The following is a 72,089-nucleotide window of genomic DNA, read 5'->3' as shown; positions in this document are numbered from 1 at the left end:
ACAGTGATTCAGTTCATAAATATATATGGTTTATCACAGGATATTGACTATAGTTCCCTGTGATACACAATAGGACCTTATTTATCCATTCTGTATATAATCATTTGCACATGCCAATCCTAAACTCTCAATCCATCCCTCTGCCATCCCCCTTCCTCCGTGGCAGCCATAAATCCATTTTCTATATGAGTCTGGTTTTGTTTTGGAGATATGTTCATTTGCATCATATTTTAGATTCCACATATCAGTGATATCATATGGTATTTAACTTTCTCTTTCTGAAAAACTTCACTCAGTATGAGAATCTCTAGTTGCATCCATGTTGTTGCAAATAGCTTTATTTCACTATTTCTTTGGCTGAGCAATATTCCATGGTATATATGTACCCATCTTCCTCATCCACTCCTCTGTCTATGGATATTTAGGTTATTAACATGTCTTGGCTATGGTAAATAGTGCTGTTATGAACATAGGGTGCATGTATAAGAAGTTTTACTCTTAATCACAACAGGATTTGTATCAAGGAAAAATAAAAGTAATCTAGATGTCTGGGTAGAATGCTTATGTATACAGGCCTATGACTGCTCTGCCAATACTGAAAGAAATGACCAAGAGTGTGGAAAAATAGGAAGTAGACAAAAAAAAATAGTTGGGAAAAATATCACCCTTATTGTGGAATTTTTAAGATTATTTTTTGATAGAAATAATGGCAGTAATAGCATATTGAGAAGAGATGCTCAGAGGCTTATGGCAACTAATTTCCCTACGTGATAAAGGTGGCGTCATGGAAGCCAAGTAGAAGAGCTCGGGGACTCCTCCTCAACACCATCTATTTTAGAGAGCAAAATATTGGAAGTGGAGGTAAGTGAGGGGGCAAAAGAGGTTTCCTTTGTCAGCTGGAGGTTGAGGACATTTGAGGGGAGCTAAGGAGGTATTCACAGGTAGCAGGGCATTTACATGTTCCCTTCAAGACCAGGCTGCTCTTTAGATACTGTCTATTACTCATACAAAAAAAACCCAGAGCATAAACATACACGGCCATCAAGTCAAGATTTAAACTCAACTCTGTTTGGCTAAAAAATGCTAAAATAATAGATTCAAAGAATAGGGAAGTCATATATAACCAACTAAAGGTGTGTATCAAATCCACTTTTAAAAGTTTAAATAATTGTTATAATGTGATTGAAAAGGAAACTTTAATTTTGAAAAAAAAAATGTGTGGTATGGTGAGAATTTTAAAAGCTAGAACTAAAAACTTAAGATTCTATGAAAATAAAACCAGGATGTATGGGGGTGAAAAGGTAACATATGATCATGTTTTCATCCTGCATCACAGGAAGCCAATGAATACCATTTTGTTCTTGATATTGATGAAACACTTGGAAATTAAACACTCTTCCAGATAAACTGTGGGTTATTAAATACATCTAAACTGAATTTATCAAATGCACAGGGAATGATAATGACAACACTGCATATTAAAACCCATGGAACCAGGCCAAAGCTAAAATTAAAAGCAAATTTACATCATGAAATACTATGATTAAAATAAGAAGGAATGAAGATATGCAATTAAAAAATAACAAAATAGCTCACAAGAAAGAAGAAATAGAAGGGATTAATGAAATTATAGATAGAAGTTAGCATAAGCAAAAATGGTTAAGAATCTATAAATAAAAGAAATTCCTTCTGTTGTATCACTCAAAAGAGTCTTACAGATGTTAACAAAATATGGGATTATGTTTGAGACTGCCTGATTTAAAATACTGACTATGGGGTCACCTCAAAATTAATCTTAGAAATTCTGTCCAGCCCTAAAAATCTTAAAAAAAAGAAAGAAAGAAAAGGAAACTGACAAGGTTGCCTATCACAACTACATAGATGCCGGTAGAAGGACACAAAACCCTAGGATCAGAGACAAAAGACTTTCTGAGTTTCATGTCAGTATCAATTCTTTCTTTGCAAGTCCTGGGGGGTTTGTGGAGTAACACAGATATGTGCTCTGCACACAGTGAATTTGTATCGCAGCTGAGGAATCTGAAGAATCCTGGGCAAGAACTCAAATCTTTTACAATGGCCTGCCTACAAACCTGCCTGACCTTTGTGCCAAAGTGGGATATTGTCTTTATTATTCTGGGCAGTAAACACATCTTGCCATCGGCCCCAGAGAGAGACAGCATCTCTACCTTGAAAGACTGTTTGCTCTGCAGCATCCTTAAAAGCTAGTCCAGGAAAAAGGCTACTCATGCCTCTGCTCAAAATATGTACAGAAGTGAGGGAGACCCATGGAAAATTGTCTCCAAACACACATATATGCTCTAAATTGCAGGTTTTGATTTATAATTGTTCTGCATTTTACCTGTACAACTCTATGGAGTAGGCTACATAGGAGCCAGAATTTATTTAACAACATTTAACAATTCCTCCAAGTAATTCAGGACAACAGCCAGTAAATCCAAGTGTTAATTATTTGAAATAATTTTTTAAGGAAAAGATAATAGCTGGATAACCTGTATGAAAAACTTTTAAATATAGAAAATTAGAAATTAGGAAAGATATAAAACACAGATTAAAGAGGTCACAAAAGATAAGCAAATACAATATTTAACTGAATGATAATGTTGAGGATACATGGTTTTCTAAGAAAACACAAACTATCTACTTTTTTTGGCACTTATCTCCTTAATCTTTCTGGATTCAACTTTAATACATAATATGACAGAGGCATTGAACTTTTAAAATATTAGTTTATCAAATAGCTCTAATATCTGCTATCTCAAATATCTATTATATAATTCATCTTCATTCCATTGATTTAACTACGGAAAACCCTAAAATAAAGTAGCATAACACTAGAGATGGTAAAAAAAAAAAAAGTCAGTAAATTTGGTTTATAATTTTATTATCATCCTTCTGCCACAGCGGGTAGGGTAGGGCAGCCCATAAGAGTTCACAGCCAGGAGCCTGAGTCCTGGGCAAGAAATGTTGTCACTAAATTTGAATAATTTGGGGAATATTACCCCTGAAAATTTCTGTAGCTCAGTTACATCCACTATAAAATGAAAATAATTTGTACATACTTCCTATTAGGATTAAATGAGCTAATAATTATAAAAGGTTAAACCAGTGCCTTGCACAAAGCAGGCACTCAAAAGTGTTAACTATTACTAATTTTTTTTACTACTTTTTAATTTAGGACACCAAAACATGACAAATAAATATAGATGATAAAAAAGGTAACATATCTGAGAGGCAGAGTATATGGCTTTAATGTAAAAGAAGCTAATTCAAATTCATTTCTAATTCAAAAGCCAGGCTAGACATGTGTACATAAACATCATACTAGGAAAACCGTACGCTAATTCTCGTCCTAGTAATTACTTTCCATTTAATTGCTTGCTATTTTTTAAAATATTTTGAACAGCATTATGATGGCCTGCCTTATATGTAATTCTTTCTGTGTATTTTACATTATTTATGTTGGTTTGGTTTTTAGAATTGGGATTTTTGGTCAAAGAATCTGAACATTTTTAAGACCCCTGAGAAAAGTTGATGACTGCTTTCCAGAAAGACTTTCCATCTTTACACACTTCGAGTGGGCCAGGTAATTCCCTGAGACCTCCAGGCAACGTATCACCTCTTCTACTGATGCTCAAATGCATGACCAACTTGAATTATTTCCCCTACTCACCAACTACTGCAACTTCTATGAAGGCAAAGATGGCTGTATACATTGTTTTCCCTTCTGAGCTTTGCATGTGTAACCCAAGTTAGAAGCTTACTAGGCATTCATTGATTGATAATTTCTCATGTATTTTTACTACCACAATTTTATAGACTTCTTAAACCTATGAGTTGGTTTTTGTTTGTTTGTTTGTTTTTGTTTGTTTTTAAATCTTTTGGTAGCAGCAATTATATAAATGGAGGCTAGCCAGATGTCAAGGGAAGTCAAAGGATCCAGCTGGCTTTTCTGTAGCTCCTGCAGTTCAGTACCAGTCACGGTGTGGAGGGTACTGAGGAATGGCGAGTTAATATAAAAACTCTTGGAGTTTTTTTGTTTTTGTTTTTTTCTTTTTCCATTTTTTTTAAGTTTTACTGAAGTATAGTTGACTTACAAGGTTGAGATAATTTCTGCTATACAACAAAGTGATTCAGTCATACATATACACACATCCATTCTTTTTCAGATTCTTTTTTCATATAGGTTATCACAGAATATTGGGGTAGAGTTCCCTGTGCAACATAGGAGGTCCCCATTGGCCAATCATTCCATGTACCTCAAAGTCTTTGGGGAAAACTTCTCATCCCTCTGCAGACTGCTGTTCCTGATTGCCAAGATCATGGGATGACAGACAAAGTTTACTGCACAGGAGGTATTGAGAATTTACTAAATTAAAATGAGAGGAACAGGATGAGAGAACCCCACTTGAAGAAGAAGAGAAAGGAAATATTCTGACTCTTGTCTCTCTATGAAATATTTTCATAAGAGTGGCTTCAGGCCGCATCTAAAGTGACCAGGGGACATTCTCTTACTTTTCTAATTGTCTTGCCTGTATTACTGGGAATTCCCACCTCATGGGTCACATCAGTGATTCAAATCTGGCAGTGAGGGCAGGGAAGAACACAGAATCCATGGTGTCATAGCCAAGGATATCTTAGTCACAAGGACAGGGCTCTGAACTCACCTGAAGTAACTTTGGGCTTTCCAGGGGTGATGACTTGGCAGCAGATGACAATGAATTCTACAGGAATCTGCATGGAGGGGCAAAGTGACACCAAAAGAGATGGCATCACATTGTCATCTCAAATTTCTAGAGAGTTTACTAAGAGCTTGACATTTGTTTTGTTTCTCTGTTCCTTCCTCAACCTCTTTTTCTGTCTCACTCATATATTTGTGTGTCTATAAGGGAATTCTCAATTAATCCAAGGAAACTGCATGTGCTTTTAAAACAACAGGAGGTCACCAACCTTATTCAATAAGGAACACTAATAAGGGCATATTTGCAGTGGGACTCAGGTTTTATTGGTGGTGGTTGTGAAATTAAAAAACAAAATCCCAGTGTCTCTTTGAGCAATTGACCCAGAGAAAGTGACTTATCCTCTTCCTATCAGGTAACATGAAATTATATTTATGCTTACCAGTTTTGAAATTTAAGCCACCAGCTATGAGCATTTTAGGCCTCCTTCAGCAGTTATGATATTGAAAATAATGATACACGCTAAACAGAAAGACTCACTAACGTGGAGAAGAGATTAGTGGTTGCCAAGGGGGAGGGGGAGGGAAGGGATAAAGTGTGAGTTTGGGGTTAGCAGATGCAAACTAGTATATATAGGATGGATAAACAACAAAGTCCTACCGTATAGCACAGAGAACTAGATTCAGTGTCCTATGAGAAACCATAATGGAAGAGAATGTGACAAGAATATACAAGTATAATGAACAGCAGAAATTAACACATTGTAAATCAATGATACTTCAATAATTTTTAAAGGGAAATAATGATACAGGCTTTAAAAATCTAAAAACAGCTCTAATAACAGAAGGAAAAGGAAACAATCTTAAGTGATGTCTCTCTTTTTGGGTTCCTGAACATCAAATGGGTCAGGCTTTCTTGGCACCTGCTGGCCCCAGCTATGGTGACTAGAGTCTGGCTATGTGATAATAGATGCATCAGACTCATACACACCAGCTGTTCCATGCTTCTACGTCTTGTCCTCAGGGTCCCATTCTGATTCCAGTTGACCCGAATGGTTGTAGTGCAAGTGCCCTGAGCATGCGCTATGAATGGAATACCTTGTCCAGGCATCATCTGGACTCTGCAGGCCACCTCTATGCGTCAAAAGTAAGCAGGTTTCTACTTGTAGAAAATAACTGAACCCATCTATGCAAAGGATGGCATTCCCTGTGTTTATTTCATTCAGCAGATCTGGGCCTCCCGTTTCCCTCATTCTGTCAGATGCAGCTTTCCTTTCCAGCCAGTGAGGACGTTTTGTAGTTAAGAATCTTCTGATAAACATAACATTGCAATGAGAGAAAAAGAGTCAGAAGTCTTGACGCTGAGTTCTACTTGAGGATGTGAGCACATTTCTGCAATCTGGACCTGCATATTCATCTAATGAATTCAGTTTGGAAATTTGGCTCCCATTGCTACTTCCTAAAAGAGATGGAGTGCCAACAGGGTGGCAGCTGAGAGGGAAAGGACAGAAGGCTGGAGAGTGGGCGAGACTAATTGGTCTTGTCACATAACACAGATTAGATGGTGTCTGCTGAAAACTAGGAGGGGGTAGGGGCATTGCATCACTGTTTATCCCCAAAAGATTAAAGCCAAGTATCCTCAGAGCATCACGTACAGGGATAGAAGCACAAGTCTCTCAACAAAAAAATAGGAAAAAAACTAAGGGTAAAACAAGTGAAAGGAGAAAAAGGCAATGTTTTGTTCTTTAGCTACATAAGGGAATTGAGACCAGAAGAGTGAAGCCCAATCTGATAAGAATTCTGATAAATTTTGATAATTCAATAAGGCCAGAACAGAACTTTACCCAGCTAATTAAGTCAGTAGGTTTTTTGGTTTGTTTGTTTTGTTTTGTTTTGTTTTGTTTTAAGAGGACAAAAGATTGCTGGGGTTGTAGGGAGTATTTTAACCACAAAGAAGGGTCAACTTTTCAAAAAAAGGAGTGAATTTTCAAATATAAATAACATAATTAACAGCATGATTCTTATCTAAATGTAAAGCAACTTAGAATCTCTAACATAAATATCATTATAATTCAGTATATTCTACAATGTACCACTGCATTTTTAAGACAACATCCTGAAAACAATCTTAGGAAAACTAGGCTGAGCTGTCCCTTACTTTTTCTTAGTTGTTTGTTTTTGACCTCGGATGCAGAAGTTCCCAGGCCAGGGACTGAACCCCCGCCACAGCAGCAACCTGTGCCACAGCAATAACAATGCCAGATCCTTAACCCACCAGGCCACCAGGAACATCTGTTCTGAATATTTAAGTGACCACTGCATGCTGGCTTAGTGACCAAAATTCCTAAAAGAAGAAAACCAATGTATTCTTTGTCTACCCTCTCGTCTTACCTATTTGTCCTCCTGCCCCATTCCTGCCCTTGCATCTTTCTGTCTCTACTTTTCCTGAGATACTTGGACCCCTTCTAGCCAATACCAACTCTTTTAATAAGAAAACATGAGGAAGAAATAGAAAGTGTTGATTTGTGACCAACAGGTTAATTTTTTTTTTTTTTTTTTTTTTTTTAGGGCCATACCCACAGCATATGGAAGTTCCCAGGGTAGGTGTTGAATCAGAGCTGTAGCCGCTGGCCTACACCACAGCCTCAGCAAAGCCAGATCTGAGTGGTGTCCATACCTACACCACAGCTCATGGCAATGCCAGATCCTTAACCCACTGAGCAAGACCAAGGATCGAACCTGCATCCTCATGGATGCTAGTCAGCTTTGTTTCTGCTGAGCCATGATGGGAACTTCAATTCCTTTAGATTAATGCAGGTTCTATGCCATAACCTTTTCCCTAGACCCTGGAACTCAAATGAAATAGATACTTCCCGCAACTCTTTCTCTCCTGCCTCTGACCGTGGACAGCAGTTAAATTAGCCTCTTTGGGTTGGTCTTACATACTACACGGGACATGTCCCAAACACCCTCACTATTAAACCCAGCTGTGAGCTAACAAATGGTACCAAAATTGATTTTTATCTCCATTTTACCATTAAGAAAACATATACAAAAGTCATAACTTCCTGTAAATACCTGAGCCTGTTCTGCAGCATTAGTAAACAATCTGAACATCTGTAATGGGAACGTTTTATATAATGGGTGGACGTGGTTTGTCATATTGCATAGTGTCAAATAACGTAACAATTTTCCTCTTTTAGAAGGCTTCTGAGGGTTTTCTCTACTGAGTAAATCCTTCCAGTATTTTCTTTTTTTTTTTTTCTCCCCACTCTTGGTAGCTAGATATTCATTTTCTGTGAAAGTGTAAGTAGTGACATTCCTAGAAAGAATAATATTGGCTTTGGTTTGTACTTCTCACACTTAAGTCCTCCACAGATGTTTCTAGAAAGATGAAAGCTAAGGTTACACATTACACCTTATTACTGCTATTATAAAATAATACCAACTATTGAATGTTCAGAAATGGCTCACCTATGAGCTTAAACGAGAACCTTTCTTTCTTAAAGGATATTGGCCAAGAATCTCTAGCAAGAAAAATTGTTAAGTTTGCTTTCAGAAAAAAAAAAAAAAAAAACTAGCTCCTAACCTTACATTTGCAGATTCAGAGACATCAATAGGAGGGAACAGGAGAGAATATGCAGGGAAAGGAAGGGACCTAGAGGGTAATGGGGAAGGGTTTGGGGTGGCCATACCATCACAATGAAGGGAGACAATTACAAGAACCAGATAATTTTGAAATGAAAATGTGATTCTGGACTTCCAGTTAGTTACAGAAAAATCCTGGGGCATATTACAATAAAAAATAGTCCTCTTGAATTTTTTTTGCAAATTATTGAAATTATTATTATTATTATTTGCAGACACTCTGATTTTAAAGGCACTGGTGATTTCTCAGAAATCTGAGTTCAGGAGAAAGTCATCTTCCCTGCCTAGTGGCCCTGTTGTCTATCTACTACATTGGCGGCGGGGGGGAGGGACAGCATTCTAATAATTGTTGTAATCATCCCAACTGAGTGCCACATGGACAGTACTGTCAGCCTCTGATGTGACAGGCCCTTGTTCTATAGAACTCATCTGTGGTCATCCTGGCCATTAATCATGTGGAGTTGTTTATTTTCCTTTCTGTTTTGTACCCCAAAATGATACCTTTAGATTCCAGTGAGACAAATGAAAAATGAGCTATGTCTTTTGTATTTACAATGACGATTGCTTCATTAGCAGCAATATCATGGACCACTTATAATTGCAGCAGTGAGACGTCTATCTCTCTGTCCATCTATCTATTACCTCATTTAATTCTCATGACAATTTTGTGAAGGTAGGTAATATTTTTATCTCCATATGACAATGAGAAACTTTACCTTCAAGGGTTGAAACATCCCCAGGGTCTGAAGACAGGTGAGAGACAGAACCAAGATTTGAACCTCATCATTTGGATGATAAAGTCATTTAAGTATCTTGCTATCCTACTTTTTAAATTAATTTCATGTCATTATGTTGTCATTTTTATGTCTAATAGGCAAATGAGACAGAAGTTATAAAAAATGTTGGAATGAAATGAGTTATTCTTTGTTTTACTATCACTCACTTGCCATTTCCCCATATCTGATCATTCATTGATGAATAGATTCTTACCCAGGTAAGGAAATCAGATAAGGGACCAATAGGCTCATATGATTTTGCTTTGGTACTTTTCTGTTTGTGCTACCACGTGTGTTATTCTCAGAGAAAATTGTGTAAGTGCTCTAAGGTCATCTTTCACAGCTGTATTTTATACTACTCAGTTTCTGTTGTTATTCATCTGAAGAGAGAACGTGAGTCGATAAAAATTATAGCTAGGCATATTTCTCAAAGTTACAACCTAAATGATTGAGCTCATAACCTCCAAATCATGATCTTGTGATAACATTGCATTGCATGGTTTCATTTGTTTGTTTAGTTTTGGTTTCATGGGTTTTTTTTTTTCTTTTTTTTTTTTTTCTTTTTAGGGCCACACCTGTAGTATATGGAATTTCCTGGGCCAGTAGTCGAACTGGAGCTACAGCTGGGGCCTATACCACAATGACCCCAATACTGGATTCAAGCTCCATCTGCAACCTATGCCACAGCTTACTGCAATGCCAGGTCCTCAACCCACTGAGCCACAGTGGGAGCTCTGCATTGTATGTTTTCTTCAATATTGAATCTAAGTCTCATTCTCTACAACATGATTTAAACCAATTTATGGAAAAGTGGGTATAATATTATGATGTAAAAAGAATCAGCAAAATAAGATATAAGAAAAAAGAGAAGAATGCAGGTAGCCAAATGGCAGGATTAACTCAATGGTACAATTAAACTTTAAATTATTATTAGAGTAATAACTCTAATAATTGTAGAACTTCATGGACACCAGAACTAAAAGGAAGCATGATGATTTAATTGCATTGTTATTATCTCTAATAATACAATTGAGTGCATGCCAGCCTTATTATTAACTCTTCTTTATCTTCATATCTGTATTGTATCCATTCCTATTAATTTTTCTAATATTTGGTGGGGGGGGTAAGAAAGTGTTATATGGCTTGTACTTTTATAGTCCCATATATTGCTAGAATTTACATTAACAGGAGAGTTGTTATAAATTTTTGTTGTAAAACTAAAAATAAAGAAAGTATGAGGCTACATATTTCTAATTAATTCGCTTGGACTATCAAAGTAAAACCCACTAAATAAATGATTAAAGGTCATGAAGAGAAGTATAGTTACTTGTATAACAGTGTAAATGAGAAGATAAGTAAAATTTGACAATCTAAAAAGTAAAAGCAATTTATATCATTCTCAGGTCTTAAAATTGGGTGATGTTTGGCTCTATCTCTGGATATACAGGTACAAACAGAACATGTAATTGTGTTGATAATTCTTGAAGATGTTTCAGGATGAAAATATTGAAGAAATTTCATACCAAGTATGTTTTTTCTTTAAAATATCAACCAAATTTTTGTTTCCACTTGGAGCAATAGACTACAAAATCAATTGGGACAACACTTATCAAAAAAAAAAAAAAAAAAAAAAGAGCATTTAAGTTTTGAGAATGTCTCTAGAACCAGAGACCTCAGCTGGCCACTGAAGACAATACAACATGTATTTACAGAGAATGACTTTCAGCTGTTTCCAAAAAGCTTTCATTTTTTAAATTAGAATTTTACTCAACACTGAGTTTTTATCAGTCTGTTCCAGTTGGCATTTTTTTAACCTTTGAACCATTAAATAAATCATAGTCTCACTAAAACTAGATTCCAACACTCCAACAAAATGATTTCTAGACTTCCCATGCATGATCTTTTACATTTAACAAAAAAACAAAATCCTTAACAATTTTCTATTTATATCACTTTGGAACATTCCTAAAATTAAAATGTGCATTAACCTGTTTCTAATATGTATTATGGATGCTTTCTACCATCACATTTCATTAATACCAGCTCTGAAGATCTTTGGGCATTTCAGCACTTTATGTGATGGTAGCAAATGCTGAGCAGAATGAACCCAAAGAAATTCATATCCAGATATATCATAATTAATCTCTTCAAATCTAAAGGCAAAGAAAAAAATCTTGAAAGAAAGCAGAAAAAAATATTGCATTATTTATAAGGCAGCAATGATTTGAATGACTATGTTTCTGATAAGAAAAATAAAGGAGGCTGGTAGGAAGAAGAACACTTTTAAAGTGCTGAGAGGAAGAAAAAAAAAACACCCAGAATTCTATATCAAGCAAAAATATCATCCACAAATGAAAGTGAAATAACGAAATGAACAGATGAAGGAAGACGAAGACTGAAAGGGTGCATTGCCAATAGACCAGAACTAGAGGGATTGCTAAAGGAACTTCTTCAGAGACAAGGAAATGATATGAGAAGGCAACTTGGTAAGGAGTAAAGAAGTCATATTAGAATGTAAATAATTAGGTAGATATAACGTATTGTTCTTTTCTTGAGTTTATTTTTAAATATGTTTGGCAGTAGAAAGCAAAATTATAGCACTGCCTGATATGATTTTCAATGTACATAGGTGTAATACATAAGACTCGTATCATAAGGGGAAGGTGGACAAAGGGTCCTAAATGGTGGTAAAGTTTCTACATTCGACCCCAAGTGGTAAACTACTGATTTTAAACTGACTGAGAAAAGTTAAATATGCATATTATAATGTCTAGAGTAACCACTAAAGTCCTGTACAAAGAAATATATTAAAAAATATGACAGATAAAGTAAAAGAGAATACTAAAACTATTGGTCAAATAACTCAAAAGAAGGCAGAAATGGAGAAACAGAAGAACAAATAATAGAAAACTAAAAAAAAAAAAAAAAAATTTTAGATATTCCAGAGAGGTATTATCAATTAGTAAGAATTATAGTGATAATGAATCTCTCGTGTTTATTCATTACTACATAACTGGATTTTATCCAGTATATTAACAGTCTCATTCACAGAAAACTTATTTCTGTATTCAATAAAAATTACCTTTGTGAATATAAAAGAATAAACTATGTTTATGAATCTACCTCTTCAAGAAGGGTAGATGATTATGTAATAAGTAGGACCAACGTGTTTTTATACTTCTGTTTATTGGCTGATAGTGTAACACAATCCCCAACAGATGTTAGAAAAAAATTTTATCCTATTGGATGAATGCAGTATTATACTATAATGTCTTAAATCAGGCTATACATATTTTACATGCTGTATTAGTATATATATCTCAAAATTGTTTTAGAAATTTTAATTGTTAACCATTCATTATACATTTTATGAAAATAAAAAAAGAATGAATAATATAAGAAACAAATACAAATCAAATAATAAAATGGTATACCCAGGAGTTCCCGTCGTGGCGCAGTGGTTAACGAATCCGACTAGGAACCATGAGGTTGCGGGTTCGGTCCCTGCCCTTGCTCAGTGGGTTAACGATCCGGCGTTGCTGTGAGCTGTGGTGTAGGTTGCAGACGCGGCTTGGATCCCGCGTTGCTGTGGCTCTGGCATAGGCCGGTGGCTACAGCTCCGATTGGACCCCTAGCCTGGGAACCTCCATATGCCGCGGGAGTGGCCCAAGAAATAGCAACAACAACAACAACAAAACACACACACACACAAATAATAATAATAAAAAATAAATAAAATAAAATAAAATGGTATACCCAAATGCAAACATATCAAGAATTAACATCCAACAAGAATGGCATTTAAAAGCTAACTAAAAGAGATTAGAATGTATTTTTTAAAAAAGAAAAGAAAAACATGACCTAACAATGCTATTTATAAAAAACTTACTTTAAATATAATTATACAGGTTAATTAAAAATAAAAGGAAAGGAGAAGATATACCATACAAGCAATATTGTAAAGGAAGTAGGAATAGCTATACTAATATCAGACAAAATAGACTTCAGAGCAAATAAAATTATCAGGAACAAGAGGGAACATTACATAATGATAAAATAAACTTACCAAGAACACATAACTATCCTAAACATATACATGCACCAAAACAAATCTTCGAAATTCAGGAAACAAAAGTGACAAAACTGAAGGAATGATTAGACAAGTTAGAAATTGTAGGAGTTCCCACTGTGGCGTAGCAGAAATGAATCTGACTGAGATCCATGAGGATGAGGGTTCAATCCCTGGCCCCCTTCAATGGGTCAGGGATTCGGCTTTGCCATGAGCTGTGGTGTAGGTTGCAGACACAGCTCAGATCTGGCATTGTTGTGGCTGTGGTGTAGACCAGCAGCTGCAGCTCCAATCAATTTGACCTCTACCCTGGGAACGTCCACATGTCGTGGGTGTGGCCCTAAAAATAAACAGAAATGTAGTTTGTGATTTCAACATTCCTGTCTCAGTAATTGTTAGAACCAGTAGACAGAAAATTAGCAAGGATACAGAAAAATAGAAAAGCCCCAGGAACCAACTGAACTATTTGACTTTATAAAACCCACAGATAACAACAGCAGAATACACATTTTTATCAAGTGCACCTTGAATATTGACAAAGACAAAACACATATCCTGGTGATAAAACAAATGTTAACAAATATAAAATAATTACAACCATATTGATATGTTCTCTGAACAAAATGGAATTAGATTGGAAAATTGATAAAAGAAAGCTAACAGAAAAATCTCAAAAGATTTGAATATTCAACAAGATATTCCTAAATCCATGCTTGAAAGAGGAATTCTCAAGACAAAAAAATAGAAAATATTTGAACATGTCAAACTTTGTGAAAGGCAGCTAAAACAGCGCTTAGCTGTACATTTATAGCATTCGATGCTTACCCTGAAAAAGAAAGGCTTAAAGCTAATAATAAACTTCTACCTTAAGAAAAGAGCAAAATAAACTCATATCAAGCAGAAACAATAAAATAAAAAAGAGAAAAAAATCAATAAAAGGTAGAGGAGAAAAAAAAATCAACGAAACTACAAGTTGATATACCTTTAGTAAGACTAACAAAAAAGCACAAAGACCCAAAATACTAATAAAGGAATTAAAGATGTTATATCACCACAGACTGTAAAGACATTAAGAGTAAACCATAATAAGCCTATGCATATAACTTTGAGAACTTAGATGAAATGATACAAATCTTTGAAATCTACTAACTCCTAAAACTTACCCATGTGGAAATACATAAAGCTGAATCACCCTATAACTACTGGAGAAATTAAATTCATATTTTAAAACTTTCCAGAGAGGAAATCTCTGGGCCCAGATGGTTTCCCTGGAGAATTCTACCAAACATTTAAAGAAAAAGTAGGACCAATTCTGCATACTCTCTAAAAAAAAAAAATGGAAAAGCATAGAACTCTTCACAATTCACTGTAGGAAGCCAGCACCTCCCTGATGAACTTAGATGAAGGGCAGCAAGAAAAGAAAATTACAAAGTCATATCCCTCATTAGAATGGATATAAAAATCCTTAAGAAAATATAAGCAAATCCAATTCAGCAGTATATAAAAAGAATAAACACCGCACCCAGTGGAATTTACCCTAGGAATCAGGACCACTTCTATATTCAAAAAGTGATGGGTGTAATCTACCATATTATGGTCTAAAGAGAAAACCAACATGATTATGACTGAAGAAAAAGCATCTGACAAAATTCCAAATTTATTCATGATAAAAAATTCTCAGTGAACTAGGAGTAAACAGGAACTGTTTTTCAACTTGATAAAAAGCATCTACAAAAAGCCTACAGCTAATTTCATACTTAATGGTGAAAGACTGACTGCCTTCTCAGTAAGACTGATAAGAAGAAAAGAATTTACCCCCACCAGTCAAATGCAGTATTAAACTGCAAGTCCTAGTTAGTGCAATAAGGCAAGAAAAAATTTAAAGCCATACAGATCAAAAAGAAAGAAATGATAATGTATCACTGGGTCACTTTGCTATACAGCAGAAATTGGCACAAACCTGTATATCAACTACAGTTTAATAAAAAAAATTAAAATTCTTTTTACTTTTAACATTTTTTAGCAGAAATAATAAAATAACAGCAGAACAGAATCACAGCAGAAATAAATAAAATTGCCTCTATATTCAGATGATATGATTGTATACTCAGAAAATCCCAAGGAACATATTTTTTAAACCTCCTAAAAATAATGGGGTTAGAAAAGTCGTGAGTTAGAAAGTACCACAAAGATCAATTATATTTCTATATTTATGTAACAAACAATTAAAAAGCACAATTAAAAACATAATATCATGGACTCCAGTTCCAACAAATGAAACTCTTAAATGTAAATCTAACAAAACTGTATTGTATCTATCTACATGCTAAAAACTACAAACACTAATGAAAGAAAGTAAAGACCTCAGGGAATTATATCATTTGTGATGTAACAATGCGTGATAATGTGAGAAAAAGAATGTGTATATAAATACACACACACACATAATATATAATATGGCTGGCTCATTTTGCTGTACAGCAGAAATTGAGAGAACACTGTAAACCAACTATAATAAAAAAAAATTGAAATCTAAAAAAAAACAGACAGTAAAGACCTAACTAGACAGGATACACTGTGGTCATGTGGTCACTGATTAGAAGGATCAACGTGGTAAAGATCTCAATTCTCCATGGTAACAAAGAGAACAGGACATTGCTCACCACCCGAACTCCAAGGATTAAGTCATCAGCCCTTCTAGTCACTGACCTAGGGAGCACTCTGAGGAGAGCTTAGGATGAAAAGCAGTATGAGGCACTCTGCTTTGGAAAAACAGGCCTCTTAGATAGATAGTTATATATCCCAGGAAGATTATTTTATTTTATGGTCATACCCACAGCATATGGAAGTTCCCAAGCCAGGGACTGAATCCAAGCCATCGCTGCAACCTAAGCCACAGCAGCAGCAACACCAGATCATTTAACCAACTGTGCTGGGCCTGGGATGAAACCCACACCTCTGCAACAACCAGAACCACTGCAGTCAGACTCTTAACTCACTGTGCCACAGTGGGAACTCCCTCAGGAATAATTTTAATGAATCCAGATTTGAACCTTCCTATATACAGAAAAGCACTAAAATCATTAACTTGAGATGTGTTCCTTGTGACTAGAGTAATCTTTTACTGGGCTGTATGCTTGATTGGACGTGTTTCCTAGCCAAAAATCATAACATAAGCTGGTTTCTCCCCAACCTGTTCAAAGAAGTTTCCTCAGAGCTACTGAAAAGCTGACTCTAGGGCTATAGTCCTCATAAAGACCCTTAAACTCACAACTTTATGAGATCGCAGATGTGGCTTGGATCCCACATTGCTGTGGCTCTGGCTAGGCTGGCGGCTACAGCTAGAATTGGACCCCTAGCCTGGGAACCTACATATGCCACAGGTGTGGCCCTAAAAAGACAAAAAAACAAATATATATATATATATATATATAAAATAAATATATAAATATACAAATATATATGTATATATAAAATAAATTAATCAAATTGGTTAAAAAAAAAGTGTATTTGTAAAGGCAAAGGAATTAGAATAACCAAAGTAATTCTCAACAAAGCTGTGGTAAAACATATTATAGGTCAATGGGACAGAGTATAGAGTATAGAAATAGACTAACACAAGCATATTCAATTACAAAGTCCATTCAATAAGGACAGAAGAGTATTTAAACAAATGGTGGAGTTTCCATCGTGGTTCAGTGGGTTAAGGACCCAATGATGTCTTGAGGATATGGGTTCAATTCCTGGCCTCACTCAGTGGGTGAAGTATCTGGCATTGCCACAAGCTGTGACACAAAGGTCATAGATGTGGCTCAAATCCGGTGTTGCTGTGGCTGTGGTATAGGCCCCAGCTGCAGCACCAATTTGACCCCCAGCCTGGGAACAGATGTGGCAGTAAAAATAAATAAATAAATAAAATTTTAAAAATGATGTTACAAGAATTGTATATCAAATAAAAATAAATTTCAACCTAAACCTCATACCTTATACAAAAATCAACACCAAATAGATGAAACATAAAACTCTAAGTTTAGGGGGGATCAAACATAGAAGAAAATCATGTGAGGCAAAACCACACTAGGCAGAGTTCTTGGACATGACACCAAAAGCATTATTGATCCAAGAAAAAATTGATAAATAGGACTTTATCAAAATTTAAAACTCTTATGGGATGAGAGACTATTGTGAGAATTAAAGATTAAGGTTCAGACTGGTAGAAAATACTTGTAAATCTTGTATCTGGAATAAGATTTGTGTCCAGAACATGTAAAAAACACTCAAAGGTCAATAAGGAAAAAAAAGATGGGCAAAAGATCAACATGACATTTCCCCAAAGAAAATCTACAGAGGGACTATAAGCACATTAAAAATTTAACATCCTACACACCCTCAGTTAACCTATACTGATATCCCACTACACACCTGTTAGAATGGCTAAAATATAAAATACCAATAACCCTAAGTGCCAAGGAGAATACAGAGAAACTGGAACTTTATAAATAACTGGTGAGGATACAAAATGTTATAGCCCCTCCTGGAAAATAATTTAACAGCCTCTCACGAAGTTAAAATACATGAGCCAGTAACCTCACTCCTGGGCATTTATGCTAGAGAACTAGAAACATGTTTATAGAGAAATCTACACATAGATGTTTACAGCATTTTATTCATAATATACCCAAACTGGAAACAACAAAAATGTCCTTCAGCAGGTGAATGGATAAATAAGGGGTGTAACATTGGGAATTTCCTAACCCCTATAAAGAGAAATCAGCTCTCCATACACACAACTTAGATGTACTGCCAAGGCATTGCTGAGGAAAAGCAGTCAGTCTCAAAATTTATACATAGTGGGATTCCATGTATATGACATCCTCAAAAAGAAAAACTATAGTCCCAGGAGAGGTTTGACTACACAGGGATAGCAAGATGGGATGTTTTGCAGGGGTGGAAACGTTTTCTATCCTAACGGTGGTATAGGGGAGGGAAAAAACCTATTTTCCTCTACCCACCTCAGGTTGTCAGATGGGGCTCTATAAATTAGACTGGCCAAAGACAGATGGACAAGAGAAAAACAAACAGAAGTTTATTCATATGTACAAAGCACATGTACACATGGGAATGATGAGTAACCTAAAGGGGTGGATGGAACTTGGGCTAATACACTATCATAGAGGAAATAATGGAAAAGGGGTTTCCAGTTTGGATTGGGGCAAAGAAGCAGGTAGGAAAAGGTGATAGGGTGGGGGGACCATGGTCAACAGGAATTGTTCAGTAAGCTTTGTTATGCAAATTAAAACCAGTGCCTTCCCCCAAGAGCTATTGAGCCCTCCTCTTCCTGCTGTGGGAGAAGGGGACTCCTTTTCAAGGGGAAATTTCCTTTAAAAAAGGAAAACTTGTGCCTTTACAGATTCTCTTGCATCTGCTGGTTCTCAATGGCCTTTAGCACAAAATAATTCATATGCCAAAGAGGCATATTTTGGGATGCCATATTTTGGTAGCTTTCAAGGATGGTGGTTTATATGAGTGTATACTTATGTTAAAACTGAGAGAATTGTACACTTTTAAAAGTATATTTTATTGTCTTTTAACTTGAGCAATAAAGCATAAATATGAAAAGAGTAGGGGAAAGTAATCTTATAATGCGAAAGAACTTTTGAGTTAGAAGGTCTTCATTCTAGATCATCATTTAATACATCACTTTAAAGTGATTAATTTTTCTCAATCTATTAAATGGATATGAAAATACCTAACTTGACTTTCTGTATGGTAGTGGTTCTCTGTGGTATTTAATCTCCATTTCCATTTAAGTTCTTAAAGATTACTAAGAATGTCAGAGAATTTTTAGCTATGTGGGTTATACTTAGCCATATTTATATTAGAAATTAAAACAGAACAAATATAAATATTTACTAACTCATTTAAAAATAACAGTAACAAACCAATTCCATATTAACACAATTAACATTTTTAATAAAAACTATTTTCCATATTTAATAAAATGGTGAGAAGTCAAAATGTTTACAATATCTTCAAATGTCTTAATGCTCAGTTTAATGGAAGACAGCTGTATTTTTTATAGCTGTTTCTGGTCTCTGGGACCCGTGAGGTCTCAGACTAGGCTTTAAGAACTACTCCTTTGTAGGAGAAAGAAAATTAGGATAGGAGAAAGGACTATTCAGTGTGAAATTTTCTCTATCAATGAATCTTTACATATCATTATTATGTTTGCAAATGGTGTGTGTTATAGATTTGAAAACAGAATTGAAAATTTTATTTCTGTATGTATGAGAATATAGGAAAATTACTGCCTTAGCCAAAACTAAAATCTACCTCTCTTGATCCCCAATCCTGCATTCTCTCAGTATATCATTTTCCTCCCAAAATGCCTTGCTAAGGACATGACAAATCCTGCTGTCCCTGTCCTCCCACTTCCAAATATATTGGAAGGTATAGTAAACACTTCTGGAATCATTAGATATTTTTAAAGTCTAAAAATGCTGTTCTGATTTAGCTTGCTTATTTTCTCATTTTTCCCTTTAATCCCCCCCCCCCGAATTATGGCTTCCCAAATATTGTCTGAATTTTTCTGAATAATAACAGCTGTTCATTCCCAGGTTGGCTATGACCCCAAAGCAGCAATGGCACTGAGCCAATGTCCTCTCACTGACAGCTTCAAGAAAATTAACATTTTCTGGCTTCTGCTCACTGAGAGATCCCCTTCCTATCTGAACTCACAGGAGATGTTAGGGAGAATGAAGTTGAATGAAAATAGTGCAAATTCTCGACTTTTTGCCTTGGCGTGCCTAAGAATATTGGGATTTTCCAAATGTCATTAATAAACAATATATCTGAATGCTAAAACATTATAAAATAAAGAATTTGATACCTCCTGAGGAGACTTTATTTCCCATCCTTTACTCAGTAACACACTGATGTAAGAATTGCATGAAACTGCTAAATAAATATTTCTCATAGCAGCCCATTTTAATCGTGTTTGCTGCATAAGAAACCGCTTCAAAATATATTTATTCAGGAGTTCCCATTGTGGCTCAGAGGGTTAAGAACCTGACATAGACTCTGTGAGGATGTGGGTTCAATCCCTGACCTTGCTCAGTGAGTGCAGGATCCAGCATTGCCACAAGCACTGATGTAGTTCTCAGATGTGGCTCAGATCTGGGGTTGAATGGCTGCGATGTAGGCCTGCAGCTGCAGCTCTGATTCCACCCATAGCCTGAGAGCTTCCATATGCCATGGGGGTGGCCATAAAAAGGAAAAAAATACATATTTACTTAGCTTAGGATTCTGTGGGCCAGCGGATTTAGGCTAGGCTCCACTGGCTAGTTCTGCTGGGCTCAGCTGCCTTTGCATCTACAGGCAGCTGGGATGATTTATTTCTTAGCCTCTAACAAGCCAGCCCACACACTGACTGGTCAGAATTTTGCACCAAAGCAGATTATCCTTTTCCCTTGAGGCCTGGACCCGGAGTTTGCACACTGTCACTTCTGCCACATTCACTTGGCGAAAGCAAGTCACAGGGCCAGCCCAGATGGAAGGGGTAGGAGGGTAGAAGCCATCTCTTGATGGGAAGAACTGCAAAGTAATGTGTAAGGGTGTGTTATAGAAAGGAAGATGATGCAGCTAGTTCTTCAAACAATCTACTATACCCATTTTACAAGACCCAGAAAGCTACTCCATGTCATTTTTCAGTTCAAAAAAGAGATTATAAAGGTATGAGAGAAGAAAGCAGAAAACATGTTGGAACAAAACCTAAATATGCCAGGAAGGACACTTTTGTTGGTGGTGACAGGGAGAAATGGAAAAAGCTGAGTGCTAAAAATTATAAAGAGCACTTCGATTTGCAATGTGTAGTCATATAGGGTATAACTAGGAGTAATGGAGAGTGAAATTGAGAAAAAGAAAACTTGGGCAGAACTCCATGAAGGTTCTAAGAGTAAAGATTATTATTCTATAGAATAATCTTGCAGACAAAGCAGGTTATTGCGCATTGCATAAGCATTTGAAAAACGTTTGTAGAAACACACTTTTTAATTCTACAAGAAAGAAAAGTGCCTTAGACGTTACAAGACAGGGCAGTTTGTTTAACTTTCTTCCTTTCTGTACTTATCTGCTGATGTCACCAATTTTCCAAGTATGTCATCACTCCTCTGTCCATTTTCATAATATTTGGACTGGCCCTATCTGGATCATGCCTGGTGAGCTCCAACAACATCTCCATCGGCCACCCTGTTGCTTCCATTTCTCCTTCCTATACAATAGTGTCTCGAATTCCAAAAGCATCATCTTGGAATTACGCTCTCCTTAAAAATCTAGTATTTTGTTTAAACTATCATTTTCAGCCAAAGGACAATTTAATTGGTTCCTAGCATATGCTGGATGTTAGGAAAAAACTATCTTGATATATAAAATATTACCTTCCAAGTGGATACTTTCTTTTTAATCATTTCAAAGAACTTTCTCATCTATTCTTTCATCCTTGTTTTCTTTTTTGCTTCTTAGGGCCGCACCCACAACATATGGAGGTTCCCAGGCTAGGAGGTGAATTGGAGCTACAGCTTCTGGCCTATACCACAGCAACACCAGATCCAGGCTGCATCTGTGACCTACACAACAGCTCATGGCAACACCAGATCCTTAACCCAGTGAGCAAGGCCAGGGATGGAACCCACATCCTCATGGATCCTAGTTGGGTTTGTAACCACTGAACCATGAAGGGAACTCTCATCTATTTTTTGACTTCATCTCTGTGAATCAGCTAAGCAGATGTTTTCTCGCTTCTGTACATGTGGAAACCAGGGCACTGTGAACAACAGGGGAGTGACTAGTTATCTAATTATCCAGTTCCCCAAGGAAATGAAAGCAAACAAAAGTAAAAAACAAAGAAAAAAATGAAGACCGCAAGGCCTGAGAAGATACAGTAAATGGATCTTTCACCATTTGTTCTGTCTGAGCTGTCCAATACAAAGAACTAGACCTTCTAATAGCCTCTTACCCAAAAGCTACTTGCTTTCTGTACATGGCCCATCCTCCCATGAAAAACGTGCTTTTCCTTCTGCCAGCTTTCTCATCTCTTCAGAATGCTCCAAACTCACCTCCACCAAGGAGCTGTCTCTACCAAGTGACTCCCCAGTTATAAAAAGGCTGTACATTTATAGATTTCATTAAAAAAAATACATCCTCCCAGGAGTTCTCTTGTGGCTCAGCAGATTAAGGATCTGGCATCACTACAGGGGCTTGGGTCACTGTGACGCAGGTTCGATCCCTGGATTCCCTGGTCCAGGAACTTCTATAGGTGGTAGGTGGGAGGAAAACAAAAGCCTATAGATTTTATTTGATCCTCATATGACAGTTCAGTGGCCATTTTTATCCTACTTTCAGAAAAGGGTCAGGTATGAGTCCAAGAGGTTAAGGGATCTCAGGATCATGGCAGGAGAAACAATATTATGTTGGAAAAACCCAGGGAATATCCTGCTATCGGTCACTGGCTCTAATGAGTCATTACTGTTTCTCCTTCCAGTGTGTGAACATCACTGTTCTCACTGTGCACTCCTATTTATGCAGCTACTTTTCTTTTTTCTTTCGTTTTTTGCTTTTTAGGACCTCACCCATGGCATGTGGAAGTTCCCAGGCTAGGGGTCTAATCAGAGCTACAGCTGCCAGCCTGCGCCTCAATCACAGCAACCCCACATCTGAGCTGCATCTGCGACCTATGCCACAGCACATGGCAACGCCAGATCCTTATCCCACTGAGCAAGGCCAGGGATCGAACCTGCAACCTCATGGTTCCTAGTCGGACTGGTTTCCACTGCGCCATGAAGGGGAGTTCCTACGCAGGTACCTTTTCAGGGAACAGGTTCTCTCCCCCTTTTAGAGGCTGAATTGCACCCCCTCTCCATTCATATGCTCAAGTCCTAACTCTCAGTACCTCAATGTAACCATACTTGGAGATAAGGTCTTTAAAGAGGTGATTAAGTTAAAATGAGGCCCTTGGGGTACAGCTCTAGTTCAGTATGACTGGTGTCCTTCTAAGAAGGGAGAGGGGACACCAAGGAAGAGCATGTGAAGACACAGCACGAAGGCAGCCGTCTTCAAGCCAAGGAGTGAGGCTGTAAGAGAAATCAAACCTGCCAACACCTTGATCTTGGACTTCTAGCCTCTAGAATTGTGAGGAAATAAAGTTCTGTGTTTTTAAATTGAAATATAGTTGATTTACAAAGTTGTATCAAATTTCTTTTCTTGTTGTTGCTGGTTTTTTTAGGGCCGCACCCACAGCGTGTAGAAGTTCCCAGGCTAGGGGTCGAATCAGAGCTGCAGCTGCCAGCCTACACCACAGCCACAGCAATGCCAGATCCAAGCTGCATCTGTGACCTACACCACAGCTCATGGCAATGCCAGATCCTTGACCCACTGAGCAAGACCAAGGATCGAACCTGTGTCTTCATGGATGCTAGTCTAATTCACTTCTGCTGTGCCACAATTTGAGGGAACACCTCAAATTTCTGTTTTTTAAGCCACCTAGTTTTGTAACAACAGCCTAAGGAGGTGAACGTATTCATTCACTCCTTTAAACCTATGCCATAGTCATGCTTCCTACCCCTTCAATATTATCATGCTACCCTCATAATAGGACTGCTGTTACTTCCTGTTGTCTCAATATAAAAGTTTCACAGTGGGTTTTCCAGATCTTCAGAAATCAGAAAGAAAACATACAATCCTTTGCCACGTTATTCCTTCTTCAACATAAATCCATCAAATGATCTCTGCACTGAAACAACTGTTAAAGGTTTCAGGTAAGAAAATTAAAAAACAAAAAAAAAAAAAAGGAAATTTGATCTTGAAAGTGTTTCATATTACATTTCTGAAGCTTATGGCTCTCAGGTCACCAACGATAAAAATCTTAGGTACCCCTGCAATATTCAGCTGCTTTATCAGGAGCTAGAAAAGTGTAGCTGTAGAGCACAGCATCTGCTATGTGACCACAATAACAAAGCGTGTTGCTAAAATAGAATTTGTTCCTTCCTGCCTATGTGTCTTTTCTCTTTCATCCTGAAGGCGAACAATTCCACCAGCAGGTTAGTTGCCAAAACTAAAAACAGGCAGAGTATGAATGGAAAAATGCTAAGCCAGGCTTGGTAAGGTCTCTTTGGTTCTGTTTTCTGCCAGTGTCCTTACTGTTTCCTGATCATGCTCAAAGTGCAGCACTGACTTCTTTTTCTAGCCTTGGTCACTCCAGAAGAATGAGTTTTTGAAATACACCGAACAGAGGAGACATGGTGTAATGGTCCTAGCCGAGCTCTGGCTAAGGATTAGAGGGAAATAACTCAATCCAATGCCATTCACACCTGCCAGATTTGGGCTCAACTAATATGCCAAAGAGTTGACAGGATGGTAATGAATGAACCATGAAAATCTTTAGAAAATATTAAAAACTGCTTTATTCTGAGATCCACCCAGCACACGAACAAAACCTAACTTGATAGATGAGAGCCACCGTCTAAAAAATAGAAAATCTGAGAGCTACTGGACCTCAGGCAGATGTCAGTAGCACAACAGATGCAAGTACAGATACATTGTGAGATGCTGGGCCTGGCCTAGGCTGCGCTTCTGGTCTGGCATGCTGCTCAATACAATAGTCAGGAGAATGGCAAGGAAGCAAGAATCACATCGGGGGACTGGATCCATGGGAGTGCTTTCTGGAGCTAACCCCATGGGAACTGGCCAACGAAAATCCTGTATCCCTTCCTTGCAACAACAGATTTCTTTCATTACACTAGCAAAGAAATGGGCTTATAGATAGGAACCAGGACCAAAGACAGTCCTCTTAAATACTTTGGATCAAATCCCAGATTTCCCCAAGGACCAAACCAGTCTGAAAGGCTGTTGGGTGGAGGTGGGTTGGAGATGAAGCATCTCCTTGAACCTAAGCCAAAGCAGAAAGAAACCTTTAATCAAGAATCCATCATCCTACCAATATCTGTTAAGTGTGCTTTTTTATGCTGCACCGCTATTAAGTCCCAGGATGGCTAAACATCTGTCAGCTGAATTCATTTCTGCTGCCTTCATGATTATCATGTGGAAGGTGGCAGATAAGAGGGCAGGGCACACCCCCCACCTGAAATGGAACATTCTTTACACTCTCTGCACCTCATCAATATGGAGAAGACTGTGGTGGCAGAGGGAGGATAATGATCTGAGGGGGAGGAAAATATGGAGCTGCCCTCTCTGCCTTAAAGCTTTAAAGTGCATATAAATAATTCAAAACTTAGATTATTAACTTTTTCATAAAGTTAACTTTTGCTCGAAATCTAGCATGCTAATCTAAATAACAGAACTTTTTCTCAAAGAGAATCAGAAAACATGGAAAACACAGAAGGCTATTTTGAGATTTATTTTCAGCCAAGAACTTTTAAATCTTAGTAGATATTTTATATTATAAAAGTAATGCATGCTCCATAGGTAAAGGAAATTTGAGACAATACAGAAGGAGATAAAATAGGATATATGAGATTGTTCTCTCTCTGCTCTGCTCTCTTCCTCTGAATCTAATTCTCTAGGGATAAGAACTGATAACAATCTGATGTACCTGGGAATTTACAAATATACATCCCATATCCAACTGAATTACAGCAGTTAGATTATACAGTAGAGTACATCCCATTACCTTTTCATTTAGCAATTGACCATGGACCTTTTCCAAAACAGAATCTATAGATCTACCTCAATATTTTTAATCACTGCATAATATTCCATTTCTTTCTTTCTTCCTTCCTTCCTCTCTCTCTTCTTTCTTTCCTTTCTTTCCTTCCTTTCTTTCTTTCTTTCTTTCTTTCTTTCCTTCCTTCCTTCCTTCCTTCCTCCCTCCCTCCCTCCCTCCCTCCCTCCCTCCCTTTTTTCTTTCCTTTTCTTTCTTTCTCTCTCTTTCTCTCTTTCCCAGGACAGGGACTAAATCCAACCTGCAGTTTCAACCTCTGCCACAGCTGCAGCAATAATGGATCCTCAAGCTACTGCACCAGGCTGGAAAGCAAACCCTCACCTCAGTAGTGACCCAAGCTGCTACAGAGACAACACTAGAACCTTTGCCACATCAGAAACTCCTACCACTGCATTATATTCTGATATATGCATTGTAACAAAACTTATTTTATCAATCCCGAAAGGTGAAAATTTAGGTTGCTCCATATCTCTGATAATTTATCTTAAAAGAACACAAATACTGTACTTCTACATCCAAACATGCATTATTGTGTTTTCTTACAGGCTTATTCCTAAAATTGTAAATTATAGTTAAAAAGAGCATGGGGAATTAAAATATAGACATATGTTGACAAATTGCTCCCAAAAGGCTATACTGGACTCATTTACAATTCAAGCAGTATTCTGAATGCCAATTCCTTCACTCTTGCCCAGATTGGTGAGTATTAGCCATTCTTTTATGGATTGGTTAGGTTAAATGTTACATCTCGCTGTTTTAACATGTACTTATTCAGGGAAATTGAACAAATTTCAGTGATATTGTTCAGTGATATTTTATTTGCTGTTGGGTAATTGCACCTTTTGTTCCACAAGTTGCCTGTGCAGATAGCCTTTGCCCATTTAAAAAAATATGTTCTAGCATACCCTAAGAATGCCTTTTATTTAAAGGGTGTTAATCTCATTTTATGTACTCTATGTTGTGACTATATGTTATTAATATTTTGGGAGTTTCTTGATTCATGTGGAAATTTTAAATTGGGATGTAGCAAAAAAATGAATCACTTCTCTTCTTTATGATTGCTAGATTATATGTCAGGCTTGGAAAATACTTTTCTAATCCAAGATTGTCAGAATATTCAGTTGCATCTCATCTCAATCAATCCTTTACTGATCTTTAAAGAATATTTAAACTTTCAGCTCATCTGGAATTCATTCTGTTGTTAACTTTGAGGTAGGAACTCAGTTGCATTAATTTTTTTGAATTTTTTTCAACTTTTCAAAAATTAAAATATAGTTGATTTACAATATTGTGCCAATTTCTATTCTTTTTTAAAATGGCTATGTCACATCAGTGAGTGAATACGCATCATTTCCCAGTGATTTGCAATACCATCTTTATCACCCAGTGAATTCCAATAAAGATTTTAATCTATTTGCTGATTATTCTGTACCACTGGATGATCTATTCTCTTACTGTTGTCATACTATTTCAATTATTGTCACTTTATAAAAACAATTTAAAATCTGACATGAATAGTTCCTCCAGATTATTTCTTTCCAGCATTTCCCATCCAAGTCTCACATATTTATACTTCTAGATGAAATTCATGAAGTAAAAAAAAAAAAAAAGCTATGTTGCAGTTCACATTTGGTTTTTATTTACACTATAGATTAAGAAGAATTTTTATTGTTACAGTACTGAATCTTCCTCTACAAGAATAGGAGTTGTCTCCTCTTTTAAAAGGCATTATCTCTCACACTTGCAGCTTATCATTTTCTTAAAAGAGATGCTTTGCATTTTTTTCTCTATATCCCTAGATTTCTTTGTTGTTTCTTCACTGGAACAAATGACTGGGATATTTTCATTTAACCATTTTTGCTAACTGCTTATTGATATTTGTATGGTAATTGTCAACTAGTATCCATCTAAATTTTAGGAATGCAGTTGATACTGTTTTTATCCCCCCAAGGCATGCATGGTAATATACTCTGCAAATAACCTACCCTACTTGAACATAAGCTTCAAGAGTGTGACCAATCCATTTTACATGGCAGTACCCACAGTACTCAGTAGCCACAGATGACTGAGCCCAGTACCCACAGTACTCAGTAGCCACAGATGACTGAGCCCAGGGCTCCCACAGCTACCAAAATCCACAGATTCTCAAGTCTGCATATAAAATGGATAGTAATTGCATACAGCTGCTGCACAAACTCCCCTATAATGGTATAGCTTAAACCATCTCTAGAATACTTATAATACCTAATGCAATGTAAAAACTATGTAAATGGTTGTAAATACAATGTAAATGCTATACAAATAGTTGCTGACTTGTGGCACATTCAAATTTTGCTTTGGGGAACTTTCCAAAATTTTTTTCCCAAAGAGTTATGATTGGAAGTTGGCTGAACCTGCAGAGGCCAAACTCATGGACACAGAGGGCCCACTGTATAGCCTAAAAACTTTATTATACAGCTGACACTTAATATACTGTCAATTGATACTTGTAGAATAAATGGATGAAATAACATTTTCTCCTTTGTGCCAACATTTCACATGTTTCTTCAGTAGTTATAAACACTACCAATAAGAGTGGGCATCACCTCTATGTTTCTGACTTTAATTGTAATATCTCATATGTTTCACTCTTCACCATCACACTTTTAGTTGGCATGTTTTTTTTTTTTTTTTTTTCATGGGAAGGACATTTCCTCTATTCCTATTTTTCTAAGACTTTTTCTTTTTGAATCAGGAGTGGGTAATGGAATTTTTCAAATGTCATGTCAGCATATGTTGGATCCATCCTTTGCTTTTTTTTTTTCTCTTTTAACTCATTAATATGCTGAATATTATTAATGCATTTTAAAACATTGAATCAGTTTGAATTTCTGGGTTGAATCCCAATCAGTCATGGGGAATTATTCTTTTAATGTACTGCTGGATTCTATTTGCTAGTATTTCATTTAGAACTTGCATCAGTATTCTTAGGTAAGATTGGTCTTTAGTTTTCTTTCTGGTACAGTTTTTGGACATCAGCATTATGGGCTTCAGAGAGAGAAGTGGGAAGCTTACTTTTCTCTCTTTGTGTTACAGAATATTCCAAATAGCAGCCAATCATTTCTGACTTGGAGCACTCCTTGTCCCAACTCTGCTGGTCTGAAGCAAAGTTAATCTTGACCCTTTTAGGGGAAATCCTTACTTTCCCACAGTTGAGTTCTTGTCCAGGTATCTGGTTCTTTCAGGTTTGGCAGAACTTTGTGGCTTCTGCCCCTCCAGACAAGAAAGCTTTTAAAATTACTACGTGTGACACACACTGCTAGATGTAGTATAGATAACTAACAAAGACCTACTGTAGAGCACAGGGAACTCTGCTCAACATTCTGTCATAACCTAGACAGGAAAAGAATCTGAAAAAGAGTGAATATGTGTATTTGTATGGCTGATTCACTTTGCTGTACACCTGAAACTAACACAGTGTTATAAATCAATTATTATTCCAATACAATTAAAAATAAATAAAATATCTTTTAAACTGTCCAAAAAATAAAAAAATAAAATTACTGTGTGTCTGGATACACTTGAATACTTGAGAAACTTTTCTTTCCTTGTTCATATTAAACTTGAGTTTCATTCTCCTTTCTATGTGGTATGTTTATTTTTAAAGCTCTGCTTGTTATAAACATGTGTTGCATTTTATTGAAGATCCCAAATAAACACTATTCTTTTGCTATTATTAAACATTTAAAGAGGTATATCTACTGAAGAAGATTGTTTATTATTCAACTTAAGTACATTTATTGCATTAATTCCAAAATACTACTGTATATCATTTGAGAGGTGCAGGATAAAGTCAGAGTAGGGTAACTGAAAAGGCACTGGTACTACGATGCCTCAAATCCTGACACTGACAACATCTACAGACACTGTTAAACAGACCAGAGTATTTAAATCTATGTTTCGGGACAAACTCTTCACTACTCTCCCCTGCCAACAGGTGAAGAGATAGCGGCTTCTGATAATCCATGACGCCAGAATATTGAGGTGTTATTAAATATCAAAATAACAGTATCATGTTGTAATATTGTAATTCTGGTATTTTAAAAAATACGAAATCTGGCTCATTTCTGTCTTAATATGTCTCCAGAGCATTATACGCCAATTGGAACAAAAGTAGTTTCCTTCAAAAGCATCCCTTGTTGTTTAAAACCCTTCTAGTGGATCTTACTGCTTTTTATTCCAAGTACTTACATTACCAATGCAGTGGAGCAAATTATATTTATTTTCTTTCTTTCTTTCTTTCTTTTTGTAGAGCCAATTTTGATTTCTACTACATTTGGAGCATCCTAAAGAGATTTAAGGAGAATAGGAGAAGCCCATTTAAGGACTGGGAAGGGATAGTGTAGACAGGGGCTGTTAAGAGGTCCCAAGGCACCAATTCAAGCCTTTGCCATGTTGCTTGACCATCCCATCCCCACAACACTGGACAACTCTTGTTTTTTTTTTCCCCCCACAGGACCAGGTCTAATCTCTAAGTCTTTCCCTTGATTTGATCATTGAATTTAACCAGGGACTTCTTTCCAGTCATCCAACTGAGTGAGACTCAGACGTGAAGGACAAAAGCAATTCAACCCTGGATCCTGAGTTTTTATTAGAGGGGATAACTTATGAGAACAAAGTACAGAAGACTGTGGAAATGGTATTGAAAGCAGAGCCCTGTAGGGCTCCTGGGCACAAAAACCTTTCCGTGTCCCCCATTTTTCTTTTCTGTAGGGAATAGGCTCATTCAGCCTCCAGGACCTTCCCTGAGTTCCAAGGGCAGATTCTAACAGTTGCTAATCCGGGAAGAGAGGGGATGCAGAGACCAGGGAGGAGCAGTCAAGTAAGGAGATGGTGTAGCCTGGAGGCAGGGTCCTGGTTCTTCCTCGAGGAGGAATATACATAACAATATCTTTGAGCCTTTCTGCAGAACTAAAACCCCCAACAACTGGAGGCACTCCTTGATGAAGCATTCTCCATTCAGGGAAGAAGGAGGACCACCAGAACCAGTCCTGAGGGCCACTAAACACCACCTTTGAAAGACAATGCAAGCTTGCCTCTACCCTGATCCTCATTTGTGGCCCAATTTTACACTCCCCAAACTATAAAACCACCTCCTAAACCCTTCCAAAGGGGTGGGGTATGGGGTACAGTCTTTAAGGCTTTAGCCTGCTATAGCCCCCTTTGCCTGGTGAAGCTATAAACCTATCTTTTTCTCCTTCACCCAAATCTCTGTTTCCACATTTCTATCCGCCAACTTCAGACAGAGGCCTAGTTTCAGCAACAATTACGATGAGTCTGAGAGCATTTTAAGAGGGTCTAAGATATTTCAGGCGAATATAAGCAAAGAATAAAAAATTTTAAAAAAAGGCCAAAGTATTAATATCGACAAATATATTCAACAAAAGAAACACAGAACTCTCCTGCAACTTTATGCATAAATGATGTGATCTAAATGGAAGATGTAACTGTTACGTGACTTCAATAAATTCTCAAATGTAAATAAACTACATGAGACGAACAGGACACTTAAGACATAAGGAAGAGTGTTTTCAGACCCAGGGACCATGGTAGCAAAAGAGAGACGTGAAGAAGGAGACTGAGGGAGTTCCCCTGGTGGCGTAGCAGAAACAAATCCGACTAGGAACCATGAGGTTGCAGGTTCAATCCCTGCCCTCGCTCAGTGGGTTAAGTATCCAGCATTGCTGTGAGCTGTGGTGTAGGTCGAAGACGAGGCTTGGATCTGGTGTGGCTGTGGCTCTGGCGTAGGCCAGTTGCAACAGCTCCAATTAGACCCCTAGCCTGGGAACCTCCATATGCCACGGGTGTGGCCCTAAAAAGCAAAAAGTCAAAAAAAAAAAAAAGGAGAGACAGAGATGATTGAATGAAGAGGCCAAAGAGTCAGAGGACTGGAAATGCCATGAGTTTGACAACGAGGCTTGGTGGTGTATTGCAACCTCATCAAATTCCAGCTGAATTTTATTGGGAGAAGAATGCAACGGGATGCCCACATGTGCAATGGAAAGGGATGGGTGGACCAGAGAATGAAGGCAAAACTAGAAAGGAAAGCATCCTATATAAATGTTAATAGAGTGGAAGAGGACTGGTTGGAAATGGCAAAGGAGAGCAATAACCCCACTGCTTGTGGCTGAAGTAGGTGAGCAGTGAGGGGATAAAGTGTTACCTCCCCCTGGAGATAAATAACACTGCAGAAGCGAGGTCCTCAGGGCAGAGGCAGCTTTTACCACCTAAGGTAGTAAAAGAAGAAAGGTTTTTCCTTCTGGAGAAGGAAGTGAGTGGAGAAATGTTTGAGTTAGAAGCAAGGCTGCTAACAATGGAAGGATAGTTCTCAAGACCCTTGAGAGTAGGGAAAAGTTGAAGACTTGAGCTTAAAGCATCTTTAGAAACAGAGGGCAGTGGCTAATATCATAGGTGTCAACTGAAAAATCACACCAAGGAAATGTGGTTCATTTAGTCTCATGGGAGGAGGGGGGTTTGGAACCTGTGCCTGATGCCCAGAGGCCTTGGCATTTAAGATACTCAGGTCTCTTTCATATACACACTCAATGTTCAATATTTGTGGCCTAAAACCAACAATCATATAGAAAACTAAACATAATTTCAACTGAAACCCTTTTCCTTATGATTATAGGTATTATCATATCATAGAAATATAAGTGGTCTTTGAACCTAGTACCTTTGTTCCCAGCATTTAAAACCCTTGGGATTCCCTGAGTGCTAAAGGTGATAGAATTTTCTGATGTTCTAATAAGGCTACTGTGAACTAAAATTTGGCACATGCCATCAGCCTCTACATGCAGTAAAACATGAGCCTCTGTACAGCTGCCGACCCACAGCACACCCCAGTGGAGCCAGGGTAGAGCCCAGAAGTGAGGCACTCTGTACTCTGGGAAAACTAGAACAGGTCTTCACGCAGTTATATATTTTTAGGAGAAGATTTTAGGAGCCCAATTCCTGCATCTCCTCGTATCTAGAAAAACACTAAAATCCTTCAGTGATGACTGATGTCTGTGACCTTCATGAGTAGTAACCTTCATGAGACCAGCAGCAACCACTTGTAAAATGAGCAAATTTCTGTAAAATGTGTGCCTGGCTGCAGGCACCTCCCCCTTCTCCTTTACGGCTTATATCTTGCCTCTTTGGGGCAGTATTTCAGAGCTATCTGGACAAAACAAAAGATGTCATGGTCATCTGTGACAACAAGTACTCCCAAGGGTGGGCCAGTGAGCCCTGAGGGAACTCAGGAAAGAAACAAAGAATACTGGTCCTGAGGTGCATATCAAAGGAGTGATTCCAGTAAACCCAGACCCTTACATCTTCCCTTAGAAACCGGTTTTCTGTAAATCTGGTTTTCTGTAACTCTTGTTCCTACTACCTTCCCTTTGTAGCAAAAACTCATGTATCCCAGCTTCCACCCTCACCTCCTTGGAGCAGTTTCTCAGGACTACTTGAGATGCTGTCTTCTGGGCTGAAGTCCTAATTTTGCCCCAAATAAAACTTAACACTCAACTTCCAGGTTGTGCATTTTTTTTAGGTCGACACTGCCCTTGGTGAGTCCCTAGATATCTTTAGGATGAGAGCTAGTTATCAGAAAGATCAGTCATAGATTAGAGACTTTTGGATCTGGCAATCGCACTCCCCATCCTCTGGAAAGCAGAGAGCGGCTGGCTAATGACAGACTCCATCATTCCTACCTAATGAAACCTCCATAGAAACCTCTCCATGACAGGGTTTAGAGGGATCCTGGACCAGTGAGCATATCCATGTACTGGGAGGTGGCACACCCCAGTTCTATAGGATCCTGTGCTGGAGACACTTCCAGATGTCACCCTATGTACCTCTTCACCTGGCTCATTCATACTCTTAGACTAAACTGGTAAATGTAAGTAAAGTGTCTTCATGAGTTCTATAGCCATTTTGGCAGATTGTTGAACCTGAGGAGGGGATCATGGGAACCCCTGATTTACAGTGTGTTGGTCAGAAGTACAACTGGTGGAGCTCCATCCATGGTGCAGCAGCTTAAAGGATTCAGTGTTGCTACAGCTGCATGTACACATAGGTCACAGCTGTGGCTCAGATTCAATCTCTGGCCTGGAAACTTCCATAGGCTGTGGGTGTGGCCATAAAATAAAAGTTCAAGTGACTTAAGGGAGGGACTTTCCCACTGACTTCTGAAGTGGAAGCAGTTTTGTGGAACTGAGGCAGCCTTAAGCTATGGGGTTTGCACTAATTCCAGGTAGTTGGTGGCCAAATTGAACTGAATTTTTGGATACCTAGTTGGTGTGAGAAAGTTAGACATGTCATAGTGTCTAACACCACATATTTGATGTCAAGAAGAAAAAGACCTCCCTCAGGTACTATTTTATGACTAGCCTGAAAAATGCAGGATGAAGTACAATTGAATAGATTGCCAGTTAGACTGAGATGAACTGTCTGGTTCCCCCCTGCCCAACTGAAATTCAGCAATGGACTCTAATTCCAAAGTCCAACAGCAGTCATTGCGAGCACAACTGAAACTAGATTTTATGTGTGCCTAGTATTTTCTTCTTCTGCATCATCCATACAGTTTTGGTCCTCTTCACAAGATTAGAGTATAATTTTTTTCTTTTTTAGCTTATAAATTTCAGGATCATTTTGAGGCCAAGCTTGTTAGATGCCTCTACTGCAATGGATAACATTCCTAGACTGTTTTGTCATACTTCCCGATATTATGTGAAGGGTGAGACTCAAGATGAATGCCAACCATATAAGCCCCACATGAAATAAATGCGTCATTGATTTTTATTGCAATTATGGTGTGAGTCTCAACTGATCCACAAGGATAGCTATCTGAGACCTTGAACATCTTTCTGAGATGAAATTTAAAGAAACAAATCACTCCCTGGGAGTCAAAAGGTAAGAAAATACAGGAATTGAAGTACTTCCTCTTCGTAGGTTATACTGTTAGGTTTTCACTGATATGCTATAGAAGTAAATAAGCATCTCATCTCTGTTCTTTCTCAATTCAAATAAACATTCTGAAGCAAATCTTACTCTCAGATACCGTAAAGAGTTCCCGAAATATGGTCTTTTAAAAGCATGACAGTTTCAGTCTACAACGTTGATATGTGATAATGTTTTCCTCAATAATTTTCCTATGCAGTAAATTTGGAATAAAGAGGAAAATTTTAAACTCATTTTTCACTTGACAATAAATTATTAAACATAACACACAAATGTCAACATGACATGTTCTTTAGATGATTTTAGGGACATTTTAAAAAGTTAAAATTAAATCCACTGCAATTCTCTCCAATCAACACACTGATAAAAATTTTCCATATGGCAAGTAAATTATATATTTGAAGACAGAAATTTTCAACATGTATACCTTTAAGTTATCAAGAATATTTCTACTCATGTTATCAGTCAATAACTCATGTTATTAGACAACATACTAAATTGTCTAAGCATTGCTCAGAATTAGTGAATATATCTTAGAAGAAAAAAATTATGCTCATTAGCCGTGGTTTTATGTTGAAGAAAGCCGAGAAGCAAACATAACTTTCTTGATAAATTATGATACCATTCCAATTTCTGTCACCTATTTCTCCTCCCTTATTCTGCAATGAATTTCAATCTATAGCATATGCACTTTAAGTGGGATGCCAGAGATATGTGAATATGTGAGCAGGTGTTACTGTTAAAATTAGAACAAGAAAATGAAAAAAAAAAAGAGTTTATCACATCTCAACCAACATTAGTATAAAAACAATGAAATTTATTTTTTTTGAGGTGGAAGGGTCATATGGAAATTTGGCTTATGACTACATTGCTCACGCTTATACAAATGAGTAGAATTTAAAACTTTTGTGTAAATCAGTGGGCATACATCAGCCTCACTATGAGAAAAGAATAGGTACTGATATTTTGAAAGGCACATACTAAATACACACACACACACACACACAAAACACAAAATCAACAACAGGAACAAAAAAGAACAAAAAAGCTAATACCAAAACACTGCTTAAAACAGTAATTATCTCTCATTAGCAGTTTGTACTGTATTATACTAAGAAGTGAATTAGGCTCCCTGAAGCTCTCTAAACATATTAACTCATCAAATACAAGGTAATCCACAAGTCACTGGATATATGCCCAGCTGCTTTTGGAAGGCTGCAGAACTCTGAATATAAGAAATAACAATGTAATCATCATGGTGGTGTAAAATTCTGCAGGTTAAAAGAATTTAAAATCAAATACAAATTCAAAATCAAACTAAAACTTTAAAATAGTTAGTATAAAAATTGTTTCTATTGCCTGCATACTGACACTTTTTTTCATATAAAACAATTGTTATCTCTCTGCAGTATGTATGCTACTCTAAGCAGCTTCCGATAAGGAGAATCTCATTTGAAAATGTCTTATGTGGATCCTAAAGAAATTCAACACTCTCATTAGTTTTCAGGAAGAAAATTAATATAATAGTTTCAATATATAAAAGAATACTATTTTGTTTTTTCTCAGAGAATCTGATATAATTGAATAACACCACCACCACCACCACCAAAGTATATGCCTAATACCATTGCAATGGAAGATGGTTGGTTGTGTTTTCTTTTAATGCACAGTACTTCCACTGATACCTCATCGGGCAGCTTGTCAGAGATGAATGAAACCCAACAAGTGTGGAGTTTTCATTCACAGGTGTTCTTGGAAATCTTTGTCAAGCTTGGACCCCTTCTAGAATTCGGTATAATGTTAATGAAAGAATATACTGTATCTGACAGCAGACACTCTTGTTCAGTCAACTTTGCCAAATTTCTGCCTTATGCAAAATGGTGGAAACACACCTTTCCAATGTGTGCCCCCCCCCATTAATCCCTTATTATATGACTAGTTCAACAGCGGTGACTCCTCTTACCCATTCCCATCACCCAATAGCTAATCTTGGGGATTTATCAATCATGTTGAAGTGTTTTTCTTCAGCACTATTTTAGAACTTTTTGAAAGAGACATTTGTTTCCTGTCTTTGGAGGAGAGAGAGAGATGGGGGTGGTTACAGCATGTTGAAGAATAGAAAACCATATCTGTGCTACCGTATTCTCTTTCTCTTATCAAGTTTTATGACTATCTCCATGACAAGACAGTGAATAATAGATATTTTCAAAAAGTGGCATTTCCCACCAGATAACCCCAATTTAGAACAGGATATCCTGGTCTCTCAATTGCCTGACAAAAACTCCTTTTGGATGAAATAGACCATATGTTTTCCAGGATGGAAAACAAAGACATAAAGGATTTGGTGGGGAGTTATTAGACATTCCTTCCAAGGATGTAGGAAAGCAGCAGGAGCATCTTGGAGCTGCACTCTGAAGGCGGGTGTCATAACAGATTTAGGAAATGATCATGTAAGCCACAGAGAAATATTTAGCTAGTGGAAGGGAGAAGACATTTTCTAACCATCAAACTATTTAACATTTAGTTCCACGGAGCGAAAAGCTTAGAGGGGAAATTCTGCTTTCCTGCTAGCCTAATTCCCTGAGGATGCCTCTGCAACTCTTATCTTAAGACACACCACTGGATCTTGGAATGGCAATGATTTTCATCACTTTTATGGGGATTTGTCAATTTTTTTTTTCAAGTTTGAGTATGTGAATTATTTATTTCCTCAAAATAACCAGGGAAATATTCACATATACTATTTAACAAGTATTCTTTCATTCTGAATTCACTTAGAAATAATATTTGCTTGGTACCATTGCATATGTAACTATAAAGGGGAACGACATTAATAAATGAAAATGACTTCCATTCCCTGAGAATAAGCATGAGTGTACCAGCAAACTCCCATTAAGAATCTTCATCTAGTATTGGTTATGTGCATGATGCTTGTTATCATTACTAATTGATATCATAAGATCTTTATTTCCTAAGTTAAATAACATTTATCACGTGCCTTATACACACTCTACACTACACTAGACACTGAAGAAAAAAGTGATCAAGAAAAATATCTATAAGAGGCAGCATACTGTAACCATGAACTTTGTTAAAGAACTTTGTAAAGAAGGTATGAAATAAACTTTTGATTAACAAACATTTATTAAGTACCTAATATGTTCCAGAAACTATGGCTGATTGCTGAAAATTTTTAAAGGGAATAAGAAAGAGATGTTTGCTGCCCCCAGAGACCACACAGTATAGCAAACAAGATCAGTTAAAAATAGTTGCAATGAAATATGATAAATACTGACAAGGAAGTAAAGATTCCTGATAGGAATACATAACTACCCACCAAACACTCAAGGTAATCAAGGGGTGAAGATGTCTGGGAGCAAATGTCTGTTAGGACCTGAAGAATGATTAGCAGTTAGAAGGTCAAGGCCGAGTGGGGAGTGGAAAGGGAGCATGAGAGCCAGAAAAAACATGAGTGAAGATGCTGAAGTCCAGTCTTTAAGAGGGAAAGTGAGGAGAATTGAGGGTCAGGAGAAGCAGAGGGTTGATCATAAAGGACCTTGATCACTACCTTAATGGGACTGGTGTTCATTTTAAGATCAAAGAGCAATCATTTCAGGTTTTAAGAATAGGAACAATTTATCACCCTGACCCTTGGGAAGATTACAGTGGCTGCGCTGGGGAAAATGGATTGAGCAGAAAGAAGGGAAATCCATTAGGCTTTTGTAATGGTCATTCAGGTAAAAATAACCATGGTCTGCACTAGGGCAGTAGATGTGGAGAAAAAATTTTAAAAAAGATGAATTTAAAAGATATTTGGAAACCACAATGGTGGTTCCAAGGGACTGGTAAATGAGGAAAGGAAGTGAAAGAGACAAGGCTAGGATAACCCTGGTTTTCTGGCTCCAGCAACTAGTCTGAAGGTGCCAATCATACACTCAGGGAATCCAGAAGGAGGGATTATTTTAGAAGGTCGGAGGGTGGGAGTTGAGTTTTGTATATGCTGAATTTCAGAGGCATGTGAGCTCTATAATATCTACATTATAGTTATTAATAATTATAGCTGTTAATAATATCTAACAGGAAAATGAGTTAAGGTGTATGAAAGAAGACTGAATTAGAAGAATAAACATGGGTGTCAGTATTCTCAAGCCAGTAGAGGGTCCTATCAGAGAAGCAAGGGATGAGAGTGCTTCAATAACAGCAGTTATCAGAGACTTGCATCTCTCTATCTGTGTGCTCCCCCCACTCCCCGTCTCGGTGAGTGTGTACTGGGCCTATATGCAGAACAGTTCTAAAGTATCGAAGAAGAAATGTTCACACACACATACACACAGAAACATTATCCAACGATATATAGGAAACTAGTGAATAAATACCCCAGCTCGCTTGCACTGTTTTTGCACTCTGAGGTGTGTTCTATACAGCATCTCAGATTTCCGCAGGGGAATTAAGACCCGTTGTCCACGGTGATGGTATACTTGCTGACTCTTCCTTTCTTGCTTCCTTCTCTGCCTCACTTCATCACTCCTCCACTTGTGTCTTCTGACAATCACCTATTAACTAATTCACTAATTAACTAAATTCACTCCAATTAACTAATTCACACTAAATTAACTAATTCACTCCAATCCTTGTCTCAGGATCTGCTTCTGAAAAAACTATAACTGAAATAACTGGTGCAAGAATTTGTCTTAGGAAGTAGTCTCTCATCATGGTATTCTGGAACTCAATCATTCTATCAATCAGATGGCAGTTAAGGACACCACTGCTGGTTGCGAGATGGTTATGACTCAGGATACTGCTGTAGCATAGTAATCACTAAGGTTGTCCTAGGTGCTGAATTGGGATGGATCCAGAGGAAGGAAATGCCCCACCTTAGGCAAAACCTCTAACTTTAAAGGATATGGCATCTAGGCTAATCACAAGAATTTTAAAGTAGGTTGACTGCTGCTAACTGCAATAGATCAAAACCCCAGCTCTGGAAGTTTCCCATGCCAAAGTCAAGAGTTAGAACTCCTGATTTAAGTTCTTAAAATCAGAACATTGGGGTGACTCTGTCTGAGAAGCATGAGCCTAGAATTCCCCTGAAATCATTAAGCTGGCAGAAAAGAACTCCATCTCCTTGCTAAAGAACTACAGTCTCCTTTTATTAGAGACTGTGTCAGTATCTCACCTGATAGAGATGCCTCCTAACACAAAGACTGTCCCTCTGAAAATCCAGCTCCCTCCTCTCAGCACTTCCGGACCAATAACTAGAGTTAAGGCTCAGCATGGCCAGATGGGGAAAAACTGTTCTTACTATTAGAGGAAAGGGATTATCACCAAAATAGCTTTGGGATCTGGCCAGAATGTACTGGAAAGAACCAGGAGAACATGCCTGGGATATTGTGAGTGCCAGCTCAATGGGTGCAGGATAAAAGGTTGAATAAAAGAGAGCTCTCTGATGCACTGATGTGAGACATCCTTGTGACCTAAGATTTAATGTCATATATGGACATTTCTAATAGACAGATATTGATTGTTTCAGGCACAAAACAGATGATGGCAATTGAGGTGAAGTTATCAGAAATTCCCTGCTAGGTTACTGAGCAAGGGGTCAAAAGGCTCAGAGGAGAGGTTATGCTAGCGTGGATTTATCCTCTAAGATAGAGATGACCATTGTTTGCAGGTAGGTCCAAGGGGTACTCCTTTTATTTTTTTATTTTTATTCATTTTGTTGTCTTTTTAGGGCTGCACTTGTAGCATATGGAGGTTCCCAGGCTAGGAGTCGAATCTGAGGTGTAGCCGCTGGCCTACGCCAGAGCCACAGCAGCATGGGATCCGAGCCACATCTGTGACCTACACCACAGCTCACAGCAATGCCAGATCCTTAACCCACTGAGCGAGGCCAGGGATCGAACCTGCATCCTCATGGATACTAGTCAGATTCGTTTCCACTGAGCTACGACAGGAATTCCATGGGGTACCCCTTTTATGTAGATGATAAGGAATGGGCTAGCTGGGGACACTGATGTCATGGAGAAATTCAATGGTGGCTGTCCTTGTGGGCAGTGTAGGTGACAGTTAGATGACTGGTCCCTGTGGCATCAATGAGAATCACTGGATTCTGGGATCATGGAGGCCAAGTAACATCATTTAACCCACTGGAGGCAGAATGGACTTAATTCCCATGATGAACAAGAGATATCTGTAGTTATGGCCAACAAACCCTGAGGTTCTGAGCTGAGATAGGCCTCTAACAAGGGTGCTGGTTACTTAGCCTGGAAAGAACAAGAGAAGGTGAGAAAAGCCTAATATCCACCAACAGAATAGAAACCTATGATTGTTGTCCAGTTACCAGATAGGAATCAGATCCAACAAACAATGACTGAAGGGGAGGCAGGGTGTTGTTGAGGAATGGCCCTGCAATGCCAGAATAAATATATATGGTATCTACTCTCCAAATCTGCCCAAAAGAGACATATAATCATTTGCCAGAAAAATTGTGCCCATATATTTCAAGGGTTCTTGGATAAAGGGTATGGGCTGACACTGAAACTAGAGGAGGACAAGCCCCTCAAGATTCTATGTTAGAGCTGAGACTGGGGAAGCCAGCTGGTAAATGGAGTCCATGAATGTTGACTAGTTTTTCAGCCTCATCTCCGAGGGCATGATCAGGATGGATATAATCAACAGCTTGCAAGACCCTCACATTGGTTCCCTAACCTGTCAGAGTGGGAGGTGGAAAAAGCCAAGGGAAAGCACCTGAAACAGCCCCAGACCCAGCCAAAATCATAAATCAGAATGAAAAATCCATCCTCAGTGGAATGTCAGAAATCGGTGCCTCCTGAAAAGATGTTAAATAATGCACAAGTTGTGGTCCCATCATCTCTCCACTGAATTCACCAGTCTGGTGCCTTGCAAAACTAGACGGTCGCAGTAGCCAGCTAACTGCTGCAAACTTAACTCCCAGTCCAGTGGACAGGAAACGGTAGCATCTGAGGCCTGGTCCCTGGAGCCTTAACCAGGAACTCTGACCCATCAAAGCTCAAGGTTTGGGTTACCCCATGAAGCAAATCATCTAACTTAGCAGAAAAGCTGGCCCAGGATAAGAGACAACAGAATAGATGATAAAGAAGAAAAATGGTAAGTACCAATTACCGTCTCAGGACCAACTGCAGTAGGAAACCATGTTGCTTGTTCCACTCATCTTCCTGCTAGATGTCCTTTCAGGAGAAACTGGTACCAGACATCACCTACAAGAATCAGTGACAAAACTGAGTGGCCTTCATTTGGGACACAAATAAATCTGAGAGCTTTGAAGAGTGGACGGTCGCCGACACAGTCAGTACTCATCTGAGAGAACATATTTGCACTTACTAAAGGTGCTTATGCCAAGTCCTGACCCTTTCCAAGGGCTTTTTGGGGGAAAGGGCCCAGAGCAGCAGCCTTCTACTAAGGCTGGATAGGCTGTAGGAAACTCATTGGCCAGGTTACCCAGATTTCCCCAGTGGCTTTGAGGACCATTTCTCCATGTCACCAAACTGCTCGAATATACACCCTTTGTTGATTTCCTTCTCTTCTTTGCCTCAATTCCTTCTTCTAACAGTGCTTCTTAATCACTTCCAAAATAAAGGACCTGCACTTGAATCCTTATCTTAGGGTTTGCTTATGCTCAGTGGTGTGTGAGAAACAAGGAAATATGGCCTGGCTGGTTCTTGTAGATATAATTCTTGTTCAAAAGATTGTTCATAACAGAATTCCCTGGTGGCCTAGTGGGTTAAGGTCCTGGTATTGTCACTTCTGGGCTTGGGTTACTAATGTGGCACAGGTTCGATCCCTGGCCTAGGAACATCTGCATGCCAGGGACACAGCCAAAAAAAAAAAAAAAAAAAAAAAAAAAAAAAAAAAAAAAAATTGAAAACTAGAAGACTATGGAGAGTAGGGTTAGGTGTGAGCGTCACAGGCATGAACTGGAAGGGCGTGAACTGGAATGAATGGACAAGGCACAATCAGTGGGACTGATGATAATGTCTTGCATGATATGATTGAAGACTAAATTGCTAGGGCTTTATTCATGTGCATGGTTATGCATAGAGGTCATTTTTCTGATTAAAAGTCACAGGACAAGAAAACACATGTATGGATTATAAATTCGACTTTCCCTGAAGGGGATGGAAATTCCCAGTGTCAATCACCCAGGGAAGAAAGCAACCTGAGGCCAACAATGGAGAACTCAATAGGCGAGCCTGACATTAGAGAGGGGACTTTTTTTTTTTTTCCTTTTCTAAATCTTAAGTATTCCAAGGCGGTAAGGAATGGTAATGTCTAGAGGTCTCTTGGTGGCCCCTGCCACACCAAGACTGGCAGCTGGCCTGAGGCATTCAGTAAAGTAAATCAGGGACACTCTGGGCCTCCGGGCCCTGAGCATAGCTCTACCCAGCAGAGATGTGTAATTTTAAAACTATACTCATTCTTTTTACTCGAAACCTGAGTCAGTGGTTTACGTATCAGGGTCTCATTTAATTTTACAATAGGAATTAAGGAAAGGCCATTCATTAACCACCCCTGCGATGGGAGGATGGAGGCAAGTATTCATCACAGTTCAATCAGGCCAGAGTATTGGTTGCAGAAGCCACTGACCGGCCTTGCAGAGGTGACTGCAAGGGATGGGGGAGAGGACCTGCGGTCATATTTGGGCAGCAGAGAAAGGGGTGGAGGTTTGTGTAGGGGACCAGAGAAATGGGAAATGGGGGACTGTTTCTGAGCACATGTGACACAGCATGGGAAATTCTGTGAAAAAAAGGACGGGCAACTTGAGGAGGCAAAATTCTGCCATAGATAAGGGGAGGCTGAAGATAATCTTATTTCTGACATTTGTAGAAACTGAACTATTCTGTAGACACAGGCTATTGGGGCAGGGCCATTTGAGTTTTTAAATTAAAAGTATATAGAATGTGGGCATTACAATGAAGAGGAAAAAATATTCAATTTGCATCAGAACATGTTAATTTTAGATATTTTGAGAAATCACTGACTATAACTCAGATTTCTCAAAGATTTAGAGTATCTATCACCGATGTGTGTGTGTGTGTGTGTGTGTGTGTGTGTGTGTTTGTATTTACTTATCGCTGCACTGATGGCAAATGGGAGTTCCTGGGCCAGGGGTCAGATCGGAGCTTCAGTTACCAGCCTGTGCCATAGCCACAGCAACACTGGATCTGAACCACATCTGTAACCTACATCACAGCTTGTTGCAACCCTGGACCCTTAACCTACCAAGTGAGACCAGGGACTGAATCCACATCCTCATGGACAGACACTATGTTGGGTTCTTAACCTGCTGAGCTACTCTCCCTACAATATTTTTGAGGCGCTACATAAGGAGGGTCATATCTATAGTCAAGAAAAAGGGCTAGTTCGTCATTTCATTTGTCTTAAACAGCTTTCTTATTTAAATATGTGAGCACAGATCTCAATATATTATTCACACATATAAACTCTGCTCATAAATATGTAAAAATTTTTAAATGATTTGTTTTATATAATATACATGTATAAGAAATAGGTCCATTTCGCATTGATGAAAAGTCATACTAGATTTTCAATGCAAACAAAATAAGAACCTGTCATGATACAAATCACACACTTTTAAAAGTTTCATATGCCAGCTGAAAAACTAACTTGGCAAATAGATACAAATCAGCTTTCACAGATAGACATTAAGATAACAAGAGGTATTTTTATATTTTAGTGTAGAGACATATACAAGAAATTTAAAACTTATCTATTACTGTTAATACTGTATTTGAAAAACTGAAAACACGTTGAAATAAAATATCAGAAAACTGTTTCAATTATAAGTTTAAAAACTTGAAATACCAGAAACATTTTCCTAAGCAACATGATATATAAGTACACATATATAGCGCTAGATACATATGCATATGCACACATATATACATACACATTAAGGTGCATATACAATATTTATAATGCGCTATTTAAGGTAATAACTAATTATTTTCCTTGGATAAAGGGATTCAAAACTCTTTTTGAAGTGATGCTAAAGAATGTAGCTATAATATTCTCTATTAAATTACTGGTTAGGCTAATTTTTTTTTTCTTTTTTAGCATGTGTCCAGTTACAGGAGTTCTAGAATTCAAGAGTCTATATATTCCTCTTTTTCTTTTTAGAGCCACATATGGAAGAGTGGCATATGGAAGTACCCAGGCTAGGGGTTGGGGTTGAATCAGAGCTGTAGCGGCCAGTCGACACCACAGCCACAGCAACACAGGATCTGAGCCATTTTTGCAACCTACACCACAGCTCATGGCAATGCACAATCCTTAACCCATTTAGTGAGGCCAGGGATTGAGCTCGTGTCCTCATGCATACTAGTCGGGTTTGTTACCTCTGAGCCACAACAGGAACTCCAAGAGTCTACAAATTCTAATTTCACATATTAGAAAATGTCTAATGCACAAATAAGAAAATAAACCAATATTATCAATTATCAATCAAAAGATATTAATACTAATATTAATTAAAAACATTTTTGCACATATGAATGACGTATTTATGGTTTTTTTAAGAACTAAATCTGAAGAGTATCAGGAAAACACAAAAATTAGAGATTTTCTACAAGTAGTTTTTTATGTAAAATAAAAACAATTGAACAATTGATGAAGTGTATGGAAAATCTAATTTTGGAAATAGAATAAAGAAATTCTTAACATCTCAAGAAGCTGTAAGAATATAAATTTCTTGAGTTCATATGTTAAAGAGTCCTAAGAGGTCTGTTTATGAGAAGAACAAACAAGTGGCAATAAATATTATTACATATGTTGATATCTTAACAGAAATAAGCCAGAAAAGTTGGACATGGCCACATGTTAAAAAGTAAACATCCTCCATTATTACCATTAAATACTTTACCTGACACATGTTTTTTTTTGGAAAAATAAAAGTACATGGTTTTAAAATAATGCAGAATACTTTACTATATATCATGTGTTAAATCTAAAGGTAATGAATATACATTTTTCAAAGGTAAGTTGTGAAAACAACTTTAAATTTAAACATTTCCATGCAATTTCAGTGGATTAGTGGGCATATTTATATGAAAGAATCAAGTTAATATATTCTGAGATCAACATATAATCTAATGTTAATAAAAATTTCATGATTTTAGAGTGTATGCAAAATTAAATGTGAAATCTGTACATGATTCTGGAACCATACCACAGTTAATTATATTGACATCATACAATGGAAAAATACCAAAAAGCTATACAACTCTCAGATGTTATTTTTATACAACCATATAATTAGAATAATCTGAAGAGTTGCTGAAAATCACTTAGATCACTTCTGCATGAAAATGTCCTTTTTAAGTGCTTTTGTTCTTGAAATTTCTATTACATTAGATTTTTAATAAAAATCAGAAGTTCTGTGTCCTACTCATAGACTGTGATCAATAGACATCTATTAAGTTCTTCTGCCTATTTCCTAATTGGATTATTTGGGGATTTTTTTGTTCTTGTTGTTATTGAGTTGCCTGCATTTTTTACATATTTTGGATATTAAGCCCTTACCTAACAATAAGCCATAGAGATCTAATGTGCTGTAGAATGAATATAGACAATGATATTGTACTGTGATTATGTAAGGCAATGAATATCACTACACTGGCAATCATATCAAACTATATAAATGTATCAGAGTAGCAAGCTATACTTAAACTTACACAATATTACATTTCAAATTTATTCAATAAATATTGTATGAATTAATTTAGACCATATATTATAAAACACTTAAAAGAGTAGGCATCTTAGAAATCAACAGAGCCAAAACCAATATTTTAAATGAAGAGAAAATGCCCAGAAAGGTTAAGTAACTTGCCCCAAATCACTCCTTTAGTTAACAACAGAGCTGGGACTGGAACTCCCCAACATTACATATTTGTTCATTCACCTCCCGCTCTATCCCATACACACATACCCCCAAAACTAGTTTCAAGTTTTATCATTTGTTATATGGTATTTTAAAAAAGTCTTTCATGTGCGTATCTCTTGTTTTCACAAAATCTTAACCTCCTGCAATACTGTTCCTCCTAGGACAACACAGTGTTCATTAATAAATTTGTTAGCAGACTGGGAAAGGAAATGAGGGGGAAGAGAACGTATATATATACATTTGTGTGTGTGCTAAGAATGTAAAAGACTGACTGCCATAGTCCGGGTTCAGGGTGCCAACATCCAGTGAAGGGCCATCTACTGATGGATGCTGTTTCTGTTTTGTCGATAGGTTCATTTGTGCCACATTTTAAATTCCACATATAAGTGATATCATATGGTATTTGTCTTTCTCTTTCTGATTTACTTCACTTAGTATGAAAATCTCTAATTCCTCCTAGGACAACACAGTGTTTAGTAATAAGTCTGTTAGCATATGATGACTTTGACTACTCTATGTGACTCCCCGAACCTCTTCTCTGAGTGCTGCCTCTGCCCTTGTATTCTTGTGGTCCATGCTCTCCTTTGCACCCAGAGTAATCCTCTCAAACTGGGAGTCAGGCCATGTCACTCTTCTCTCAATATCCTTCAATGACTCCCATTTCACTAGGGGTGAAGGGACAAATTCTCAGGTTGGTGCCCCCACCACCCTGTGATTCTGCTTCCACGCCCCCTGCACCCAACACACTCACCTCCAACCTCCCCACCTACGGTCTGTTCCACGCCAGCCCTGCAGACCCCCTTACTCTCCCTACCTATGCCAGCAGGCTTCTGCCTCCCAGCCTTGGAATGACCTTCTCCCTCTGCCCAGAGTGCTCTCACCCAAATATCAGCAGAAATATCTTACCATATTAAAATACGCTCAATGTCACTTTCTAAATGAGGTGTATCTGATCACACAAGTAACTACTGTCCTTCCACCAAAATTCACCCTATAAGCTGCACTTCTAGTATACTTGTTACTTGACTGTCTCCTCCTATTGTAACCTAAGCTTCACTCTATCAGGAGCAGTGTCTTTTGTTCACTTGCATAGTCCCAGTGCCTAGAAGAGGGGATGCTCCATAGTAGGTGCTTAATGAACATTTGTTAAGTTGAATTGATCACACTTTCCAATAAAAGATTATTCCAATCATTTACAGCAATATATGTTTTTACAATGTGTCAAATTATTGTATTTATATTAATTAATATGGTAAATCTGTAGTAATAATTTCAGATTGGACTAAATAGCTATAGAAAAATAAGAAATCAGGTAGGTGCTATCGGTTTTATATCTTATATAATTTTGAATTTTACGTTTTCAGTGTAAAAGCCTTTCTTGAATATAAGTTAATCATCCTTAAAAACTACATTAATACTTTCAGATGACTAAAGTGCTGTTTCAAACACAACAGTAAAATGATAGTTTATAAAATAGTCAACGCAAATCTGCCTTAATCTATCATCATGCCTGTACCTTAAAAATCATATAAGCCCTATTTTGTTTTAATAATCAGTGGTTCTTATTGTGTCCTTATCTAAAAACCCCATTCATTGGATCTGACCTCTTTTTGTCAATTAAATTCAGATGGAAACAGATTTGACCAAATACAGACGGAAACATATATATGGCATTGATGACAATGTCATTTCATCCTAGTTGAATTTTCTCAGTCCAATTATAAACACATTTTTTTTTCTTTTATATCTTTACCGATGCCTCCTGGTAATTAAGTTCTTCCCATGGGAAAATCAGTACATTAGAAAATATTTATTGAGTAAAAGGCATTGCTTAGAGAAGTCTACCAGTTGCTTTATATCCTCCCAGCAAGAGTTAATTGTGAGATGAAAATTTTCAAACATTTTCTTTTTTACCAAAATAAAATTTGCTAATTGAAGCAGAGAATCTGTTGAGCTTTTGTTATCCCCAGTGGAGAAGCTGAAAATGCACGAGTTAATATCCTGTGACTATGGAGCTTAGATACTATTAACAAGGGGAAAAATGGATATGATTCTAGGCCACCATCCATTTTTAGTAACTATATTTCTAGCTATTAGTTTCCCTATTGAAAAGGTACATTAGGATCTGATGTACTTGGCATGGTGTACAGAATACTAATACTTGCTAATTATAGACTGTTTTCTAAAAATCAGGTAAATGCTACAAATAATGTCCAACTCATCTGCACCTGCAGAGAAGCATGTGAATTCAAAATTGCTGAGACGGCAAGTGGCCAGTATAAGACACCACGCAATGTGACAATTTTATCTTAGCTTTCATTCCCTTTTCAATACATTTCTCTGGCTGAACCTGCTCAACGATTTTTCTCTCAAATTTCCTTAAATTCAGGTTTAAAGACCATTTGAAAATGTAAAGTGTTAGAATCATAGGCTATGTCTTTTTGAATATAAAAATCTCAATGGATATTCACAGAAAGCAAGAGTAAGGAAGTAAAATCAGATTAGATGAAGCTGTGATTGGCAAAGCATTATGGTAGGGAGGCAATGCACGTAGAGGAAAAAGCAGAGGCTTTGGGGGGCCAGCTCAACTTCAATTCCAATCCTACTTCGGGTATTTTAAGCTACAATTGCCTCATTTCTTGTAATGCGATAATAATGGCCTAACCCAGAGGATTTTTCGTGAGGAATAATGAGATATCATAAAGCTTCCAGTGCAATCTTTGCACTTGGTAAATGCTCAATGAATAGGAGCAATTATGCGAGTTATTTTGTTGGGTTTACTTATGTTTTTCTTCTAGATGACTAAATTATGCTAAAATAAATAATCCAGTAGGACCAGAACATTGCCATTACTTAAAATAAACTTGCTATGGTACTGATAAAGGTTTCTCTTAGTTAAACAAAACAAAACAATGAGGTTTCTGTTGAAATGTTTGCTACAGAAAGTTTCCAGTGAGACTTTGCAAGACGTTGCAAGGGCCTTATGGCTACAATAGAGAAATAACATTTCAGCCTCAAGGTAAAGCCGGGCTGGCCCTGCTAACAGAAAAGGGAGGCAGAGTGTGTCACAAGAGGCTTCATGGGGTCATTCATTACCACTGATTCTTCATGGTGCAAGGAATGGCCATCGAATTTTCAAGCTTACATATACACGAGTTATGGCAAAAATGTATGAGAGTTACAATTACTGAGATGTAATTATGGTAAGTAGTAGGTTTTTTCTTTTTTTTTCTTTTTTCTTGAAAAGTTGTTTTTACAATATGGATATCAAGGAAAATGGCTCTTTTATATAAAGTATGTTGCTGATTCACTATCCTTTGCAAGTTCAATGCAGTTCTGAATGAACTCTGCAAAATTAGACATACCCCATCCTTGACCCCAAATTGTGCTTGGCAGAACAAGTTCATTCAGCTCTCAAGGACAGAATCATATTAACTAGCTTATGTATGAAACTGAAATGCCAGTTAGTTCATTTACAGCGAATAGTCTCTGTAATGAAACCAAAGTATTCACATCCTGGCATGTAGAGAGATCTACGTGCAAGCCAAGTATAAATTAGAAATTTTCTTGGAAGGCAGAAATCACACTGAAAGTAGTTTAGTGGAAAAAGCTGAGGGTTCTGATTCAGTCTTTAACATAGGCTTCCTTGACTACATAGCTTCCTCCTCTTATTACCCCACAGCTCTGCTCTCTGTCCCTAACAAACTCTTTGGAAGTGTTTTTTGCAGTTGCTCTCTCTGCTCTCTCCCCTTCCTTCCATTCTTTTTTGAACAAACTCTGATTATGCTTCCATGTTGCCAAATCCAAAGGTCATTTCTCTGTCCATGTGAACTTGATCTTTCAGCGGTGTAAAGCTATATAACACGTCACTGATGACTTTCCCTTGAAACATTTCTTCACCTGTTTTCTAGCCATCGCATGCCTGGTACCGTATTTCCTTGGTTGCCCGATACCGTACTGGTTCTTAAGAATTTTTTTAAAGCTTTTATTTTGAAATAAATTTATATTTAGAGAAAAGTTGCAGGAATCATACACAGAACTTCCATATACCCTTCACCCAGATTCACCAAATAACTGCTAACATTTTGCCACAATTTATCACTTTCTGGCTCAGTCATTTATTTTCTCCCCTGAACATTGTGAGAATAGATTTGAGCCCTCAGGCCCCTTGACTCCTTTACGTCTCTGTGTTATTTCTTCAGAAGTAGGACATCATTTAAAAAAACTGTAGAATTGGAGTTCCCGTTGTGGCGCAGTGGTTAACGAACCCGACTAGGAACCATGAGGTTGCAGGTTCGATCCCTGCCCTTGCTCAGTGGGTTAACGATCTGGCGTTGCCGTGAGCTGTGAGTGAGGTTGCAGACGCGGCTCGGATCCAGCATTGCTGTCGCTCTGGCGAAGGCCTGAGGCTACAGCTCTGATTTGACCCCTAGCCTGGGAACCTCCATATGCCGCAAGAACGGGCCAAGAAAATGGCAAAAGACGAAAAAAAAAACAAAAAAAAACCAAAAAAACCTGTAGAATCAAATTCAGAAAATGTAACATTGATGCAATACTATCATGTATTCTACATGATTAGAATTAATCAAATTTTACCAATAATATCCTCTATAAAATTTTCTTTTTTTATAGTCTGGGATTCAATCCAGGAGCATGACTACATTTACCAATTATGTCACCTTTAATCTGGAGTTCCTCAGACTATATTTATCTTCCACGACATTGACTTCTGGAAGAATACCGGACAATTATTTTATAGAATGAGTCTTCCTTGTGATTAGATTTAGGTTTGCGTGTTTGGTAGGAATGCCACACAAATGACACTGTGTCCGCTTCAGTACATCTCATCAGGAGGCACAGTTTTGGCTTGACCCATTAGTGATATTATCTCTGATCATTTGATTAGAGTGATGCGCTCTGGTTCCTCCTTGTAAAGTTACTACTTCTCCATATACAAATAATATGTGATTAATTACTTTGAGGAGATACTTTGAGGCTCTGTATATATTCTGCTCCTCATTAACTTATAACCTCTAGTCTAAGCATCTGCTGATGATTCCTGCATTAATCAATTATTACAATCCTGGTTGCAAAACAGTGACTTTCTAGCCTCAGCTGCACCTGTTGGTATTCTACCCATTGTAAGGCAAAGCTTCCTTTTCCCCATTTATCGGGGAAATATTTTGTTATATCAGTATGGATTCATGGATTCATATTAAGTAGGTGGATTCAGTAGGTATATTCAATCCATTGCTTTCATAATTTGTGTGGATGCTCCAATTGTTCCATTTTTTTGAGTCCTTTTCAGCTAGAATTTTTATTTCTTATTTCTTGCCCTGTGAATACTGGGATAACTGAGGGTTTGTCCACAATTCTGGTTCCTTTCCTAGGTACTAATTCTGGGTAGTTTCATCTAATCCAATAGTTTAATAATCATCTTTATATTGAAGACCCAAAATTTACATCGTTAGTCCTAGATTTGTATTTCCAACAGTCTCCTTTACCCACTGTAGTTTACAAGGCAGGTCAAATTTAACCCACTCTCTGTACATTCACCTCCCCTTCAGAATATCCCATCTCAATGAAGTACAATTCCCTTGAACCAGCGACCAAGCAAAAATTCTTGGAGTTATCTCTTTAAAAAAAAAAAAAAAAGAATTACCGTCGATTTACAATGTTATGCCAATTTCTGCTGTACAGCACAGTGACTCAGACACACACACACACATATATACACACACACACACACACACACATTCTTTTTCTCATACTATCTTCTATCATGTTCTATCCATCCCAAGAGATTGGATAGAGTTCCTCATGCTATACAGTGGGACCCCATTGCAAAAGTTCTCTTTTGCTCACATCCCTCATCTAATCTGTCAGCAAATCCTATAACCTCCAACTTTGTAATTATCCAGTTTCTGGCTGTTTTGCGTCACTTTCACTGCTACCATACAAGTCCAAGTGATCATTATTCATCACTTAGATTATTGCAATAGGCTCCTCCTGACTGTTCTCCATGCTGCAATTTGCATCTGCTTTCCATGATCTATTCTCCCATCACCATCCAGAATGATTCTCTAAAAGCATATGTCATGACATTCTTCTGCTCAAAAGCTTCTAACCATTTAAATTAACATTCAAAAACCTAATCATGGCCCCTAAGATGCTGCCTAATCTTGCTGGTCGGACTTCATCTCTACGTCTGTCTGACTTCATCTCTACTCCTTAGTACATTTCATCCAATCACATTTTCTTGCTCTTCCTCTACCTTCTAAGCCTGCTCCTCCTTCAGGACTTTTGCATGTGTTGGTCCATCAATCTAGTTTTCTCTTCTTAGCCTCAGGTCTCCACTGTAACATCACCTCCTCAGAGGACCTTTTGCTGATAAACCCTCAAGAATAGCACATGTGTGCCCTTTTTTATAGCACATTTCACCACATGATATATTTGATCATTATTTAAATGTCTACCTTTCACACTGGAAAGTAAACTCTGGAAGCAGAGATTTATCTTTATTACTCAATGCTTTGTTTTCCTGTGTACTGAAGAGTGATACATAGTGGAAAACTAATACATATTTGTTGAATGAATGAAACAGGTTGATGGAATTATGCAGCCTCCTCTGGAGACAGCCTTACTAATAAGTCCAAAATTCCTAGTGTTTGCTGGTGCCAAGTTTTCTCTACGTGGGATAGACTTGGGTGGCTCTACCAAAATGATTCTTCTTCTGTACTTCTCTATTTTTGTGTGTGTGTGTGTGTTTTTAGGGCTGCCCACACAGCATATGGAGGTTCCCAGGCTAGGGGTCGAATTGGAGCTGTAGCTGCTGGCCTATGCCACAGGCACAGCAATGCAGGGTCCAAGCTGCATCTGCGACCTGCACCACAGCTCACTGCAATGCCGGATACTTAACCCACTGAATGAGGCCAAGGATGGAACCTTCGGTACTTCTCTTGTTTACGGATGCCCACCCCACTTCCTGAATGTATGGTACAATATTTTCCTGGACTTGCCAGTAGAGTTTGTCAAGTTAGGTTTTTGTCTTGCTGGCCTGGGGTCATTTGGCCTATAAAATGATTTTGCTTGTCTGTGCTCTGATATATCATGCTCTCACATTTTAACTCTTAAAAGCCAATCATGATACCTCTTTCCCAAGTTTTTGGTGATACCACTTCTTGTTCTCAAAGTCACAGTTGTTCCTTGTGAACTCTACTCATAGAATCATCTATCACCTAGAGGAACTTGTCCGATGTTCCTTATACACAATAGCAGTTCTGGTTTGGAATATGTTAGGCTTTGTTAAATACTATCTGATACAGCCTTATCATATTCTGATACAAAATGTCATTCTTCATCTTGGGGGTTATGACATGTGAAAGCAGGCTCATGTACATTCTTGGTTATAAAGTCAGTTTCTTTCAACATAGATGGTACAATTACTTGCCTGTTATTTCAGTGTCACATGTCAAATGTTACAATTTACAGTATCTATACGGTATCTCTATCAGATGCATTCATGTTCACATGTAAGCCTCTAAGAACCTTGCAGAAAAGAGTAAACATTTCCACTTTATAGACAAAGAAATGGATGTTTGATAAATATAATTTTCCCAAGATCATTAGAATATGACTACAAATAAAAGATCTATCTATATTCAAACCCCCAAATTATCAAGTTCCAAAGCCTATTCTATTGTATTATGTCCTGGCTTATTGTGACTCTCCAGCCTACTTAGTGACTACTCTTGGCGTAAAGGTGCTTTCTTTTGAGTGTCTACAGCAAGTGTCTATGGATCTTAGTTAGGTTTGGCTGAAGCACTTTACATTCTAAGCCAAGCAAAGTGTATAATATATATAAGCTTTAACTTTTACCTCCTTCTGCTCTTGTTTGTGATGGAATGCTTTGGGCAGTCGTTCTCAACTGGGAGCAATTTTGTTTCTTGAGGGATATTTAGCAATATTTAGACATTTTTGGTTTTCACGACTGTGGAAGTACTACTAGCATCTACTAGGTAGAAGACAAAGATGAAGCTAAACATCCTACTATGCACAAAACAACCCTATCCAGCCAAGAATTATCTGGCCCCATATACTGAGGTTGAGAAACTTTCATCTTGGGCAACCACGGTAACTCAAAAAGCCCAGATATTAATGATAGATAGGATTGAAGTCCAGATTCCTTCATTTACTAGTATCCCTAACTATGAATTATATATCCCCAAAACAGGAATAATAATATGTAGCTCATATAGAGTATTGTGTGGTTTAAATGAGATAATATTATACAAATATCACCCACCCTGGGGGTAAATGGTATAGTTTACTAACTGTCGTGCAATGGCCTCTAAATTAGGGTTAGGGCTAAAAGAATTAAAGGAAATTGAGCCTTTTGGTCTCACCATTCCCTTTGGACTATCTTTTTGTTTAGTTTTCATGAAACTCTAAATTTGCTTAGAACACTTGCCTGACCCATGGCAAACGCGATATAGATATCGGCTAGTGCTATTATTACCTGTTGTACTTTTTACCTCTATGCCAGACAAGGGTGCATTTCCTAATTTTTTCCCTGAGGTATACACCCTAGTCCTGCCTCCTCAAAATCTTCTTCCATCTACACAAATTTTGAATTTTGATGGTTAGTATGCATACTCCTTCTTCTTTTATACCACACCATGTCTGCTCTGAAAATTGAGCATCTGTGATCACTTTACACTTTTCCTGATCCTTTCTGTGAACTAGCAGATTGATTTTTAAGCTTATCCTGTTGACATTTTCGGTTCCTGGGAAGTAAGACGTTTGTTTTGCTCTAAGCTCTGTCCCTGTGGATAACTCTACCCTGATGGCACCCATCTTTTAGGGATTTCGACAATCCCCCAAATAAACCCAAATCCATCTGCTAAAGGACCTGAAAAGAGTCAGAAGTGTGATGAAAGGAAATTGAGCCTTTTGGTCTCACCAGCCCCTCTGGATTTTCTTTTTGTTTGGTTTTCATGAAACTTTAAATTTGCCAGGGAACAAATACTGCTTCCTGCAGGTTAATGCACGTGTTCTCAGTAACATGAGAAAGAAGGGATAAGATACTAGATAGAGAAGGTTATGACTGGAGAATGCAGGAGGATGAGTTACAGTGAAGGAGAAAAGATATTTCAGCCCAACAGATTTTTAAAACTTTTCCCCACTATGAGGTGTATTTAATATGTGGGGAGTCACATTTTCTGTGTGGGAAGGCAATTTAGTAGACATCAAGGCAAAGCATAAAGATGTGTAGGGAGTAAACAAAACAATAATTCTTTCTATAGAGCACATTTATCAATAAAGAAGCTGTCTGATCACTTCCAAATAATCAGAACTCACAGTGAAGTTTAACAAGATGATAAGGTTTGAAATTAATAGGTAAAGTCTAAAGGACTATTTATATTTTAATATATTAAGAACATAAAATGTTAAAATCACCAATTAAAATTACAACAGAAAGTGATACTGAATTTAGTAGCAACAAAACTTATAATATACCTAGGAAAATATCTACAAAATATATAAGCTCTCTACTCATCTTTGAGGGCTGTCTTGACAAAACAGCATAAACTGAGTGGCTTAAACCAAGAGAAATGTATTGTCTCACAGATCTGGAGACTAGAGGTCTGAAATTAAAGTGTGGGCAGGGCCATGCTCTCTTTAAATCCTCTAAAGGAGCATCCTTCCTTGCCTCTGCCAGTTTCTGGTAGCCCCAGAGGCTCCTTGGTCTATAGACGTATAGCTCCAACCTCTGCCTCCATCTTCATGTGGTTCGTTCCCTGCGTGTCTGTGTCTTCACACAGTCCCTGGTCATCTTCTTATAAGTACAACATTCAGATTAGACCAGGCCCTGGACTCTATTCTATTATGACCTCCTCTTGACTAATTATATCTGTGAGAGGCGTATTTCCAAATAAGGTCACCTTCTGGGTAGTGGGTGACCGTCAACATATCTTTTGGAGGACACAACTCAATGTACAAAACCCCCAAATTTAAACTATTATTTAAGGGCATAGAAGACCTGTATCATTGGCCAAAAGATGGCAGTCAGGAGCAACCTGTCTTCAACCTGACCTGTGGTCAATTCAACAGAGTACTTGGCTCAGTGGGGAGGACAGCATGCCATGGGGACCAGTGGGCATCTCAGGAAGAGGAAGGTGTGTGGGGGGGAGGCTTCTGACAGGACTTGGGCTTGTGTGGATAATTGGAGAAGAGCTTAAGGAAGAAAAAGAGATTGCTCTGGACTGGATGATGTGAGAAAGCAAAGGTAAATGCACAAGGACTGCAGGTTACTGGAAATTTTAGCAGTTCTATAAAAGGTGTGAGGAAGAGAGTGGAGCTAAGACCCATGTTAGCCGGGAATGGGGTATTTGGTCATCTTTGTGGCTTGCATGGTGCTCTTGTTTTTATCTGTGTCCTTAGGTCACGGCCTTGTTTTGGTCTTACTCCATCACAATCTAGTGACCTTCTCTGATGGGTTCTGTGACATTACATTTACCAGCATCTAGCTGTCACTTGCCAGTTAATAGCTTACAGCTATTAAGGATACTTTCTTCTATCTTATGTGAATTTGTGATGTGATTTATCATGGTTATGAATGAGAATACTACAAAGATGTCGATTCCACCCAAAATAAATGATAAAATCACTTTGCAGAATAAAATGATGTAGTAAGGACTACAGCAAATTTGAAAGTGCTCCCAGCTAAAGGCATTAAACAGGCAATTCTATTTTCTGTGAAACAGTGCTGGTTCATATCTATTGTCCCAACTTCCAATCTTGTAAGCATGTTCCCCAGATTTTTCATTTTTAGCAAAGTATTCACTTTAATAATTACATTAAAAATAAGCCAGACTGGGAGTCCCCTCTTGGCTCAGCAGGTTAAGGATCCAGTGTTGTCACTGCTGTGGTTCTGGTTACAGTTGTGGTGCAGGTTTGATTCCCCAGCCCCAAAACTTCTACATACCATGGGTGCGTGTGGCCAAAATAAATAATTAAATAAGCCAGACTTAGTAACACTACTCTGAGGAGGTCCAGTTTCTATCACAGTTTTTATCTAGTAGTATGTGGCCTATATGTGCTGTGAATAGTTTTCATGCAAAATGAACTGAATTCAGGAAATCAGTTTTCAATAACCCATCTTCCTTGTCCCAAACCCCTTCAGAATTAATACAACTTATGCTTTCCATTAAAGAACAACATACAGAGTAATCACTGTTAAGACAAAGTGTGTACCCACAATTGCAGCTAGAGACAGCAAACTTCTTTTGACCTCCAGTTATAGTGGGAATGTACCTGTTGAGGGTTTTTGTTTGTTTGCTTGTTTGTTTGTTTTTTGCTGTCCTGTGGCAGCATATGGAGTTCCCTGGCCAGGGATCATATCCAAGCCACAGTTGTGACCTTTTGTGACATTTGTGGCAATGCGGGATCCTTAACCCACTGTGCTGGGCTGGGATCAAGCCTGCATCTCAGGACTCCAGAACTGCTGCTGATCCCATTGTGCCACAGCAGGAACTTCTGAGCATATGCTTATTTACTAAAGACTGTCATCAAGATGGAAACTCTTACCTACCATTAGTCTTTGGAATAGAAATGTAAATTCAATTAATTAATTTTAGCAATATCCTAACTTTTAGTTGTATTTTCACTGGCTTTACTGAGAAATGACTGACAATCTGTAATATATTTAAGAGTAAGACATGATGTTTTGTTATACAGAAATGCCTTGGAGATAATGTGGGCTTGGTTCACCATGAAGGGAATCACACAAAATTTTGGGTTTCTCAGTTCACGTAAAGGTTAGAGTTACACAATATTGTAGTATATTAGGTATGCAATAGCATTATGTCTAAAACAACAATTACATATCTTAATTTACAAATACTTCATCGGAGATCCCGTCATGGCTCAGTGGTTAATGAATCCAACTAGAACCATGAGGTTTCCAGTTCGATATCTGGCCTCGCTCAGTGGGTTAAGGGTCTGGTGTTGCCATGAGCTGTGGTGTAGGCTGCAGACACAGCTTGGATCCCAAGTTGCTGTGGCTGTGGCGTAGGCCGGCGGCTACAGCTCCAATTAGACCCCTAGCCTGGGAACCTCTATATGCCGCAGGAGCGGCCCTAGAAAAGACAAAATAAAAAATAAAATAAATAAAAATAAAAATAAATACTTCATTGCTAAAAATGCTAACCATCATTGAGCCTTCAGCAAGTTGTAATCTTTTTTGCTGGTGGAAGATCTTGCCTTCATGTTGGTGGTGTTGACTGATCGGGGCAATGGTAGCTAAAGGCTAAGGTGGCTGCCTCAGTTGACTTTTCCTTTCATGAAGGATTTCTCTGCAGCATGTGATGCTATTTGACAGCATTTTACCCACAGTTGAACTTCTTTCCAAATTGGTGTCAGTCCTCTCAAGCCCTGACACTACTTCATCGACCAAGTTCAATGTAATATTCTATGCCTTTGTTGTCATTTCAACAGTCTTCACAGCATCTTCATCAAGAGCAGATTCCATCTCAAGGAACCACCTTCTTCACTCATCCATAAGAAGCAGCTTCTCATCACATCCAGCTCATTATCTCTTGCTATTTCCACTCCGTCTCCAGTTACTTCCTCCACTGAAATTCTGAACCCCTCAAAGTCATCCATGATAGTTGGAATCAACTTCTTTCAAATTCCTGTTAATGCTGATATTTTGACCCTTCCCAGGAATCACAAATGTTCTTAATATCATCTAGAATGATTAATCTTTTCCAGAAAATTTTCAATTTTCCCAGATTCATCAAAAGAATCTCTATCCATAGCAGCTATAGCCTTACAAAATGAACTTCTTAAATAATAAGACTTAAAAGTCTAAATTACTCCTTGATCCATGGGCTGGAGATGGATGCTGTGTAGGCAGGCATACAAGCAACACTGATTTCATCGTACATCTCCATAAGAGCTCTTGAGTGACTGGGTGCATTTCCAAGGAGGAGGAATATTTTGAAAGGAATTGTTTTGTTCTGAGCAGTAGGTCTCAGCATTGGGCTTAAAATATTCAGTAAGCCATGTTGCAAACAGATGTGCTGTCATTCAGGCTTTGTTGTTCTATTTATAGAGCAGAGGTAGAGTAGTTTTAGTGTAATTCTTAAAGACCCTAAGATTTTTGGAATGGTTGATGAGCACTGGCTTCAACTTGAAAATACCAGCTGTATTAGACAAGAGAGTTGGCCTGTTCTTTGAAGCTTTGAAGCCAAGCATTGACTTCTCCTCCCTAGCTATGAAAATTCTACTTGACACCTTCTTCCAATAAAAGGTTATTTCATCTGCATTGAAAATCTGTTGCTAAGGAGTTCCCTGGTGGCTCAGTGGGTTAAGGATCTGACATTGTTACCACTGTAGCTCAGGTTGCTGTGGTAGCACTGGTTTGATCCCTGGCCCCTAATCAAATCTTTGTGGGCACAGCCAAAACGAAAAAAAAAGAAAAGAAAAGAAAATCTCTTATTTAATGCAGCCTTCATCATTTTTTAATTTTTTAGCTAGATCTTGATAATTTGCTGCAGCTTCAACATCAGCACTTGCTGCTTCACCTGCACTTTCATGTTATGGAGTTGGTTTCCTTCCTTAATCCTCGTGAACCAATCTCTGCTTGGTTTTGACTTTTCTTCTGAAGCTTCCTCATCTCTCTCAGCCTTCACAGAACTGAAGAGTTAAGGCCTTGCTCTGGATTAGATTTTGGCTTAAGGGGATGTTGTGGCTGGTTTGATCTTATACCCAGGACACTAAATCTTTCTCCAAATCAGCAAAAGTCTATTTTGCTTTCTTATCATTTGTGTGTTCACTGGGGTAGCACTTTTAATTTCCTTCAAGAACTTTTCAAGCTAGCTAACTGCATAGCTCAAGAGGCTTAGCTTTTGGCCTCTTTTGGCTTTCCACATGCCCTCCTCAGTAAACTTAATCATTTCTAGCTTTTAATTTAAAGTGAGAGATGCATGACTTTCCCTTTCATGTCAACAACTTAGAGACCATTGTAGGGTTATTAATTGGTCTAATTTCAATATTTTTTTGTCACAAGGAATAAGGAGAGGGAGAGAGACAGGGGGACAGTCAGTTGGTGGAACACACAATATCAATTAAGTTCACCAACTTACATGGGCAAGGTTTGCGGCACCTCAAAACGGTTACAAAAGTAACATCAAAGACAACTGATCACAAATAGTCATCACAAATATAATAACTGTGAAAAAATGTGAGACAGACACAAAGTGAGCAAAAAGTGTTGAAAAAATGGTGTCTATAGATTTGCTCCATGCACTCGGGGTTGTAGCAAATCTTCAATTTGACAAGGTCTCTGCCTCTAGGGAACTCATTGTCTAAAGAGGGAGATAATACAGGCTCAGGATAGTGCTAAGGAATGGTTCTGAGCCCATACTGGAAATAAGAAAAGGCTTCTTTGAGAAGGAAGAAGCTTCTTCTTTCAGGAAATCAGAAAAGGCTTCTTATATACAAACAACTTATACAACTTAACAGCAAAAAAAACAACAACCCAATGGAAAAATGGGCAAAAGACCTGAATAGACATTTCTCCAAAGAAGATATACAGATGGCCAACAGGCACATAAGAAAATGCTCAACATCACTAATTATGACAGAAATGCAAAGCTAAACTACTATGAGGTACCCCCTCACACCAGTCAGAATGGCCATCATTAACAAGTCAACAAATAACAAATGCTGGAGAGGGTATGGAGAAGAGGGTACTCTCCTGCACTATTAGTGGGAATGTAAATTGGTACAATCACTATGGAAAACAATAAGGATGTACCACAGAAAACTAAATACAGAACTACCATATGACCCAGCAACCCCACTTTTAGGCAAAACTTTCCTTGAAAAAGACACACGCACCCATATGTTCAGTGTAGCACTATTCACAATAGCCAAGACATGGAAACAACCTAAATGTTCATCAACAGATGAATGGATTAAGAAGATGTGGTATATATACACAATGGAATACTACTCAGCCACAAAAAGAATAAAATAATGCCATTTGCAGCAACATGGTTGGAACTAGACTTGCCTACCAAGTGAAGTAAGTCAGAAAGAGGAAGACAAATACCATATGATATCACTTACATCTGGAATATAATATATGGCACAAATGAAACTTTCCACAGAAAAGAAACTCACAGACTTGGAGAACAGACTTGTGGTTGCCAAGGGGGAGGGGGAGGGAGTGGATGGACTAGGAGTCTGGGTTTAACAGATGCAAACTATTGCATTTGGAGTAGGTAAGCAATGAGATCCTGCTGAATAGCCCAGGGAACTCTATCTAGTCACATATTATAGAACATGATAGAGGATAATGTGAGAAAAAAATGTATATATAGGTCACTTTTCTGTGCAGTAGAAATTGACAGAACACTGTAAACCAACTATAATGGAATAAATGAAAATATTTTTTTAAAAATGCAGTATCTGAGCAGTGTATTAAAACTATGTATGCCTGTACATTAACATTACAAAAGGGTTCCCACAACCAAATGGACATGTGTTTGATGGTGCTGCCCCTACCACCATGGGATATACCAGACAGTTGTGCTGCTGCCCCTCTCCTGGCTCACACGATGCAGAGGACTCCCAGACTTTGAGTTGGTGGGGTCAGTAGGACACATAGCAAATTACAGATTAGGTGGATGTGAAATATTCAGAAGACATGGAGGCTAAGCAGTCAGTCATCAAACACAGAGGATAATCTAACTGGTCTCATTCGGTAGCTTCATAATTTACATTTACTTGGGTAACTTTTTTTCTCTTTTTCCACTTATTTATTCAATCACTTGTTTGTATATTATGGAGTAATTGTTTTCATTTTGTTTCTGCTTTTGTTTTTTGTTTTAAAATCCAGAGTGTTTCTAAAGTTCACTCTAGCACTTAGAAAATTTCTTTTAAAAAATTACACTTTGATGATTTGTAACTTCTCAGAAGGTGAGACTCCTAGGTCTCATTATCTGAAACATATTTACTTCTTTGTCCAAGCCTAGTATAGGTATAAAGCAGTTTCCAAATCATTAACCCATGTCTTTTACAGTAACATTTTAATTTTGCAACACTTTCTAGTAGCCATGAACTCAAGAAAATGCCGCCTACATTTAATTAAAACTTAAGAACTAAATTTATTTCTTAAAAATATTAATAATAAAATTTTCAGTGGTTATTTTAAGAAGACTGTGCCCAAAGATGGTGATTTAAAATGCAGAGATTCAGAAGATGCCTTTAAGTATAATTCTGTAAAGTATGGCATTAGTTTAGATTAATTACTAAATGGATTTTTGCTTATTTTCAATTTCAAGTTTTCTTTTTATAATTTCCAAGTTGATTAATGTACTAACTCTATGAGCAGAGAAGATAATTACACAAACCATATTAATATCATTGGATCCTAAAAAATAAGTATCATTTAAGATAAGTCTAATAATGATATAAATTTTTTCATATATTTCATGGCATTAAACTAAAAGCTTTTGGAATTCCATTCTTTGAAATGCGAGAAATCTGATATTTTTATAAATGCTTTTGTAAATTCAGTTTAAAGTTTTAACAAAAATACAATATTTGTTTTTGCATGCTAGTATCAATACAAATTTTGTTAGGAATGGGACTCTGGTAAAACGATGTTCTTACAAAATTAAGAAACCTTTGGGGGCAAAAATGTTCTCAGAATTGGTTGTAGCTGCATACAAACATAACTGCATGCAAACAAGCTCAGTACTCTAAAATAGAAATGGCATTTGCTAAATATCATACATAACACACATGCATTTGTAACTATAGTTAGAATAAATACACTACAAAGTTTGCAGGATAAAGATGACATTGAAAATGAAGCAATCCTTCTACATAGCATATGTAGTCTCTCTCTTTTCTCCTCATCATCCATTCAATTTCAGAAATATTTTTTCTGTAAACTATTTTACAAACTCTGAGTCCTCTAGATTTGGGGTTTTATTTTCTTCAGAATGGAAAAATCTTTACTAAAAAATAATCAATAAAGGGAGTCGTCAAAATGTCATTTTTAAAGAATTTATTGCATCGCAACTATTGAAAAACAATACTAGCAAACAGGAAGACACTGGCATTTATCTATTAAAAGCGAGTGGAAGTGAACAAATTAAACAATAGTACCTTAAATGGAATATAAGATTTAATTTTAAAATTCTAAAATTTTACTTTGGAGTATCTTGACTGGCAGGAACACAAAATATTACTGGAGTTTTAATATTTAATTGGATGTGATGATATTCAGTGGAATTGAAATTTGCACAATCTAAAGTTAATAAAATATTCAAAACTCATACTGAGAACATAGTTTTTTTTCATGTTAAAAATATAAAGAATGGTCTCTAAGTAGAGGCTACAGGTGAATATCTGTTGTTGACCTAAAATAAAGAGACTGCTAAATGTTACTCCGGCAAAGATGGTTTTATTCAGAATCAGCAGAAAACTGCAACCATGGGGTTGGGGTCTGCAACCATGGCGAGCCATAGGCAAGTCCTCTCAAGGGAAGAACACTTTTACAGAGGGAAGCAGGGAGTTGGGAGGGCTGCCATAAACAAAGAGTCCATGGCTCTTTTTTTTTTTTCTTTGGTCTTTTTGCCTTTTCTAGGACTGCACCCACAGCACATGGAGGTTCCCAGGCTAGGGGTCTAATCAGAGCTATAGCCTCTGGCCTATGTCAGAGCCACAGCAATGACGGATCCCAGCTGTGTCTGCAACCTACACCACAGCTCACAGCAATGCCGGATCCTTAACCCACTGAGCAAGGACAGGGATTGAGTCTCATGGTTCCTAGTCGGATTCGTTAACCACTGAGCCATGATGGGAACTCTGAGTCCATGGCTTTTTATTGGAGAGTCCTTGACAGGAAAGAAGAGGTGTCCTTTCCCTTCCTGTTGGGCTGTGCTATTGTCATAGGGTGTGAGAACGCCCCCTCTGGCCTCCTGACTCTATGTAATTGAGATTTCCCTTTTTTACACTCTGATAAGATATAGATAAAACATACATATATATACACACACACATAAATATACATATATGTACATATACACACACATCTACATGCCTTAATATACCAAAACATCTTTTTTCTTGGTTATTTGAACATTAAAAATAAGATAAGCAGTATGTTTATTCTTGGCATTAATTTGCATTTTAAAATCACATATTTTAATGAATTACATAGCTATAGCTCCTTAATACAATGTCACTGGTATTTTTCTCAAATATGGTCTCATTTTTGTTTTTTCATAAAATTGCCTGCAGAATTCTTTTAAAAATTGCATTTTATGTTTAACAGATTTAAAACTGACACCTTCCATTGAATGTTCTCCATAGATTATACTATTTGGACTTGAGAAAATACTCTCTTTATGTGCCAAGGTAAGCTCAGAGCGAATTCTGCTAAATGGAGAATTTTCTCAATTGTAATTTTTTTTGTGTTGATGTGTGTGTGTGTGTGTATACACACATCATCAGGAACACAAGTAAATGCTGCAAAATACTAGCAAAACGGAAAAAAGCACTAAGGATGACTGAGTTTTCTGGGAGAGATTTTAAAGTACCTCTAGAACTGGTTGCAGAGCAGACTGGCTAAACTTTGGGTGGACAAGGAAGAAATGAGAGAGTGCCACGAACTAGGTCAAGGGAGATGGCTTCCTTGGGAGGTCAGTGGAATGGGCAATAAGGTGGAGATATACTGCAAGTAGCATAGAATGCAAGGGCAAAGATTTGAACTTCAGCTGAAGGTCTAGAAAATCACAGATGAGGGATTTCAGTGGGACGGTCATATGTTGCTGGATGGATTGGAGAAGGGGACATTCATATTTGAGAAAATCCTGAGACCTGTTAAGACTACAAGGGAACAGATAAGGTTCTAAACTAGCAGAATGAATAGAAGAGAAAAAAGAAAGGGACAAATCCAAGAAGCATTTTGAAAAAAGGAGAACTGCCAACTATTTTACATGAGAACCTTTTAAAAAACGTGATTTTTTTTGGTTATCTCCAAGCCTTTGCTTTAGCTAACCTGGGCATCAGGATTCAGCAAGGACTTTCTCTATAGATTTTACAGCCCAAAGAATAGAGCCAATATTTTATAATAATCGTAAATGGAGTACAAGCTATAAATTTTGAATCACTATGTTGTACATCTGAAACCAATATAATATTGTAAATCATCTCTACCTCAATAAAGGACTAAATTTGATAATTCAACATATGTAATTATGAACACTCTGTACTGATTTTTTTCTTTTTTATGAGAAACGTATGAGATTGATCAGAATTTCTTTTTGTAAGGCACAACCCATTAGAAGTACTACAAACAATCACGGTGACAGTATATATATGGTGTATGCATCTTAATTATTAATGATAAAATACAAATTCTCATCAACCCCCCCTAAAAAATACTCACTTTAACTTTATATATTCTCTTCAAAAGCGATATTGTGAAATCATTGATGAAGAAGCCAAGTGTGGAAGCCAAAAAGTGGAGGGAAATAAAAACAACAACACAGAATATGCCGAACAATTACTTAATAAAAACAATATGCTTTTTCTGGGGAAAAAAATTCTGAAATAATATATTGTATTAACATAACTGTCTAGTCATAAGATGTATACTAGGAGGTTCACTTTATGAAAATCATGACAAACACACAAAATAAAATTTCTAGAAAGGGAAGTTTTTGTGTTTCAATAAAATGTTCCTCAAGTGCTATTAGTCCTTCAAAGAGTTTAAGAGTTTAACAGGCCTTGTTGAAATGCCAATAAAGCAATACATGAAGCTATTAGGATCCGTTAACACCTTGAACCAATGCGATTGAGCAAATTAGCTAACCTATGCCAAAGGGTAAGGAAAACTTGGATGGAGCAAGGAGAGCAGGAGAATTTTTTTGCATGAGAACAGAAGTTACTAGAGAAGGTCAGAAGAAGCATCCATCAAATGGGGTGGGTATAGCTTCTTTGATGTTGCCTAGTTTGGGCCTGCCCTATGAATCCTTATTTCTGGGTTTTTAATACCCTCTCACTTTGTCTTCTGGGAAGATGATATCACATAGGATCAAGAAGACTGGACTGGGAATTTGAAGATAGCATGCCAATCCCAGTTCAGGCACTAAATTGCTGGATGACCTCACTTAACCACCCACTTCAGCTTTTACTTTTGTAAAATAAAGGTCTTAGCCTACACAAAAAAATGCCTGCTCCAGCTACTCAATCCTATGAAATAGCTACTCACGTTGTAATTTTCATAGTTTTTTTTTTTTTCACAGTTGGTATTTTTCTTTTAGCATAAGGGAGTTTTATAAATAAACTTACATTTTTATCAAGAAAAACACCTATTTGAGATTCTGAAGCACTGATGATGTTTCAAAGACAAATATCTTCAGACTCCTTTACAGATTAGCCAGGTATCTTGGTTTATGATGAAAATCTATAATACCTACCTTTGCAATGAGGCAATATCAGTTTTTTTACGATCATATTTCACTTATTACAATGTTCCATTAGTCATCTAACTATATGAGAGATTTTACTTCCAGACTAACCATTACATCACCACTGAAACTGTATCAAATTTACAAATAGTTTAGTGTTTAATAATACATGTTGTCAAAATACAGAAAGATTAAATTGATAAATCTCTTTCTATTGCATCCTCTTCATTTTTGTGGCTTATAAGCAACTGTCAAGGCTCTGGAGTTTCATAGAATTATCATCCTGCTATCAAAAATAAAGTTACCTTTCTGATGTCCTTGGCTTCTCTTCCGTACAGAATTACTTACAGGAATACTTATTTAGGATATCTAATATGCTTTCAACCAAGATGAAACTGGTTATATGCAGAGGGAAAGAGAAAGTGGGATTATCTGGGACAATGTGACATACCAGGAGATCTGATATATGGGATTTATGCTTATGGAGTACATCAGAAGTCTCCATTATGAAAACTGCATCTTAACTTTTAAATACATTTATTTTGGTAGAGGCTTTATTGAGTAAAATTATTTAGTTAAGACAGAGGGATAATGGGAACGAAGGAAGGAAAGAAGAGACAGAGGGAAAAAAGTATGGGTCAGTAGAAGATGACAGGACAACGCCAGCTATATTAATCAGAAAGAGATTAGTAAGGATATAGACAACTAAGAAAAAGGTTGGGATGACAGCAAGAAACAGCTTGCAGGAATTGTTCCATGAATCACCCTTGGTATCACCCCAGGAAATGGTGTACCAAAATTAGGAAACCTCTGAATCAGAAAACTACCCCACATCCACTGACCCAGGTCAGGATGCTGCCATGAGATATTCTAGTAGGGTTAAACGCTTTGTGCTCAACTTTTATCCCCACACAGTTCATTTCCAAAGTAAAATTTTGTATGGAGGAGGCTGAAAATACAGCTTGCATTATTACTGTTATGTTGTAAATGTATATTTTACAATGTGGAAATCTAGCAAAATGCACAGAGACATTTAAAAGCACCTAGAGGAATCAGAAAGAGAAGTCCAAAGTGGAATTTGTTTAATAACTCCCAAATTTGAAAGTTTTAAGCCTTCATTCCAGAAAGCATAGCAGTCTTTATTCTTTATTTATTTATTGTGTTCATCTTTCTAGGGCTGTACCTGTGGCATGTGGAGATTCCCAGGCTAGGGGTTGAATAGGAGCTGTAGCTGCTGGCCTACACCACAGCCACAGCAACACAGGATCCAAGCCGTGTCTGCGACCTACACGAAGCTCATGGCAACACTAGATCCTCAACCCACTGAGCAAGGCCAGGGTTTGATCCTGGGTCCTCAAGGATGCTAGTCAGATTTGTTTTCACTGAGACACTACAGGAACTCCAGAGGTAGCAGTCTTAAAGGGAACGTACCTAAGCTAGAACATTGGTTCAAAACTTTCAGAGCAAACGTATGCGCAACTATCATATGACCCTACAGTTCCACATCTAGTATGTATCCAAAGAGGCAAAAACCCTACTTGGAAAAGATATATGCACCTCTATGTTTACTGCAGCATTATTCATGGATGGGGTGGGTGGGTGGGTGTGTGTGTGTGTATGTGTCACATATATGCAATGAAATATTTCTCAGGCATAAAAAAAGGAGTGAAATCTGGCCTTTTGTAACAACATAGATGGATCTTCTAGAGGGTATTATAATAAGCAGAATAAATCAAACAAATACCATATGATTTCACTAGAGGTGGAATTGTAAGGTCACATGGTAGTCGTGTTTTTAATTTTTTGAGGGACTTCAATATTATTTCCATAGTGGCTACACTGATATACATCCCAACACTTTCAGGATATTCTCCACAATGATGGTTATTTGTTGTCTTTTTGATAATAGTCATTCTGTCAGGTGTAAGTTGATATCTCATTTTGGTCTTGATTTGCATTTCCCTGATAGTGGTATTGAGCATCTTGCCATGGCTGTCTATTTTTCTTCTTTGGAAAATGTCTATTCAAGTCCTCTGCTTGTTTAAAAACTTTGAGGGAGTTCCTGTCTTGGCTCAGCAGTAACGAAATGACTAGGATCCATGAGGATGCACATTAGATCCTTGGCCTTATTCAGTGGGTTAAGGGTCCAGCGTTGCTGTGAACAGCGTGTGCAGGTCACAGATGCATCTGGGATCCTGCATTGCTATGGCTGTGGTGTGGGCCGGCAGCTGTAGCCCAGATTGGATGACTAGCCTGGGAACTTCCATGTGCCATGGGTGCAGCCCTAAAAAGGAAAAAAAACCAAACTGATATTGTCTTTTTTTGATATTGAATTGTATGAGTTCCTTGCATATTTTGGATATTAATCCCTTATCAGATATATTATTTGCAACTATGTTCTCCCATTCAGTAAGTCACCTTTTCATTTTGGTGATGGTTTACTTTACTGAACAAAAGCTTTTAAGGTTTGATATAATCCCATTTATTATTCCTTTTGTTTCCCTTGCCATAAAAGACAGATCATAAAATACATTGCTAAAACCAGTGTCAAAGAGTTTACAGCCCATGTTTTACAGTTTGGGTCTCACACTGAAATCTTTAATCCACTCCAAGTTTCTTTTTGTATATGGTGTAGGAAGGTAGTCCACTTTCACTCTTTGGCATGTATCTGTTCAGCTTTTCCAATACCATGTGTCAAAGAAACTTTCTTTTCCCCATTTTTTATCTTTACTTCCTTTGTCATAGATTAATTAACTATATAAGAGTGGGTGTATTTCTAGGCTCTCTATTCTGTTCCATTGATTTTTATGCTTCTGTGCCAGTACCATATTGTTTTGACTACTGTGGCTTTGGTATAGTTTGGAATCATGGCTATGATACCTCCACCTTTGTTCTTCTTTCTCAAGGTTGGCGCTTCAAGGTCTTTTGTGGTTCCATACACATTTTATTTTTTTGTTCTAGTTCTGTGAAAATGTCATTGGTGTTGTGCTAGGGATTGAATTGAATCTGTAGGTCTCCTTGGATAGTATGGACATTTTTAACATTATTTTACCAATTCCTGAGTATGGTATATATTTCTACTTTTTGTATTGTCTACAATTTTATTTCATCAATGTCTTAAGGTTTTCAGAGTATAGGTCTTTCATCCCCATGGTTAAATTTATTCCAAGGTATTTTATTCCTTTTGATGTAGATGTAAATGGGATTATTTTCTTAATTTCTCCTTCTGATCATTTATTACTGGTGTATAGAAAAGTAACAGATTTCTGTATATTAATTTTGTACTCGGCAACTTTACTACATTGATTAGTTCTAAAAGTTTTTTGATGGCATCTTTAGGATTTTCTATATATAGAAATATCACGTCATCTGCAAATAGGGACCACTTTACATTTTCCTTTCCAACTTGGATGCCTTTTATTTCTTACTTGTCTGAGTGGCTAGGACTTCCAATACTTCATTAGTAAAATAACAATAACAGTGATAAGAGTGGCATCCTTGTCAGGGGAGTCCCAGCTGCCTCCTGTCTCTCTAGGAAGCTGTCCAGGTTCAGTAAGTATATCTGATCCAGATGCTTTCAAACTGCTGTCTCTGCACCAGGACTCGGAGCAGATGAGATTTTGCGTGCACCTTTTCAGAGTTAAGTCTCGATTTCTTAAGCCCCTAGCTTTTCTGACCCTTAGCCCCTCTGCCTTTCAAAACCAGACTTTTAAGGGCTTTTCTCCCCAGTGCAGGATCCTGGGATGGGGACCCAGATGTGGGGCTTTGAGTCCTCATTCCTTGAGGAGGAACTTGGTGGATATTTTACTCTTCCAGCAGTAAGTGAGTCACCATGCTGAGGTTCTCCTCCTAGGCAGACCATGTCTACACCCTTCACTCCCATTTCTTTGTGGCCCCTTCTTTATTTCTTTATCTGTGGTCTTCAGATAATTCTCTGAGATAGCTGCTTTGTAAGTGGCTCTAATTTTGTGGGCAATGGAAGGAGGTGAGCTAAAGATCTTTCCATGCTGCCATCTTGAACCAGACTCCTTCTATTAATATTTTAAGCCAGAATAATGACCATTCAAGTGAAGGCATTTGAAATTTTTCCTGTTCCCTAAAATAATGAGGAATATAATTTACTCACTATGCCTGAGAGTGGCATAGTCTCTTTTTTTGTTTTTGTTTTGTTTCATTTTTTATAACGATTTTTATTTTTTCCATTACAGCTGATTTACAGTGTTCTGTCAATTTTATGCTGCACAGCAAGGTGATCCAATCACATATATATGTATACCTTCTTTTTTCTCACATTATCATGCTCCATCACAAGTGACCAAAGTTCCCAGTGCTATACAGCAGGATCCAATTGTTTATCCATTCCAAAGGCAACAGTCTGCATGTATTAACCCAAAATTCCCAGTCCCTCTTACTCCCTCCCCCTCCCTCTTGGCAACCACAAGTCTGTTCTACATGTCCATGATTTTCTTTTTGTGAAAAGATTCATTTGTGCCTTATATTAGACATAAATGAAATAATATGGTTTTTGTCTTTCTCTTTCTGATTTACTTAGTATGAGAGTCTCTAGTTCCATCCCTGTTACTGCAAATGGCATCATTTTGTTCTTTTTTATGGCTGGGTAGTATTCCATTGTGTATATACATACCACATCTTCTTAATCCAATTGTCTGTCAATGGACATTTAGGTTGTTTCCATGTCTTGGCTATTGTGAATAGATCTGCAATGAACATATGGGTGCATGTGTC

This window comes from Sus scrofa, chromosome 8, assembly GCF_054392235.1.
Source record: "Sus scrofa isolate SSC_HxYL_T2T_F1_AM1 chromosome 8, Sscrofa_HxYL_maternal_Yorkshire_Landrace_v2.0, whole genome shotgun sequence".
Taxonomy (NCBI): domain Eukaryota; kingdom Metazoa; phylum Chordata; class Mammalia; order Artiodactyla; family Suidae; genus Sus; species Sus scrofa.
Note: the sequence above shows the minus strand (reverse complement) of the source record.